Consider the following 71623-nt stretch of genomic DNA (forward strand, 5'->3'; position numbering starts at 1 on the left):
CCCCAGGCCTACTAGAAAAAGGTCTCACCTAGAAATAGCAGTGGTTTTTGTAAAGCGTTTTTCTCATTGCATTGCAAATTTATATTTCATAGAAATATGTAAGCTAAGGTCTTCGATGCAAACATGATTGTTGCAAGCGAAGCAACTTTGTAGTCTAAAGATGACAAGTGACTGTGGATCTTGAACTGATCATTTTATCAAAGAGTCTGTTGTTGGTCGTGAATTGGGAGTTTAAAAAAACTACAGTATATTTTACTTCAGGTTGAGCCACCTGACTGTCATTTTATTTTTAGAAGCTTTTGTGAGATTTATACATAATACAGTAGGCTACAGTGGAAAAGTTAAAATGCATTTATTGTTTCAAAGTAGGCTTACGGAATATCTAACATTTCATTTCAAGAAAAAGCTGATAGAAAAAATACGCAATCAAAATGATAGAAGTTGCAATAATTGTTAAAAAAGGGATATTCCAACTCCAATAGCTTTGAGGAGAGAAACGTTGATGGCGATAATCGTTGCGCTTGAAGAATTTTTACGAAAACCAAAAACTACGATAGGAGAACCAAAGTGAATATTAAGGGGGTAGAAAGCATATTATTTTTGAACTATGGGATAAATTCCAACAATCTATATAGAAGAGCTTTATACTTGGATCGGTGATGTGAGTCAATGTTACTGTAGGATTAATACCAGATTATTTGTATAAATTCTATATTTAGAACAACATACATTTGTAAACAAAACTTCATCAGAAACTGCATATCCTTATTGGATTAGAACTAAGCGAAAGAATTATAAAAGCGATCAATAAAACGCGGAAGTATCAGTGCCACTATATGACGTGTCTGGTGGCAGAGTCAAGGGTGGTTGAATCCACCAATGTAGTTACTGTATGTAAAGACATTATAAGACCTTCCCAGACAACATATCAGTCGTTTTGGTGACATTGCTTCAACGTCAGCAGACATTGAATTAATGCAAAAAACGACATTTGTTGTCTGGCTTCTTGCTTTCGATTGAGAGGTCAGCGCTTCTCTAAGATGAAGCATAAGACTTTAGTTTCATGTCATCACGAAAGATCTCATAACAATGACGACCGTCAGTCGTGGCAAATATCAATGACTGACTGCCACAATTTCAGACCAAAGCTCGATCAAACTGATAAGATTTGTTCAAGAAGTAAGCTTATGTTTTTTTTCTAAATTCAAAAACAAAAAAAGCGATGAAACGTCTACGAACAACTACAAAAAAAATAACCGATTTTATCAAATTATATGTTTTTTTTCTATTTTAACATTATCACTTTCAGTTACACTACAAAAAAACAGTAATTTTATGTCAATCATTCATTTTATATCTTTTCTCTGAAGGTTGTTCAGGTTCAATATGGTTCACTGAATCACTGTTATTCCAGCCTCACCAATCGTTTGATGTTTGCGGACGTCGATGTTTATGTCTATTTTTTACATCATAAAACTGCAGAAAAGTTCAATCTAACTGATATTCTAATACAGTGCTTCTCAACCCCTGGGTCGCGACCCAAAACTGGGTCGCCGTTTCATTTGGCTGGGTCGCTGAAAGATGTGGTGATAAAAGATAATGTCTCTTGAGCAAAGTTAAAACTGCCTACCACTACTTTCGTTTTCGTAAGTTATACTATTCAGACTACGCCACAAGTTTCACCCGACGATTTTGCCGCACGCATTTTGCGGTGAAATGTACACAACAGTAGGCTATACACTAGACTAGGGAATTGTAACAATTAATTGCTTCAAAAACCACCCCAAAACTTGATCTTCGCAAAAGTTATGCGAAGATTTTAATGCAGAATACAGACATTTGTTGTACTTTTCTGATGTGAGATGGTTATCTCGTAGCACAGTACTGGAGAGATATGTAACTCTGCGCAAGGAGGTGAAGGAATTTTTGATAAACAAGAAGCATAGCTTGGCAGAAAAGTTTGCTGATCAAAAGTGGCTTTTGTTTGTGGCGTATCTTTCTGATACAGTATATTGTCGCAGCTGAACATCTTGAATAAATCTTTGCAAGGACCAAACATAATGTTGGTCGATGTATCTGAAAAACTGATTGCTTTTACAGAAAAGCTGAAGTTGTGGAAGAGGAAGGTCGTGTCCCGGAAAACAGCATCATTTACTGTTTTGAATCAGTTACTGGAAGATACGGAGTTCGGCTTTGACGATGTCCAGCTTGTCATAAAAAGACATTTGGGTTCATTGATACGAGAATTTGATTTGATTATCCCTAAAAATGCAAAGGATTTAGCATGGGTGCGCAATCCATTTGCTATTGATGCTGATACCCTGCCTGAAAACTACCAAAGCATTTTTGGGTTTCAAGAGGAGTTTATTGACATTCAGTGCGACAGTGTATTGATGAACTGTTTTAAGAAACAAGCCCTTAGTCAATTTTGGACAAAAGTCATGAATGAAAAGACTGTTGTTGGCACGCACGCAGTAAGGCTCTCCTGCCATTTGTTACTCGGCCTGTATGAAAGTGGATTCTCTGCGCTTACTCACATCAAAACAATGGAGAGGAATTGTCTTCAGCCTGAAGATGACACGAGATTGGCACTGAGGAAGATAGCTCGAAATTTGACAAATTGTTGAAACAATACAAAGTCAAGGCTCACATTAATTAAATTCGACATTTGTTGTTATGTTTAATCGTGTTATACAGTATATGAGTGTGGTTCAATTTTTCATGCTTACAAAACGTTGTGCGAAACGTAGTTTTGGAAATAGGGTCGCCAAATCTTCGCTATTAATTTAACCTTAGTATTTGGGTCGCCACAAATAAAGGTTGAGAAGCACTGTTCTAATAGAATCACCATTTAGTTTGCTAGGTGCCCTTTTTCCTCTCTAGAATTTAAATCATTTCTTTGAGATATTGCCACTGTGCCAAACTTTAAACTTATTATCCACCTTCCATGTCAACCTTTTTTATAACGTCCGTTTTATCGTTTCTACCTTTTTCTGGAACTTTGTTATGTTTAGCTTGTGTTGTTTTTTGTTGTGATGATCAGAGATAAAAACAAACTGAACTGAGCTATCTGTTGTGATGAAATAGTGTTTCCTGGTATTATGTTGCGGGATTAGCTGGCTATAAATCTGGTCTTTCATTGTTTGTGAAAGGTGATTGTAAACAATGGCATTCCACTTATTTTCCTGCTTAGCAAGCAACCATTTAGAAAGCTGGCGTCTTTGCCAAGATGATTGTTATGGCTTCTGGGAAAGAGATAGGCTGTAGCATTTCTGCACGCGTTTGTTTTGATACATAATTGCCTTTGTTGACAATACTTTGATAAAGATGAATAGATAACTTACGGATAATTTGTTCGTTAAATGACATTGTACTAATTTTTAATTTCAAAAATCTCATAAAAGGTAATGAAGCAAATATTTGTTTTAAACTGTTTGTGTTTTAATTCCATTGTTCGTAAATCTTTTCAATCAATGGTTTGAATGTTGGTCTCGTTTGAGTTGACCTTCTTATGATAAGTCAGAATTAATTGATTTTGCTGGCTAGGATTAGCGAAATAGCAAAATTTGCTGTGAATAGTTCACAATCTTTGAAAATGTCAAAATATTGTTGTTTTAACCACGACATTGATCGTCTGCAAACTTTAACGAGGAATTCAAAATATTTTCAATGGTTTTTCGTTTAAATCTGCATGATACTTTTTTCTTTTCGAAATACGAAACAAAAAAATTTTTTTGGTTTGGTCTTTCACATTTTTTCATAGCGTTGATTTGTCTTGGAATTGAACTCAATATACACACTAGACAGTACAAGGTAACTTTGTCAACTTTCTTGGTTGCACCTGTTGCACCACACACTTGTTGACACTAGAAGAGCTTGTTAAATTTATGTATTGCAAGGTTTTTGCAAGCAAAAATATGGCGAGAAGCTCATTCAGGAACTTTGCTTTGGGCATACCGATTGAACACCGCAAATAAACCTCTGTTACGTAATTTGAAATCAAAGCGTCGTAGGATAAAAAGGAAACTGCAGGTATTGTTTTTCTGCTTTGCTTATTCTCGTTTAACTGTCATTTTTAATGAAGTCTTTGATTGTTCTGCAGCCAACACTGCAAGTCAACGTTCAAGCTACTCACACAGGGTTCCCTAACCACCGGGTCGGATGCACCGGGTTGCGAGAACACACGTCCAAAACGGCCGTTAAGAGAGTGAGTTGGATGAAAGTACGTCTTTAGCCATGAAATAAAATGATTACAGTGAAAGCAATTGCAATCATGCACTTAACACGTATGATTCCCACATATAACCTGCTGTATATCTATCAAAGTAGTAGCGAATCCAGGTAGCAAGTCACGTGCACTCGTGCAGGGCCTCCGAGAGGGGGGGGGGTGGAATTCCTAACATAACATTGTAAAGGAAAAACGAGTAGTTTTTTGTTTTTCACTTTTGAGTGGTGCCCATTTTTGATACTAAAATGAAAGTGTACCAATTTAAGAATGAACAAATTTTTGAATAAAATGCATAGTTCCAAGTATTTTTCGATCATTGTTGATGCTACTTCAGATGTTTCTCATCAAAAACAAATCATTCTCGTATTAAGTTAGGCTGATGATGCTGTTAATCCTACCGATTTCTGTATCACTGAAGTGTGTCTATTGTTTTAACTTGATAATTGGTGTTGCTGCCTTTGGTTAAGTGTGTAGCCTACTATTTTTGCTTGATCAACTGAACCTTGACTTAAGAAAAGTGCGTTGGCCAGGCATACTGATCCAACATGTCTGGAAAGGTTAAAGATGTTCAAGCAAAATTAAAGAAAGTACACCCTTACTGCCTTTATTTATTATTACTATTATTCATATAATAGAAACTATGAATTAAAAAAAAGATTTGAATTTTCTGGGGACGGAACGCTCCAACAACTCCGCTTCATCAGCTCATTCATACAAACAAAATTTAATCTACCGTATGTTAATTGTAAAATATTCCCTAGCTGTTGATTGTCGATACATTTGTCAATAGACTAAGTCAAATATATCATCGATAAGTTTAACGGTCTATGGAAATTTCATCGTAGCCATCTGATCTGCAGCGAAAGGCATGTGGGACAAATTTAAACAAGGTTCCAATAACAATGACATTTTGGATGAGCTTGTACTTTTGAAAGAAAGATACACAACAAACTTGAGCTGCAAACCTAAAGACACCACCCCATGATCTCTACTCAAAGAAATTATTGAATGCAACTTTCAAAACACTTTTCCAAATATTTTTGTTGCATTAAAATTTTTTGTGTGAACTGGTACGTCCAACGGTTGCTGGTTGAAAACTTAGTTTTAGAACGCAAAAATTTGTAAAGAATTGTTTACGATTCAACATAACTCAAAATCGATTGGACAGCCTATGCATGCTGTCAGTGACGATCGGTGAGGGAAAGCAAGGAAAGCAGTGCTTACCTTAGCAAAAACTATGCAAAATATAATGACTGAATTCTACGTTTAACTTATTATTTTTATCACGTCTATTTTAACTTGAAAATTACTGTATTCGTGACTAGAATTACTCGTAACGCTTGTGAGTAGTCTAAGTCCTCACCAAATCGCATGTCTTGCCTATAAATGCCAATTGACGCAAACGCTTCTGTCAGAAACAATCACTGAGGCTCAGTGACGTTCGGTGGCTTAAACCATTGGGAAAGCAACTTGGAAATATGTTGCAGCAAGGTAGTAGGCACGAGGGGCGTAACCGTCGGGCGAAGCCCGAAGGCGTGTTGAACACTTCCAGCGGGGGGTCTGGGGGCCTCCCCCAGAAAATTTTGAAAAACACTTCCAATTTGGTGCGCTCTGAGAGCATTTCCAAGACAAAATTTCCGGACTTTTCCAGTCCGAGGATAAAGATTCAATCAATCAATCAAACTGGGACTAGTCTAGAATGTTGGCTGCTTTTTTAGACTGAGCACAAAAACTTATTGTCAATGTCATCTGTAAGCATTTACGACGTGCATTGGACTGGTGCACTAGTAAAGAGCAAATAATTAGCCTATAAATTAAGCTAGTCCATTCTTGAAGAACACAAGTATGTTTGCTCTGAACTTGTGATGTCAGTCTATTGACCCAAAGAATTTAAAAAACACTTGTGCTGTTTCAGTACTATGGTTGGTTAATGTACCCTTTGGAATTGCATGTCTTATTGTAGAATCTATGTTTTTTTTTTGGTAAGAGAACCAGCTTTATTTTCAGCGTACTCAGTAGCCTATAGTTACAAGCCGGAAAATCACTCATGCGTAGAGGCTGTATTCCTTTCGCCTGAAACCAAAAGCAGCCGCTATGAGATACGCATTGACGTCACTGGAAAAGCAACTTTAACCATAACACCAGATAACACATCTGATTGGCTAAGCAGCTGGTGTCGTTTTGCAAAACGATTGAGGATTGGATAAAACGAAGGCGTTTTTCAATGTAGGGTAAGCAATTTTGAAAGTTGATTTCCCTGGAGCTTCAGTGATGGTTTCTGACAAAAGCGTTTGCGTTAATTGGCATTTATAGGCAAGAAATGCGGTTTGGTGAGGACTTAGACTACTCGCAAGCGTTACGAGTAATTCTAGTCACGAACACAGTAATTTTCAAGTTAAAATAGACTTGATAAAAATAATAATAAGTTAAACCTAGAATTCAGTCATTATATTTTGCATAGTTTTCGCTCAGGTAAGCACTGCTTTCCTTGCTTTCCCTCACCGATCGTCACTGCTGAGGCTCCAGGTAAGCAACTATCAAACTTGCTTTCCCAAATTCAAAAATGTCAAAAAACGCCTTCGTTTTAACCAATCCTCACCCGTTTTGCAAAACGTCACCAGCTGCTTAGCCAATCAGATGTGTTATGGTTATGGTAGGTTAGTTGTGCTTTCCCAGTGACGTCAATGCGTACATTCGCTAGAGCGACTAGACTAACTCGTCAGAATTTTATCTCTTCACGGTAAACGCACAGCATCATAATGCCAAAAAGCTTGTTGCTGTTTTTTGATGTCTCCTCGCCATGTACTTTAGCCTACTGTACTAGCTTTCATAGTCATGCCTTTGCCCTTTTTACAGCGTTGATATACCGTTACTTCGCCAATGAACGTTCAGGTGCGGATGCAATATTTAGTTTGTTAAGCTTCTATACGCAGGAGGCAAACTTTTCCTGCTTTTTGTACAAATTGCTTGCGGTTGTAATGTTTAGGCCTAAGTGTTAGTTTTTGTAGTGTAGGCTTAACTGAATATCTGAGAATGAATATTCATGACGAATTAAACATTTAGACAACTATTATTCCATGTCTCACACAGGATTTTGGTCCTGCAACGTTAAAATTAAGATTGTTCATGACTTCTAAACATTAAATGGATGTATGATCACGACATAGGCGAAGCACAATTTGACAGATTTTTATTTTTGATTTGTTTTGGAAATGCTCTCAGAGCGCACCAAATTGGAAGTGTTTTTCAAAAATTTCTGGCTCTTCCAGGATTCCTCAAAACAAATAGGCAACAATCAGCTAACAGGATCATTAGCACACACGCCGGACTACCCAAACACTACATTGGCGGGGTACTCTCAGCAGCTCTAGATGCCCACACTGCGGATCCAACATTCATGACGTCAATCACCTGGTCAAGGATTGCCCAGTCACCAAAATCAGTGGCGGATATGGAGCAGTATACTCATTACTCAATACTCATGTGACGACATTTTTAAACACTATGTATGAGATGACAACGCGTATTCGATGTGCAAACCATACGACCAGTGGCGTATTCTCCATGCATGCAAGGCATGCACTGCGTGCCTTACAATTCTGATGAAATCAGAAATCTTTCAGAAGCAACGAATTTATGCGTAGAAATTGAAAATGTTAATCGCAGAACCACCTCGCTCTCTTAATTTCAATATTCGAAACAACTGTTCGTGTTCAAAATTTGGAAACTTTGCTGACCCTGGCAACTCTGCATGCTGAGACGAGCTCAGCAGTCAGCAAGCATGCGTTGAAAATACAATTTGCCTATTCGCCGCTCTTTTTTGCAACAGCGTGGCGCAAATGGAACCAAGGCATGCAGATTTGAAATTGCATGCAAACCAAAAATCACGATCTCAAGACAGGGTTGCCAGATTATTTTTTTAAAGCTAAATCTCAGAAATTCGGAGTTTTTAAAAAGTGTTTGGCCGGACCATTTTTGTTTAAACGCTTGGTCTTTTTTAGTTTTCCGATTGGCATTTGTTTGGCCTTTTTTCTTTTGGTCCTCATAGTTTAAGTCCTTGCGGTTTTCTACTGTAGATAGTATGATATAAACTTACTTGAGACCTTAGCGCAGTAGTTTAATTAAAAGATCATCAAGAAAACGGGTCGGGTGTATGCTGAATGCTATCCTTGGCTGAAGGCCATACACCGCTGCATAACGCTTCAAGTCCGCTTTCCTGCAATGCAGGATAAAGATATAAAATTAAGACATTGGATTCATGGTGCGTTCCAAACTTCATTTTTTGCAAAACAGCTCAAACAATTATCAGCTAAGTAAGGCTCAGATTGCAAAAAAAGCTATAAAACCTAAGGCAAATTTGCAACATTTTCCTGGGGGGCATACCCCTAGACCCCCCCTTCCATTGCATGCCTACGAAAATCAACCAGGATACGCCACTGCATACGACTCTAGGCCTACTACAATTTTTTCTAAAGAAAATAGTGAATAACCGTAGCAATTTTGCTACAAGTGTAGTCGAGTGATTTTTGTTGATTTTCATATTGAAAGAAGTTTTTTTCATATCGATACGTTGTTAAAATCTAAAGTTTAAAAGGAATTCAATTTCACGCTGAGGAAAGTAGGCCAAGTTCAGTTAAAGACATATTATGCAACGCATGATACAAATTCGTTGCTTTTAATTTTGCTAAAAAAATTTTTTTGAGCCCATTTTTTCGTTTTGCTTCCCGACCAGTCCTGCTTTCTCTCGTAGGCCCTAGTCACGTACCCTCCAAAAATCACGTAAAGTTTACACGCTTTTGCAAAATTTTCTGGCTACGCTCGCCTCCGAGATCTTCTGCTGAACTATTTTCTTTTCCGACCTCGACTTTTACATTGTTTATTTTATTTAGGAATCTTGCTTAAAGTGTGTTTAAACTGCTATAAAAAAATTAGACCTAGGCTATATTTTGTTTTTCCCATTGCTGGTCCGCGAAGTTATTTTCATTTTGAAACCGGTCGGTGGTAGAAAAAAGTTTGGGGACTGCTGCTTTACAGTAATGCAGTATTTAAAATCATGATACTTTTAACTCTCGTATCATGAGAAATAAGGTCAAGAAAAATATAAATTTAAAATCAACATTTATATCTTGTTTTCAAGTGCAAGTACAGTTCTACTTTTGCTCTGATCTTCTTAACGGGCGTGTCACCAGCCCAACAAGGTTTGGTCGCTTATTTTTATTTAATACCAGTAAGAACTGTACTATTTATGTATGTATGTTTGAATCTAAGCTGTTTAATCGCCTGACTGACCGCACAAGTGGAAGGGCGGTGGCGATGGCGCGGTGGGTGAAGCACAGAGCTCGGGATTTTGAACTCAGCATGCAAGTCAAGAGATTGCCGAAAAGTAAATCTTGTTTTGACAAAAACAAGAAATCATCAAAACTGCTGATAAAGTGTTGGCAAAATGTCGGATTTGTCGATCACAGACATACTGAACTATGTAACGGCACAGAGTAGACACGTATTTTGTTGAAGCAGTTGATACAAACTTCTCATGTTTAACTGTTAAATTTCGGTTTAAATTCAGTCGAGAGAAATAACAAGATGATCGATTTTTTACAAATCCTGTCAACAAATCCTGACTCGAGTATAATCAAGAATGAAACTAAACCTTTGCAGTAAAGTTTTTCCTTTGTAAGGCAATAACTACCAAGAAAAAACAAAAGTTCAGAATGAGCTTAGCCTATGACGTTTTTATGATGAATAAGTTAATCAAGACAAATCAACCACAATGACATTTTAAATTTAGAATAACGAAGACAAAATTCTGCAGGATTTCAAAAAAAAACTCTCTAAAAATAGATTTTGTGCAACCATTTTACAATATTAGACCAGAATTTACCAAACGTCTACTAGCGATATTTCGTTCCAATCATCCATTTACAGATAAACAATTTAAAACGTTTCTAGTTTGTTTAATTTAATCCCCAGCTGTTGCCTTGCGCACGATTTGTTTTTCAATAACAAAGAATGTCGCTTTCATTCAGACCACTTACAAACATTGATGAAACAATCATTGCAACGTTCGACAATCCTATTTCTTATTTGGGCATGGATCATGGCGATCTATACTACCGGCCTTCCCAACGTGGCAACAGCCAAATAATATGGGGGCCTATACGAAAATTCAATTTACCAACTGAGATAAGCGTTACAACATATAATCAGCAATTTTCATTGGTCAAGTAATGTTTTTAACCTAAAAATTGTAAATACAGTGCCAAAACGTAATTAAGATGTAATATTATTAAATAAGTGGCAAGAAAGCAGGACAATAGCTACATGTTAAGAATACCATGAGAGTCAAGATATCAACAGAATCAAGGTACACAAAATCAAAAGTGACCCAACTTTCAAAACACTCAGTATGTTAAAAAATTCGTTTTCTACTCCAGAAGCATCTGTTTGTTAGTAATAATTCATGCAAAGACGCCTTTTTACGCCTAATACATGTTAGTTGCCAAAACTTAATAGGCCCCCACATTATTTGGCTGTTGCCACGTTGGGAAGGCCAGTAGTATAGATCGCCATGGCATGGATCCATAAATTGGTTGGATGCGTGGGCTAGTAATCGAAAGTGCTGTGTTTCGAGATGTTTTCAGTTTCACAAAGACGTTCATCTTATTGAAAATACTTAGCAACTTGAAGCGTTTTGTGAATCTACCTCAATGGATGCATTTCATCCTTTCACGAAGAAATACAAATACCATGTGTTACATTCTATCAGGTAAAATTAAACAACTGGCTCATTTCAAATATTTTGGAAGCATGCTCACAAAACATGAGTATTGCAAAAATTACATAAAAACAAGGATTGAGATGGCAAATTTAGCACTTACTGAAATAAGAGACATTTTGAGCAATTTGTTAGGTACCGGTTAGTCATTACATAAGAGTGTGATAAGAACCCTGGCATGGAGTGCTTTGCTTTGTGGATCTGACTGAAGCATACAGTAGGACTCTAGGAAAGACAGATATTGAAAAATTCAAAAGATGCAAAATGAGGTCGTAGAAGTTATTATTATCTGGAAAGATTATTGTATGATTGCTTGAAGCCTTTAGCCGCAATCGTATTTAGCCAGCGAGTGCCAGTCTGTGAAAAAAGCAGCATCAAATCGAACCGCAAAACCTTTGTTCCAAATCAATGTGCAATGGAGGCAGAATGGGTTATGCAAGAGCACCTGTTCATGAATATAAACGTGTACGGCTTTGTTTAGACTTTAGACTACCTTATCAGGTTTTCATTAATTAATGGACAGGCTTGAAAGAGAAAGTTGTTTAATATGTAGTTGTGGCGTTTTGTAAATGATGGAAAGAAAAAGATAATATGTTCTCAAGTCTTTAATAATTTTGTATGGCGAAAGTTAAGTGTAAAGTTTTTACAAGAACATGTTTGAGAAAGTTAATTAACTTTGTTGCGGTCACACTGCTGCCTTTAATAATTTCTTTTATGTGTACCAGTTAGGTTCGATTTTGTTTTATTATAAGCTCGTGATTAGTTCTTGTATTTTCTGTGGTTTATAACTAGGTTATACAAACGCTTGACTTAATTTTACAGCACGGGCTCCTTCAGCGTTAAACTGCTTGTAATTTTGTAAAATTCCCTAAAACTATGTTAAATCTTTAATTGTTTTGATTTGAAAAAAATGTTTTTATAGTTTAACGTTTTGTCTAACCAAGTGATTAAATTGCGCGGAAAGCACCTCTGCTAAACAGCGCATAAAAGAAGATTTTCGATAAAGTTGTTTGTATTATCTCATTGCTAGAATTATTCTTCGGTTTGAGGTAGCCTAAAGGCTGTGAGAGACTGAATGTGAATTCAGATCAGTAAAAATTGATGAAACGGTGAAATTGTATCACAGCTTTAATGGTTGTTGTCAGTTTTTTCTTGTTAAAAAGTGCAAAAATAATTATTTTTACTCGCAGCGTGTCAGCTTTTGAATTTTGCATTGTTGAAAATCCATATATATTTTCTATGATAAATATAATTCGCAAACTTTTGAACTTTTTTTTTGTCAATCATTCTCTTTATAAATGGTCACGACTCACGATAATTCGTCACTTCCGCTTCGTAGATTCCAAGGTAGTTTCTTTAAATTTGTCATTTCAAATGACATAAAAATAAAACTTATTCTGTATTTGAAGTCACGTACAAGGGTTGTCAAAGAAAATGCGTAACGTCACTACGTGAACGTTTTAAGCAAAATATTTTTAGAAGCTTCAAGAAACCCCGTCTGCAGATGTAGATTTTCTAGTGCTGGTCGCACACTTCTATAAAAGAGCTTCCTTTCACTCATGCAAAATAGACCCAGATCTCCGACAGTTTCAACTCGTCTGATAGTTGAGGAACTGCCTTTTTTAAACACCTTTTAGAGTTAGAAGTTTTACAGCGTGTAAGCAGGAAATCTTGTGATCAGAATTTCTGCGTTTTAGTGGGATAGGATAGCCAGCGACCACAAGACACATGTAGCGCGTATTTGAAATACAGTATTAACTCACAACTTGACATGCGTGGTACAGTTTCCCGAACGTTTGAGAATATTGTCGTTGTCAGGATATGGTAGAGAAAGCAGGAAATATGAGGATTACGAAATGGCCTGGCCTTGTAATGTCGCAAGTGACCATAAGCTTATCACTGTTTGTGCGATCACATCGATTCGACAAAACAATCGAGTATTTTCACGTTCGTAAACAAACATCGAATTTCAGCGAAAAGCATATTTACCAGTATTTGCTACATTTTTTTTAGTGTTCATTAGTTGTCCTTATTGGTCCAAAAACATTTATTTTAGCCTGCATTTGAAAGACAAACACAAAAAGGGATTTGTGTATAAATAGCGAACACGCTAAACCTGATCCCAGACAGTAAATCAATCGTTTTTTACATTGCTTTAACGTCTGCAGACGGTAAATGTATAAAACAACTGATTTGCTGTCAGGAGAACGATTGAATGCAAAGAGGTGCTGAATACGATGCAAAAGCAAGACTTTTTCACAACAGCTGCCACTTTTTGGGTCTTCAATTTGCAACGTATGGGACTCTCACGCATTTTTTCAACACTTTACTTTTTCTGAGAAATCTTGAAGTTGAATTCAAACAATTTGCAACAGTTCCAGCTGAGATTTCGTAGATTTTTTGCTTGTCTGGACTGGACCATCCTAGCAGAAAATCACGTTTGTTTTCCTTGTGCCCGTTTGAAAAGCACAAATCACATGTTGTTTCTCAATATCAGTCAGAATTTTGATCAGAAAATTCACCAAGGCATATAGTGGTGCGATACTGATGAGTCCAGCCACATGGGCGAAACACGTGTCTTCTGTCGCTGTCCTTGCTACACTCGAGATCGACTGGCGAGAAACAACATTTTTTTTTAATTTGATGCGTTAACGATAAACAACGATTGTTGATGTTGATGAGTTTAACCTGTTCACGCTCACTTATTGACTGCAAAAAAAAAATTTACAAATCGTGATTCGCAATTTATAGAGACGGGCGCAACCATGAAATTGTCTCTTCTGTTTTGCTTTTCTTAGGTAGTAACTGGTCCATACCTTTACATTGTTGGTGACGTGGCTAGCCGTTGAAACGATGTATACATGGAAACGTTTTTATGGCTGGATATTAGCTTTGAAAATAGTATTTTTTATCGTATCACTAAATTGTTAAACCAAGGTAAAGTTTCCCGTGTCGACCTCACAATTAAAATAGAGTCCGCTTGAGAACTGCATGAAAGACTGTGCGCTTACGTCATAATACGTCACAACTGCATATCATGCTTATCTGAAGTTGCCATAATTGAATCAGAAAAACGCGTCATCGCAAAGAGGCGATGTCGCGAAAATTCAATGGGTAGGTAGGCCACTGTGTTGGTACAATAAAATTCCAAGTTCGTTTATTGTTTTGAATGAAAACTTAATTCTCAACTTTTGCATGTCGAAGGTTGATTTTGTGAAAACTTTTTGAGAAATTTTGAAGAAGACGTTTATGAAAATTCTTTGGCATTCATCCATTATCATCAATTAAAACAAAAATGGATATTAAAGACAAAGTTACGAAAGATGTTCGTTCATAACTAGTAATTTGTTAAGAGGCGGCACAAGAAGGCACCACAGCTGCATTACTTCGAGAGTTTAATTGAAGTTGTGACATTTGATGAGCGCGAAACTACTTGAAACAAAACCGGAAAACAGCGGTAAAATATTTTCTCCAAAGGATGAAGATCAAAACGGCAATTTTGTAAAAGCTTTTGATTGTTACGTGTGCCTACGTAAATCTGTACGTTTGGAGACAAGCGTTGACGATGCTGTCATTTTCATTGTTAATCGTTAAAGATTTATTTCATTGGTAGACTACTAATGATGACGAAAATGACGACCTCGTTGGCAATGAACCCGTCATGCAAACGTTAATCATATTACTACAGCGATGGAGACGATGTCATAAGTTATTAATGATACAAAATTTTCGGCTTCAGAACTGCATTAAAACGTATATTTAGTGATTTATATGCTTTAAACAATGTTTCATTGGAGCATCTTGATGTTCATGGCGGTTTGCTTTGCTGCAAGTCAAGGTGAGAAAACATATTACTTTGAGTAATGTAACGTAAAAATGTGATCCATAAATTGTATTCAGTAAAATTGCTTTTTCAATTTTTATTAGCTTTTCTAGTCAATTCTTATTGCGGTATAATTCATATCTGAATTGTGTATTGTCATTTTTGTTGGAGATTGAACTGTGGCATTATAAAAGAGAAATTAGACACAATACGACTTGGGTATGGAATCAATTTCTAAATGACAATTAGACAAAAAGATGAAACATTCTGTGATCTAACTAGAGTTTGGTTTGGCAGATTGGATCTACGTAAATACTTGACAAACAAAGCACAGTGGATCATTTAATGAAATTTGACTATTTCGTCCTTTTTATGGCGGCAAGTCATTTCTTTCACATCGTCAGAATTTAGCAATTTTGTATATTTTTGAACGATCATTGTTCAATGCGGTTGATTAACTTTATTCGTCATACGGTATGGCTTTGTTTCCGTTGTTGGTAGCATAATTTTGCATCCCACTTTTTAAAAGGTCGACATTGGTGCAATTGTTTTAATAAGTTATTTACCACTTCAGGTTGTCATAACGAGCATGGTGGAGCACATACAGATGATGAATCTGACGACTATGATGACTTGTTTAGCAGAAGAAAGCGAAGTGTCGTAAATGCCGCAACCGATACTGCCTATGTGAGGTCGTACATTACAGCATGCTTGGAGACCCAGGTAAGAGCAACATACTCTTAGTAGAACATTTGATGTATTTCTACTCTTTGAGAAATTTTCCCATACCCGATCAGATTTATTATGGTTCTACCTTTTAAGTATTACTGCTTCCCTACAGCTTTTTTTCGCATTTCTTTTGTTGATGTGTTGTTGCTTTATTATTGCCATGTTATTGTACAGCTTCCAAGTTCACCTTACGATTGGCGCTCGACTGTGGATTTTAGTATTTTGGATTCCTTATGGTATCTCAACACGCACCAAACTTATTGCAGGTAGGAAAATGCTTATGTAAATACAAACTTTTCATGTTCATTGATTCACTCAAAGTATTTTATAAAATACAGCGCTATTAATTATTCCGTAAATGTGGTGCACTGAAGCAGTGAGGCTATTGGGGATAACGCTTCAAACTATGTAGGCCACTTGAACAATTTCATATCAATCAATAATCCCAACTTTCAGTGTTGATATGTGTTTGTCTGCAGCTGATTGTAGCATGAATCCACAGCAATAAACACCAAGGTCTCGTCCATGGCTGGGTTCATCAATATTGCACCACTAATTCACGTCACATAACATCGAAACTCCGCCTTTCCCCGTTACTTAATTTCAAGTTGACATCATGTAATTTGGAGACAGAGAGCAAACTTCCCTCTTTTTTATTCATATAAGAAACCTTTTTTATTATTTATATTTTGCCTTTGTATCACAAATACCTCCAGTAATCGCCTACAGCGGCATTTACCTTGTGATACACACTCGAAGATAGGCTATCTACAGGTGGAATACAATAAAATGATTTCTGCTTCCTTCTGCCCTGTTGTTGTTTTGTCTCAATGCAAAGAAATCTTTTTTCTGTGATATGGCAGCAACTTTTCCCCTCTGCATATGAATGTTTATAGAAGAGAATTTTTCAAAATATTGAATCATCCAGCACGGTAATCATGATTCCATAAGTCACCATTTAGCTTTTTTAGTGGCGCAGGGGGTGGAGAAACACAGGAGTGCTGGCAAGAAGAAGCTTCTAACTTTCTAAAAGGAGATTCAAATGTGTTGAGAACAGTCCAGATTTGCATTGCTCACTATACAGAGGATGTGGGCGCAGAACCACCTCGGAGTAAGAAAACGTTTGTAATTTTAACAAAAAGAAGGGCTTGCGTTCGACCCTTTGTATCTTATCCTTTTTCTTACTTTAACATTTTATAATTGCAATTTATTTACAATATGTTTATCCCTACTTGCCTAACTTACAGTATATCAATTGCTTCGGTTGTTTTGACTAATGGGTTCACCAAAGTCTGTAAATTATTGCTCATTGGGAATTAGACACAAGCCTTAACAACTGCTTGTCAACTTTGGCAATTAAAAATATGATGAACTCCTCCATAGCAACCTAGATCAGACGCTAGGAAGTAAGCTCAACAGATTCCTGTATTCTGATATATCATAACTAATAACATAAATAACCTAAATAATAAATTGAGTTTTTGCGTACAAGGCTACGAAGTAATTCTAGCGACATTTTTATTTTGTCACAGTACAGCCGTTTTTTCCAACTGTTGGCCATCTGCAGAGGAGCAATATGTTTTTAAAACAACATTGTTAAAGTGGTTCATTTAAAAATTTCATTTAACAATGATATTGTTTTGCAGATCGCTACCACAAGAAAAGACAAAAACGCAACTCAGTTCCTGCCAACGAAAACCAAGCAGGAGTTGATTACGTTCCTATCAGTTTTGGTTCCCAAGATTTGCCGAACTACGCTGAGTGCTTGGACACGTCAATAAACTTTAAGCAAAATCGACTTCCGCTAAACTTCAGAAATCTATCTTTGTTTATCGATGGCAACACCGTTGATGGGTAAGTGTTTTCAGATTGAAACAATTACTATCGCTTAATAAGCTAAAGACTGATCGATGGTGATCACCAGGTAGACCAGTGCGGCGTAGCATAATCATTTTTTGGCTGTTCACTTTTTCAGTAAACTTTAAGCATATAGTCTATTAGTATTTAATAAAAAAACAAAAAAACAGCGGAACTGACTCAGTTGAACCGTACTCAGGGCTTTTTTAAATGCAGTAAAAGTAAACTAATGAAAAAAGTGAACACCCAAAAAGTGGTTACTCTCCGCCAACATGGAACATGCATTTTTTAGCGTCAAGTCTTTGACAATTTCTTACGCCAATACGTCAAGTCTTACATCAATCTTTACGCTGACTGCTCTTTAGATGCAACAAGAGGAAAGCGACTTCCCGACGTCAACAGGACCCTATGTGGCCGTACCGATTTGTCACCCTCACCAGACCTGATTCTCTTCTTCGACGCGATTTGGAATTGTGCGCCAAACGAATCTATCCACCTGGTAAAAATTCGAAAAAATATGGTTAATACAAATGCTAGCTGATTAACTTGGTGCTTTCATCGTTTGCATATATAGTTCTGAAGACAAAGGTCAACCATTTATCAACATCCCACGAAAGGGTCAGAGAAAATACGTTTGAAAATAAAAAATACGACCATAAATTAATGGTATAACGCTTTAAAAATTAATTTAAAAAAATTCCCAAAATAGCTTACTGTCTACCTCGTCCCTATGATTTGTCAACTGTCTGTGGCACAGTGTTGCCAGACATCGACGAATGGATTTATCCAAGGCTCAGTGCAAATTCCTCTAGCGAAACCTCTTGTGCCCAACGAGTTCTACCAATATCCCGAATTTAGCAAACTCAGCGTGATTTGTACGCTGAGCTTAATTAAAACGATGTACCATCGTAAAAATGGATTTACGACCGAAACAAGGTTAAAAACCCCCGCCTTTAAATGCTTTTGATAAATACACTCTGAAACTTCAAGTGCATTTATAAATGTCAAGAGAACAGTAGCCTATGCCTAAATCACTTCATATACTTTGATGCTATTTTTCCTTACTCGTGTAGGCTACTATCACTTAGTGAAGGTACGAATACCGCTGTAGTGATTACGATTTTCTATATAAGTTACCTGACTTCTGTATTGAGTGGAAGATCGATTTAAAATTAACTTGCAGAATCCTTGCTCAAGCAAAATTCTATGTTGTAGATTCGTATTGGAGCTCCTGGGGAGGGTGGAGTCTTTGCTCAACCACTTGCGGCAATGGAGTGCGTTTACGAAAAAGAAGATGTAGGTCTGGAGTTGACTCAAGAGACACATCAAGCAGCTGTGTTGGTCAGGCCAGAGAGAACAGATCTTGCAGCCAAGGATTATGCCGCGTCTACTCTTGGGGAAATTGGAGATCATTTTCAAGATGTTCGAAATCTTGTGGAGGAGGGATTCAATTCAAATCAAGACGCTGTCGTCTAAACAAACGTCAGAACGTCAAACTTATTCGATGCAGATCTTTAGGCGGAAGAGGTCGAGAAAGAAGAGTTTGCAACTCTGCAGAATGTATGTTAAGTCTTTATTAAATCCGTTTCTGGTTTGAGTGATATAAATTCACAAGTGTTTTTGAGTTTTTGATGGAAAATATAAAGCTATAAAAAACTTTTAGCATCTTATTCTCTAAGCAAATCGTCTAATTGCTTTCCCAGGTCCGAAAATATATTCGTGGGGTCCGTGGATGCCTTTCTCTACGTGTAAAGTGGAACCTTTGTATGGGTCAGACGGTTGTCGACGTGGAAGACATGCCAGGTCGCGAGTATGCCGGTTGAACAGGGTAAAACAGGTTTGTTCATTTTAATATTGCTTAATTTTATGTTAACTTTACTATTACTACATCATATGGTACAACTATAAAGTGAAAACTGCTATAAAAAACGACTTTACAAAGATAAATTTCATATTTATAAAAAACATTTATGAATATGAAGTTTTTCTAAGTTAAACAGGGTATCTAAGTAAAACTTTATTTAGAAATGTTTTTTATAAATAAATAATAAAGTTAAGTTTTTTGAAGTTTGATATATTTATCTCTGGCTTCTTACATAAACTGGTGATGTTTTATGCTCTATTCTATTGTACAGAAACTATTAGCGTTTTGGCAGATTTTGCGCCGAAATTGTGTAAACAAATTGCTGCTGTAGTTTCGCTATGTATCACTTGCTGAGTATAGCGGAATTTTCACTTTTGCCTGACTTTTCTGAGAAATAATTGATTAATTTATTTAAAAGCCTATTTACGATTTACAAAGTAGCTACAAAGCCAACTGTAAAAAGTAAAAAATGAGCACTTCCAATAAGCATAGCTGTATTATAAACAAAATTCATTATGAATAATACCGGGTATGATTAGTTTGCTTTTGGTGCCCGGTGTGCACTATCCTTGTAAAGGTCTTGAAGCAACCTCAGATTCGTTGTAAAACCAATCAGGTTGAGAATATATAGCCTGTTTGCTACTCTTTCAGTCATTCATACTAAGTGAATTTTTTTTCTGAATTTCACTCATTGCAATCAGTCAAAAACTCTATCAGGCTTGTAATCATTCACCATTATAAAAAGTTTTAAGCCTCACGGGGGTAATTATTTATTTTTGCTGTGACTGCGTTTTTATGAAAGCTATTTTCGTTTCAGGCTCCTTCGACAAAATGTAAAGGAGCAAACGATCAAGAAAGATTATGCTACATCGAATGCATCACAACAAGTACCAACTTCACATCGTCGAACTTAACTTTAGAGCTTTCACTCAATGCAAGATGACGATTGATGATTTGATTTTCATGATGACAATAATTCTTGCAAATCACAGTGTTTACAAGTGATACGCCAATTTGCTCGTTGTCTGTAGAGCGTTTCAAATTAATTGGTCGCTATTGCAAAAAGCGGCATGCAGTTCTAACGTAGGCTACTTTGTTGTTCGTTTTTTTTTTACAAAGTAGATGTACTGACAACAAAATTTCAACTACTAGGTTAAACTATCAGAAAGTAAGCTAATGGCAGCTAAAAGAAAACATAAATAAATCAGTTAAATTTAGTGACTAGCCCTAAGTGAGTAGTTATAAACTTGTACAAGTGTGGCACGAAGCAGCCTCCCCCGCACAAGTACTTGTTTTTGTACTTGTTTATGTGTTCTGCTTTACATATCGTATAGGTAACTGTCTGTCTTAGTTTCATCTTCTGTAATGACCAACTATAAGTTTGTGCACCCAGATGTGCGATAAGTTAGTGCTGCTACCAGTAGCGTATTTAAGGGGGAGGATAAAGGGCGATGGTCCCCCTTAATGATCCGGTAAAAAAATTAAACAAGTCTAATTTTAACCCAAGTAAAAAAAATTTGGACCAATTAACAGCCATTTTTACTAAATTTGAGTTTTCTGTGTAGCACTGTTGAGACGATACATCGTGTGTACTACCCACAGACCCTCATTGGCCTGAAGCCGCCGAGTCAGCCGCTACGCGGCTGACTGACATAATGTCTTGGCTCCTTCTCCTAACAAACTTTCTAAATACGCCACTGGCTGCTACTGTACGATTTTATCTTTGTTGTGTGCGATAAAGTATATTTTTTACTTTATTTAATCTACGTTTTGTAAATTATTTTACAATGACTACCTTATTCTATGTCAGTATTTCAGTTATCGTTTTCATAAATGTTGCAAGTTGTAAGCATTGCGTTGATAGTCAATTTCAAGATTTAACAGTAGATTGGTCGGAAATCGGAATGACAGAAGAAGCCACTTCAGTTTTTTTTAGTGTTAAAGCCTTGGAGCTATACCGTTTGGATTAGAAATGGAGTTCAGGCTGCTTTGTAAAACAATTGGAGGTTTGTCGAATATACTTTAAAGTCTTATAGAAAGCGATTAACAGCGAATTAAAGCGAAGAAAGTTTTCCAAAGGTCCAACAGAGTTTACATAAAAGTATCAAGCTGAGTTTGTGTTTCAATTGACATTAGTTTCACCTGTTTATTCCATCGAAGCTTTATCTGAACTTTTGGTAATGCAAATCTTGGTTGTAGTTGCTCTATCAGGACACCAATATAAATCGCACATTGCGATCATTAGCACAATAGCAGAGCAGTTTAAATGCTTAGACAGTAGCCTTGACAGGGGTGGTCCATAGAGTACTTTTGCACCCAGGCCCGAGATAACTTTAGGGGCATGTAACCTTTTTAAAGAGCTCGGAGCAACTTGTAGTAACCACCGCGTATTTCTTAGATGTGGTGCATTGTTCTTATCAGTCTCTTGATTTGGAGCCCAATCCCATTGGTAGCCTACAGAGCTCAAATTAGCCTCTCAACGGCCCTGCGCTCAGGTGTAGATTGGATGCTTTTGCGTACAGTTCCAACCTATCCTACAGTTCATTCACAAAAATCAAAAACTGACTATGGCCAAGTTTAGTGTATTTTGCTCAGTTGATTTACATCAACTCAGGGATCTCTGAAGTATTCTGAGGTCCCTGCATCAACTAAAGCCTTACGAACCTAATAAATGTGTGTTGCATGGATGGCAAGTGCAACCAATTCAGTCGCATGGGTTACTACAACATCCAATATTTCAACGCTATAAGCTGAATCAACATTGGAAGCTTAATAAACTTTTGATATGATCTGACTGGATAGCGACTCTACCATATACAAGACTCCAATGGTGGAATAAGAGGATGAAAGTTTAATAATTGTAAAACAAAAATCAAAAAATTATAATTTTTGTGAGCAATTATGGCTTCGTACATGCCTATTGCCAAAAGAAATGAGAACATGACATGCCCAGATTCTTATCCACCAATAAAGAAGTTTGCACAAATGATGTAATCTTATGATCTCCAAGCATTTTGTTGCGCAGTATAACTGAAATCATACACAATTAGTTTCTGAGTGAATAAAAATTGCTTTGCAATGAATGAAAATTGGAAAGTAATACAGGGTGACCCAAAAAAAACGAGCCCCAACTTTAATTAGGCCCCGTTTTTCTTAGTGTTTTGTCCGAATTAAATGAAACTTTGGTTATAACCAGTTTATTATGTTCAAAACATCACATCAAAACACTAGGGTCTTTGGCCTTTTTTTCTTCGTTCTACAGCATGTGTTCTAGATGGCCTCCATTTACCTCCGTGCATTTCTTGAGGCGCAGCACGAAGTTGTCCATGACGTTCTTACAGACTGACTTGGGAATGGCTCTCATGTCCTCCCTGATAGCTTTCTTGAGTTCCGTGATGGTTCTGGGTTTCCCTGCGTACACTCTTTCCTTAAGATAGCCCCAAAGAAAAAAATCTGGGGGGCTTAGATCCGGGCTATGGGGTGCCCACTCAAAATCAGTCTTGAGACTGATCACTCGGCCTCCGAAGTTCTCTTTCAGCCAATCTCGGGACAGGTTTGAGGTGTGAGAACTTGCGCCGTCTTGCTGGAACCAGAACTTGCTCATGAGCGACGGGTAGAGAGTCTGGAGCTCACTCTTGAAGGTTTTGAGGTCCTCCACATACCGCTCCTTGGTGACTGTCACTGCTGTGCCAGATTCTTCGATGAAGATTGGTCCGATGATGCCTCTGGCCGAGATTGCAGCCCACACCGTGCACCTAGGAGAGTGCAGGGGCTTGGTGGCTACTTCAGTGGGTCTGGAGGACCCCCAGAAGACATTTGTCTTGAAGTTCGCCTTTCCGTCAAGATGGAAGTGGGCTTTATCTGAGGTCCAAAGGAGGTTAAGGAAACCTGGTGTCTCCTCGATCTTCTCGAGCATCTTGACTGCCATAGCGCTCCTCTGCTTCCTGTCTGAGGCTGTAAGGGTCTGCATCGTCTGTATTCTGTATGGGTAAGCCCTGATGTCGTTCACCAGCACTCTCCTGCAAGTCTCACGGGACATACCGAGAGACTGACTTCGTTTACGCACTGAGCGTTTTGGACTCTGCTGGAGAGACTCCCTCACACTTTCGACCAGCTCGGCTGTCCGCTTCTTGGGAGGTCCCGAGTGGCCTGGACGGTTCTCACAGGCAGCGTTGAGGTTCTCCACGGTCCCATACTTCTCGAAGTGGTCCACCCAGTTCTGAATTCTGCTTTTGGATGGAGCCTTTTCACATTCGAACTGATGCATGAAACTGTGCTGGGTTTTCTTAAACGAGCTTGTCTTGTAGTAAAATTTAACACAGTGTATTCTTTGTCCCAGCTCCCACTGGAGTCTTGGTGTACTCACGGTCGTTGATTCTGCCATGTTCTATAAAATAAGGGCAATCGGTGAATAAATAAAGGAGATATGACATAAAGTGTACGCGGGGCCCGTTTTTTTTGGGTCACCCTTGTATATAAGAATTGCAGACTTAGCCTACATACATTCATTCAACGACAACTAACATTATAACAATAAATATATTTTTACGGTGACGTTAGCCGTTATTTTATGTTCTTCTTGGAACACCGAAAACGACTTTTCTATCAAGATTCTGGAATTTAATTAAGTTGTAACCCTCCTTGAAGAAAATCAATTATATTTTATTTGTCTCACACCGATCGTCAATTTTTATAAATTTTACACTGGAACAAGCATTTTAGTGGTTGCAATGGCTAGGTGCAGTCCGACGCTCAAACCAGTTTGCTCCATGCAAGCGAAAACAATACATGCCTACTATCTCATCTAAATATTTTCTAATGACTTTAGTAAAATTAAAAAAAGATTAGAATGTCATAGTAGATTTATGGTACGGATAGCCAGTTGAAGATACGTAGTATGGAGATTTTATCTTCGATGAAAATTGCAATCAAGTTATTCCTTTTCGAGATCTCCAGTAGGCTGCATAACGTTAAATGAAATAGACCTACCTGAAGAAATGCTGCAACCTATGGGTATTTAATTATGACCCATCACTAAAAATACAGTCATTCAAAGTCTAAAAAATAGCTCAATTGTTTATCAAGCCGTATTTAATGTTATAGGAATAATTTAGAGTTTACCATAATGTAATTTAAAAAGTTAATAACGCTGAAAATATATTTCAAGATTAGAGAAACACTAAAAAAAATTTTAAACAACCAAGAATTCACTGAAATAAAAGTTACCACAAACAAAATCTAAAAAAAGATCTAAAAATACAGACTTTTGGCCGTCCTTGTAGTAGGTCCTGCACTGAACCATGTTTTATGACTAACGCTTTTTCTGTTATCGTTGGAAGCAATTGTGTTTGCTAAAGTTGTAAGTTGGATTAAAGTTGTGTGGTCTTTCATAACGACAAGCAGAACAAGCAAATTCACCGATACAATTACTGCAAAACAATCAGATAATATCATCAAAGAGGTTGCTTTACGTTTGCAGGTCTCTTGAGTTGACGAAGTTCAATCAAATCGAATAGTGAAAAAATGTTGCTCGTAATCTACGTTTTGAGTGCTTTCACCGCCTGTGCTTTGTCACAAACTCCTGGAAGTGCTTCAGCAACTGGTCCGTCGGTATTCCAGTGTAACTGTGGAACTGAAGGTTTTACTCGTCCATCCCTAGTCCAAGTCAGCAGAACTAACACTTTGGGATATGACAAAGTGTTGAAATTTCAAGTTGAAGAAATTGCAGGTAGGCTATAACAAAACAGCTGTTGCACAAAGGTTTTTGAGAGTGGGAAATATAATAATCCATTATATAATGATATATTGCAGTGGTATTAAAGCATTTTATTTAAACTTAATTAGTGTTTAATATTACCATGGTTTAGTGTTGATAGATTTTTTAGCGTCTCCAAGCAAATATCAATCAACAAAATGTTGATTTCACTAAATCTCATTTTCTCAAAAGTAGAAAAGCACAGCAAGTTTAAGACTAACAAAGTATTAAGCTTTCTCTTTTGTGGTCTACTTGATTGAATTTATTGATATTTTATAACATGCGTCGTCATGGCCTAACATTTTTTATTTTAAAAATAAAATGTTGCTTTAGAATTATTTACATTTTTAAGGAAATTTATCCGGTATGGCCTAGCCTTAACTTGCAACGTCACTGATAAAACCTATAGCCTAGGTCAAACCGTGGTCTTGAGTGCAGTTAAACAGAATGTACAATAGCCTACATGTGTGTTAAATTAAAATCACAAATTAGTAATTACATATGTTGGTGTTACCGTACATGGTTTCATTCGTGAGTGGTGCAACAAAGTGAGTTCTCTACAACGTATATGAAGGGCAAAAAACATAAACTAGGATATAAACTATGTATTGGTGTAATAACTATATTGGTCTAACTACAGGATTATAAGATTACCTTAAATTGATATATTATTATAGCGCTATTTTTTAATGCTCCTCGATCATGTGACCACATCAGCAATACAAGCAGCAGCGGATGGTATACCATCTCCCCCGACCCAGGAAGAATGATGCCCTTTCACGCATTTTGTGACTTCACCGACGGTAAATCAGGTAGTCTGACACTTTATTTTATTTTTTTAAACGCGGCTGCAGCTGTATTTCTCTTTATTCCAAGCTTCCGCTTTTCTTTAGTGTTTTTTTTAAGATCTTTTTTTTATCTAAGTAACTTACCTTGTAAAAGCTAGAAACATTTTCATGAAACTTTACACATGGGCCTAAGCGCGCCGAGGTAGAAGCTTGGAGGTAATTGCTTTGTTTCCCGATTTCCACAGAAACTGTGATTTACCACTCTTCGATGAACGAGATAAAGGCGTCTTCATGTCTTGCTCCAAGATGTTCCAAACACAAAATTGTTTACAACACAGCAATGCCTCAAATCGTGGCTCTCATCAATCAGTCAACAGATTGCAAGCAATATATTAAAGTAAAAGCTTTAACCATATCTAAACCAACTTGTTGTCTAACAAGCATGCTTTATTTAATTGAACCACATTGTCTACAATGCACCAGTAGCCTAATCTACATCTTGTATCGCAAGTTGACATCTCACTATATATCCCTGGTTGACATAGGCCTACTTTGCTTCGTCAAATAATTGACCAAAAATGACACTGCACAATGTAAAACAGGTCAGAAAATAAGAAAGTTTTCACCTGGCAGGCTGTATAAGAAGTAGGCTAATTGATTTTCTCTCACAGTAGACTATTAGATCTCTGCGAGTCTCCAAGACATATCAAATTGGGCATCATACATACATCATCATCATCATTAAGTTCCTTCCTCTGAGGCTTGGAGGCAATGAGGCGCCAAGTCTCTCTGTTTTCGAGTGTTGATGTTAATTTTGCGTGTTGTTAATGTCTTTTTCATTTTTACGAAGTTGTTTCTTGCTATTTCTATTCGTCTCAATATTTCCGTATTGCATCTGCCATTTTCAGTTATTGTGTGTCCTAGGTAGGTAAAGTTTTTGACTTGCTCGACCAGCATTCCGTCAATAGTAATATTTAAACTTGGTACATTTTCTTTTCTTGTAATAATCATCTTTTTCGTCTTGTTTGTGTTGATTTTCATGTTATATTCCTTTCCAGTATTATTCACTTTTTCTATTATTGTTTACGTACATTACGTAAAAGCATAATGGCCAGTAGCGTAGATAGAGGTTCCAGAGAATAGTCTACTTTTGAACTCCGGCCCGGGTGATTTTAGGGTCCCGAAACATAACATTTCTTAGAGGCTCAAAAAATTGAAGAAAATGCCGATTATTTTCATTTAATCCACGACAATCGAGAGACAACTTTTGCTTTTTGAAAAACACAGCCTTTTTTCTAGATAATTTTACTACTATTTTTCCTACTTATTTTTCAAGAAAAACTTTTTTTGGCTGCACCTTGTTTTAGATACCAGGAATGTCATTGGTGCTGAGCTCAAATAAATCTCTTAGCCATGAATTCTTTCAGCGATTGTGATTGTTCCTGTACTGTGTTAACATGTAAAATACCGAGAAAACTGCACCTGTGCATGAATTATATTCGCAGGAGTGTCAAAAATTTTTCTCTCAATTATGCACCAATGAGGTGTGGCATTACAGCGATAAGAAGTAAACATTATAGCGCATCATATAGGCATTATAGCACTAAGATCGAACACCATATCATCAACAACTTTTTTCGCACCGTCCGTCAAACGCAGCAGAAAGTTTGTGTGTTTTGAATGAAAGGATCGGGTACTGACAGTTCTCTTAAACACTTTTATTAATTTACTATTGACACCCTGGTCCCTGGGTACATATATATTTACACCTTAAGTGTCAAAGCAGAGACTTGAATGTAAAATGGGCAATGGCCTGCAGTGACTGCAGAAGCAATTGTCATAACATTTTAATCAATAGCCTATATTTCTTCCTAATGTCTTGAGAGACCAATCAGATATTGCAAGACACTAAGAGTAGCCTACCTATATTAATTCAACATCACACAAGCATGCTTAGTGCATGCATTTTCTGTACATCTTTTGCACGTAACCGAGATAGCGCAGCTGTGTTTTTAAAGTGATTCCCATTCAGTTTCCACAAGCAGGTTAATTGCAACGTCTGCAGTGAGATATTTCTGCATTTTGTAGATAATCATATTGGTTCTTTAGATCTGCTTTACTCTTTTATTATAGCCTATATATAGCTCAAGCAGTTTTCACAAATTTCGTAGTTCCGTACGTTAAAAAATAAATAGCTTTTTGCATAGGCAACAGCTTTTGCGCAAACATCCTTTAAGTTTAATTACAGTATACGATTATCGTAGGTAGCCTATACTAAAATTGTTTTTATTTAAATACGCTTTTACAAATTAATGATAACTTTCGATTGCACCCCCTATTCGTTTTTCTCTGTTTCGGCAGTACCGGTGCAACAACACATTTCTGCTTGAAGGACATTGCGGTGCTTGGTTGTCGAGAAATGGTACACCGCAGTTCTACTGGGGAGGAGCATCTTCAAAGAAAGACGGTTTTTGCGCTTGTGGAGAAAAAAGTTTGTAGTCTACCATGCTCAACGCAATAGCTCTATAAAATAGACAAGATAGCCTAATGTAGGCCTACGCATATTCTTGTTAAATATGTTGCATAAAGTACAAAGTATATTTTTTGTAAGATCTTTGGCAGGTTGACCCTTTTCATTGTTTAAAAATCCACTTTTAATTTGATGAACTTGGTCACACAGGCTACAAAATGTGAGTCTTGAAACTAAAATATTAACCTACTACGGTACAAAATACACAGAAATTGACCAAACTAAGATACAAATTTTCAAAAGTTTCTTCTAGACAAGACTCTAAACTAGGTAAACTAAAAAAGATAAATTTAACTTTTTGTTTTGTAAGAATTTTGGATGTTCTCTTTCCAATTTGTTTTCTAGATCCACCAAATTACAGAATAATGTTTGAAGTTTAGTGACGGACTAATGGTGAAATATCTCCATCACTTGTGATTATTTATGTAGGATACATAACTACATATTTTTAACTATTTAAGTTTATTGCTTTCATTTTCCTTCCTGCTAAAAAAAATTATGCTGCTTTAGTTGGCTTGTTATAGGCTATTGCAAGGAAGGCAGTAGACCAAATATTATAAGCTTGTCTGTGCAATAAGAGTATTGAATACATTACATTAATAAAGATGTACTCTACAAGTCGGGACACAGTTCAGTAAACAGAATGGACATTACAATCACAACGAAAGCTGTAATTAACAACCTAAACTTTGGGAATGAGAGGAATTGCTTACATGTTACTGCTTGGCCAACTAGGAAAAACATGTCTAACATCTTGTTTTTTTATGAGAAGCGTTGATTATGTTTTAAGGTGACGAATATATTCAAGTACTCTCTACAGTCTACACTGTGTAAAGAGTTTTTTATAACGTAACACAAGAAATTTTTTTTAAGGCCTTAGGCCTACATTTGTCCTGATCTTTGATATACAGCATATTAAACAGAAACTAGAGGTATCAATTATGTGTTATTTGAAATGAAAGACAGTTTTTTTTATAAGCTGCAGTAATACTATTTTGAAAGTTTGAAGCAGTGTTCTGTGGTTTCCGGAAACGTTGGTAACTCTATATAACGTCTTTTTATTTTTGCTTAAATTGCATGCTGAAATTCTCAATAAAAACAAAAAAACTACTTGATTCTTTCTCTGTATTTTTTTGGCAAACAGAAACCTTCTTGTTACAGTATTTGTTGTTTTTGCAGAGACCTGCACCGTGTATTATAAGAACTGCAATTGTGATCAAAATGATTTTCCAGAAACATCCGATGAAGGATATTTAACAGACAAGGACACGCTGCCAGTGACAGAGCTTCAGTTCGGTGATTTAGATAATAAGATAGAGCATGGATATCACACTGTTGGACCCCTCAGATGCTGGGGCCGCATATAGCTGATGACGTTTGCAATGGGTGACTGTTGTCAATGTCAACTACAATTTGAAAACAGTGACTGCTGAACCATGTGTATTGGTCTCATTATATTTTTGCTACAATTTTCATTTCAAATAGGTTACTAACTTTTACTCGCTTTGAATTATTCAAAATGTATTATGGCCTTCTAACACAAGTTGACAAAGTATGGTTTTGGATTTTTGCTGTGCTAGCATGTTTCGTTTCTGCTGTTGATGATCAGAAATAAAAGCTAACTGAACTGAGAAGAATTCTTTTAATTTGTTTTTCTCCCGCGGCATGCAAATTTATTTGTCATCTATGTTTTTCGTCAAAAGTGATTCTCGAGTTATTTAATATGGCCCTGTTTCGGTTGTCAAAATAATCTTCATAAACCTTTAGTTCTACTTATTTCAGATAGCACTTCCATAAAAATTACTATAAACCGCTCACTGACTGCTCATCAGAAAAGATAATAATTTTTGCAACAAGAATTTAATTCAATTTTTGATCGGAATGTAACAGGGTTGCAAAACGTTAAAATTTTAAGACATATGATATAGACTTGAAATATAGGCCTTGGTACGTGTAGGTTACTGTAGTGTAGAGTGTAGACGAAAGTAAACTTAGCACAGCCACCAAACTCAAAAGCTTGAGTGCAATAATTTAACATAGTAGCCTACCAGTAGCCCAAATAAATCAGACGTGAAATATACAAATTAGAATAACCAGGGGCGCCGGAACGATTTTTGACTGAGAGGGCAGGATTATGAAAAAAGGGCAATTTTATTGCTGAAAGGCCATTTTGTTAAGTTTAAAGATAAGACATAGCGATAATATATCAGCTCATTATTCACTCATGATACAAGTGTCTGGTATACAAAGAACAATGGCACGGAAGGGCATCATACTATGTTAAAATGATGTAACCTACTGTGATACAGAATTCTGTGCCGTGAATATTATTTTAAGGCAAAAATGAAAGAATATAATTAGGCTAAAAGTGAAGAGCAAAAATTGTTATATTGCAAAATGTGTAGTAGCTGACATGACCTTAAACGGGTATAATTACCCCCCTGTCCCTCCATCCACAGAAAAATTGAGGGCAGGGGGCATCCGCCCCCTTGCCCTCGCTTCCGGAACCCCTAAGGAATAACGTTACTGGTCTACTTAAATAAGCTTCTACATTATTTAGTTTACAGTTTGCAATACATTTTTATGGATGTCGCACAAGCAATCTGTATGTTGTGACACTGTTGTAGCTCTTAAAAAAACAAAACAATGTAGACTACAAGTTTTTTATAAAAAGCCACAATCAATTCCAAAACGGCATTAAAGCCTGTAACACAGTAGCAGGGTATGAGATAAAATGAAATGGAAGACGTTTTTTCCATCTTTCATCTTAAGATGTTCTTTCATTCTATCTTCCATTCCATCTCAAAAAATACAATTTGGGTAGAGAGGTAATTTTTTTAAACCATAAACAGACATAACCCAGCAACAACACTACATTTAACATTATAAAAAGAAACAACAATAAGCGAACGTTTTCGGCTAGTCATACAGCCCTTTTCAAGCCTATTAGAAAAATATTTTTTTGAAAGAAATACTAAAGAATCATACAGTATCACAGCAAAAATATGGTGAAATCTAAACATTTAAGAAACTGCTTAACTAGCTCACATAAAATGGTAAGCTAACTGAAAAATTACGCAGCACGACGGGTCAAGTGTTTGAGACTGAGAGGTAAAATTAATTAACTGTTCAGAAAAGGACTCAAGCAGATTACGCAAGATGGACAAAAGCACAACACGAGCTAGTGGCACAAACAAATTTTTCGTAAGTGTTTGTCCGAGTTCGACACCAAGATTAACGAGGCATTGATCATCAAATCTTTCAACCCAGGACTCAACAGGCAATTATTTGCTAGCGGAGCCTCCTTCCTTTTAACAGTTTTTGATTGAATTATCACGTCTTGTTGCTTCTCGTATTTTGCTTCGTGCCACTATCTCGTGTTGTACTTCTGCCCATCTTGCGTATAATCTGCTTGAGTCTTTTGGTGAAATAACTCTGCACTGCCGCCACTACACGGTATGCGTTGTCATTATGCTTTACAGGTGAAAGGATCGGGAAAAATGAAGTAATAATGCTGCCGCAAGAAGGTTTCAGTTTTTCACTTTATCGACAGCGCTGATCTAAAATAGTCAGTTTGACAGTCATTACATCTAGAAAAACACGCCGTTGGCTCGAACGATTGCAGACTGGGTTAATATGGAAAAATTAGTGAATAAACTCATTCATTAAATATGTAAAAAGTCTTATCGAACACACAGAAGACACCTTGTCACGACTCGTCTTACATGGGATAAGTATGGTACCACTCTTATCGAAACATCTTTCAGTTTTTGCGTGTGTTTGTTTCTGTTGTTTACTAACGCTAGTTTCCTGCTTTCCATTTTAAAGCAAACTTTAAAGAAAGATCCAAAGCTATGTTTCCATAATTTAACTTAAGCCTACTTATAATAATTAGTTTTCAAATGTATTAGTTCAAATTTATGCTAAAAAAGATTTTTTTAGGCGCATTTTAATTGTAGCCTACTATTGCAAGTAGTAAAATCAAATGGAAATTAACGTGAATTTCCATGGTTTTCTCAACAAGGTAGGCTACGCAAACAATATTTCCACCAAAACCGCGGCAATTAAATTTGGCAATGCAGCTTGTCGACGTGACCTGAGAATAATCATTCGTTAACCTGAGCTAGGCAATTGAGCTTCGTTATGTAATTTGCATATTTTAGAACACTTCAGTTGACATCTTGTGAAACACTTGACCAGTGGCGTAACTTGATCAATTTTACTGGAGGGGGCAACGAAGGGGCGAGGGTTTTTCCAGGAGAGGCAACATTTTCAGTGACGTCACAAACGAAGGCGATATAAATTGCTTTAAAATTAAGCTTAACTTTGTAGCCTAAGGCTTTTTTGGATAGGTAATGCGCAGGGTAACCTGCACAAAATTTTGGGAAGAGCAAATATGTGGCCCAAATTTTCGAAAAAAAAAGCCTTAAAATTGTACATTCTAAAGGTAGCCTAATTTCAGCTTAAACAACAAAAAACTCTATCAAACAATGCTGAGGGTGAAACGTTTATTTAAGTTATATAAAACCAAAACAATAGTAAGAATAAATAGACTGGACTAGGCCTATAAATGGTTGGCTCAATGGTAGGCTGGAGTATGTCAATAAATACCTTTGTCCGCCCCGTTAGTTCAGTGGTTAGGTCTACGCGCCTGGCTCAAGATCACGCAGCGCAAGTTCGACTCTCGGGGTGTGCGCTTGAGCTACGCATTTCAAGACTGCTCTCCATTCAGCGGCACCCAAGACGGAATAGTCCGTCTTGGCGGTAGCCTATCTAATAGATGGAATAGTACTCCGGCAACAACACTTCAACAATCAGAAAACTTCACTCTGCCAATCTCGGTAACCGGCCCTGCGTCAAGAGCCTTTACAAGTATGCGAAACTACCAGGAATAACCAATCAAGGCTTTGTCAATCCGAGGATAAAGATTTAAAACCAACCAACCTTTCGTACAAAATACAACACAGTAGCCTACTTATCTAATGTTCATTTTGGATCTGAGGTGTGCGTCGTACGTAGAAGCAAACATTCCACATTACATTTGGCTTCTGGTAAGCAAAACTTTAAACAACAAAATTTGATATTTTTGAAGTGGTGTACGCAAGATTTTCTCAAAGGGAGGGGCATTCGAAATTTTTTTCGACTCAAAACGAATTGAAAAATTCCATTTGCTAATAACAGCCAGTAGGCTAAGTCAGGCCCGGATTTAGGGGGAGGCAGAGGGGGCAGTTGCCCCGGGGCCCCCGACTTTTGAAGGGCCCCCCTATGTGGAAAAAATGTGAATTTGTGTTATTTTTTTCCTTTTGGCCTTTAAAGTTTCTGCAAAATGCTGTGCAGTACTGGACTGATGCTACTGTAGACGTAGAGTTGGTTTTTCGCGCCGTAGGCTTGAAAAAATTTTTTGCACGGGGGCCCCCCGATCTAAAAGTGCCCCGGGCCCCCCATCAGCTAAATCCGGCCCTGGGCTAAGTTATATTGTGTGAGATTAGCCTACCATTTTCAGCTTGTAAGATTGACTATAGTTTTTGAGTTTGCAGCAACTGGTTTACTCGTTTGGATAGATTTTGCATTGAAAACAAAAAAATTGATACGGTATAACACTCGACGTCGCACACAATGTTTTAGGTAGAGTCGTAGACGATGTAAGCTTAGTTAGCTAACTCAACCCATTACACATTCATTCCTCAATAGCCTACCATCCCAAATCATTCATTCCTACTTAGGATAGAAATAGACTAATCAAAAATTAAAATTTCAAAAACAAAGCTTGAAAACTAAATTAATCTTATTAAACATCAAAAACTTATCCTGTGAACACTTAAACAGAATGCGTAACGCTTGGAGTAGTAGCCTAGCCCAGGGGTGTGCAACGTGCGGCCCGCGGGCCAAATGTGGCCCGCGAAGAAAAATTGTGCGGCCCGCGAAGATGTACCAATTTTGAATTGTGTGCGGCCCGCGAAACGTGTTTATAATTTAGTTTAGTCTGGTACATGTGAACAATTCATTGTGGAGTGGATTATTGTAATTTCGCACCTTCTGTTAACCATTTTAGAAATTTCCCACCGGCCACCGCTAATCCGTTGTATTTAATTTTTTGGAACGTCAGAAGATCAGAGGTGGAGCCCTGCTATTGCCTCTGGATTTGTCGCCTTTTTATTTGATCTCTTGCTTTAGACCTTTTGTAGAGCCGGCTTGCGTCAAATTTAGCAGTTGCCTAATGTAGGCCTAGCCTATAGGCCTAGAAGCAGTTGGATTAGAACAACTTCAGCCTAGCGGCCCATTCCTTGCCAAATTTGTTGAACCAGTCAAAATAAAAAATTTGTTAAAATTAGAAGTAAAAAAGTAGAGGCATTGGAAGAAAAAAAAATTGAAAAAGTGGCAATTGAAAAGGGCAAGACAAAACAATTGAATGAACTCAATGCAAGACTGCAGCAAAAAAAAAACAGTATGCGAATGAGATGTATGGTCGCATAAAAGGCTTTATGAACAAATTACGACTTTGGAAAGCCACATACAGACAGGAAATCTTTTCCACTTTCCAACTTTGAGAGACCATGGAATGCATCCTGAGAAGAAAACTGAATTTGCAGACCAACTTGAAAAATTGTTGTAGGCCTATGAATTTTTGGCTCGTTTCAAGGACTTTAAATCTCATGAACATTTGTTTGGTATATTCTCTTCGGCATTCAACACAGACATTGACAAAGCACCAGGTGATATCCAACTTGAACTGATTGATCTTCAAGAGAAAACGGATTTGAAAGCAAAGTATTTAGAAATGAATCTTGGCGATTTTTACCGAAAACATCTCAACCAAGATGACTTTCCACATTTGAAAAAGTTCATGGATTCAAAAATGGCTCTTTTTAGCTCAACGTATTTGTGCGAACAATTTTTTCTAAAATGGGCGTCATAAAATCTCCCTGTCGATCGGTTCTGACAGACGAACACTTGGAAAATGGACTTCGAATAATTCGCTTTATTGCTAGCACTTCCATTGAAGTAAATTTGGAAAAATCCGTGGGGAAAACAAGCCAGCTGCAAACTTCTCACTGAACTCGTTTAAAGACTGTGTGACAATAGATTTAAATAGCAGTTTTCTTCAGAAATTTATACGTCTTAACTTATTATTTCTGCAAGGAGATCCCCTAATAATACCATATGAATAACAAAAAACTACTTTTTTGTGCCTGCAACTACTAGAAATCATATGTCAAATAAACATGCGGCCCGCGGTTTCACCCAGTTGTTTATATCTGGCCCTCCTGTAAAAAAGGTTGCACACCCCTGGCCTAGCCTACGATAAAGATTTTTTGTTTGTTTTTGTGTTAGCCTACGCTATTTCGTTTTGACAACTAGTTTTATCAAATTCAACTCAACTTAACATCGCAACACGTTTCTGATAGCGCAGTCAATGACCTTAATATCATTTTTTAACATGTATGACAAGATTTTGAGAAAAAAAACTTGTTCTACTGCAACTAAAGTCCACAATGCTTCGTTTACTCAGTTGGAGCAACAAGCTCTCGCTTATCATAGAAGCTGCTGGCTTGAAATCATCAAAACGTAGTCAATTAGTTTTACAACTTGTCAAAATGCTTGGAAGCGAATGCGTCAAACTCGAATCACTCATTCTTTGCTTTCGACATCATGTCGGTAAATATTCTTTGCGTGTCGTTTTATATCTAACCTGATTGATAAACAACTTCATTTGCTTGAGCAACATATGAACAAGACCCTTTTTTACGCAACTGAATTTGCTTGAATAACATACCACCACCAGTACCAATGCAACCGGCATATAAAGAACCACTTGACAGAATAGGCATTCAGTTGAATGACTCGCTGACGTGTTTGGGGTGTAGGTTAGTAATAATGAAGATACATAACCTATCATAGTAGGAGTCCTTGAGATGTGGTGATTCAGTAGTCTGCCTACTCCAGGTGATGATTTTGTATTTTTGTCTTGACGATTTTATCAAGGGTACATCCAGCAAGCAGCCTACTTCGTCTAGGCGGGCAATTTCAATAATGCTTACAAGTAGGCTACTAGTTTTTATTTTTGTCTCACGTAATACTGCAATGTTTAGGCCGTGGGTCTGCCCTATATTAAGATAAAGAAGGTCACCATGAACATTTGGTCCTCAAAGAGGTCCATGGTATATGAAGGTGTAGGAGGTATAGCCAGAGCTGTGGAGAGAATAACTTAGACTAGTTTTATTAGAAACCTAGCCCTCCAAATCAAGAAACTTTTAAAAGGGCACAAAATTTAATGAACAGGTATTTTTCAAGTTCCCGAATTCCTTGTATAGGTTAAGGGCCCGTAAAATCATTTTGGGCCTGGGTCCAAAAGAACCTCTCTGTCAACGCTACTGGGTAGCCTATAGCCTAGACCGTTTTCAGAAGTCTTGGAATAAAAAGATTAGGTTATCATTGGACGAAATCTACGCTACTATAAAGAGAGGAGGATTGACTTGATTGGCCGGTCCTTCTCTTTCAGCCACCTCACCTTCATCAACCACAAACTACTCAGTTCATTACACTCGAGGTAGAAGTGAATCGGCCTAATGTTTCTTTAACCCTTTGAGGACCAATGGTACACGGGTGTACCATGAACTTCATGGTATTCCACCGCAGCCGGGTGTCTAATTAGGTTTATATGGTTTGAAGCATTTTATTTCTATTTTGTCGCACAATAAACCGAGAGCGACGTATAGCGGAAGACCTTTATTTCCGTCTCAAAAGACACAGGTTTGTTACAAACTATCCATAATGTCTCGTTTGAAACAATGTTTAAATGTTTCTTTTTAAGTGAGGATATGAGTTCAAACCAATCCTTAATTTAAATTTGTAAATTTTAAAGCACTTACAAAATATTAAAGCAACTATCAAAGAATAGCGAATCCCGGTTTAAGTTTCTGCATTGAAAAGAAAACATTTAAAAAGCTGGGACATGCGTCTACAAACAGAAGTGCGTTTTGAACAGTTCTGGGTGTTCTATGTTGCTTGTGTAAATCATCAGTAACATAAATACGTCCTGGATTGCTAAACTGCCTCAACGACGTTTGTTCTTGCATTGCCAACAATGATGAGTCTCGGGTGTGACGACATCAAATATGTGCTTGTAGCCTAATTCTTTTTCGGGGAGCCGGCTTCACCGAGCCTTTGACATCAGCATTGACCTACCCTCTTCTTGTGTAATGCAGTAACACCCATTGCCCAGTTCTCAGCATTTTTTCACTTTGCATTACTTCAAATATTATGTTACATTGGTAAAAGCACGGTATTGAGAAGGATAGTTAAGCGGACAGTTGGTTTAGCAAACGGCATTCAAAATTGCATCTTAACTATAATTACTTTCTAAGTTATGACTGGAACAGGTATGTTACAGAAAAAGGAGAAAGTGTTCTTGAATTTGGACTCAAAATGAAATTGTTGCATAATTGCAGCGACGGAAGACCAGAAGCAACTGAAAAGAGAAAATTTCTGCAATACAAGCTCGCTTTATTTTGTTTGCAAAGTGCCAATCCAGTGGCCTAGTGGTTTCGCTTTTGGCTCTGGTAGATCTGAGATAGATTCCAGGTCGACTCAAACCGAAGTCTTCTAAAACGGTACCGATTGTGTTCTTTCTTGCATAACACAGGGAGAAAAAGTCGGATGATAATGTGATGACATCGTAAACCTAATATAAAAATTAAAAATGAGCCTCGTCGCTAGAAGACCTTGGCTTTTGCAGAGCGAGAATCAAACAATAACATTATTATTGTTTGCAAAGTGGTGACAATCCGGACCTTCCGACCTACTTTCGGCTGGCAACAGTGTTCTTATTTGTTGCAAAAACATTTTGTTTTGGGCTTCTGTAGGTCTACTTATTATATTATGTTGGACTGTATATTTTCTAATTCGCGTCAGTCATTAAAAAATGTTGTCGTGCCTGCAAATATTGATCTGGCTTTAAGCCCTGATTAAGATATTTCATTTATAAATTTGATGAAGATATTTGTGTCTGGTGTTTTACAATTGTAGCTCTTGGCAAGCAAGCTTAGCCAACGATTATGCTCAGATCCAACCATAGCCGTACGAGACCAAACCATTTTGGGGGGGCAGAAAGTAATTTGCCCAAATGTGCACGCTTTTATAGAAATTGCCCAAATATAATGTATGCGGTGCATGATAACAGTGAAAAAGCAACATAACAAGATCACCAGCAGTGGCGTAGCCAGTAATTTTGAAAGGGGGGGTTTGAGGGCGTGTTTTGCTTATTACGATACCCAGCAGCGGGGGGGTCTGGGGGGCCTCCCCCAGAAAATTTTGAAAAATTACTTTGAATTTGGTGCATTCTGAGAGTATTTTCAACAAAAATGTGGTTATGAATATTCCTGTAAAATGGTGCTGTCCGGTGGCATAGCAAAAGGATAAGATCATGTTTTCTTCAGTATTTTTCGGAAATAAAGCTACAATTCTCAATGTTTCCTTGTTGCTAATTCCTGGCTGAGATATTTGAATATTTGGTAATGGCAAAACTCGCTCTTTGCTATACCCAACCCCCCCCCCCCCCCGGCTACGCCACTGATCACCAGCTAGCTAGAATTTCTTACCAAAGTAATCAAGATAGAACAACTGAATTCATCTTTGAAAGAGCATGGTAAGTAGGAGTAACAAATATTGTTTTACACATCACAAATAATAAACAAGGCCACTTAAATATTCAGTTGTGATGTCATAAAAGACTCAGAAAAATAAACATTGCAGGAAACCGGCTCAGGGTGACCATGCGGATTCAGAAAAAAGTAATTAAATGTAATAAAACACAGACATACCGTACTACTTCTGTTCAAATAAACTTTGTTCAATCAATTAAAGTAGTTTTGATGATACGAATTTTAGTACAAAAATAAAAAGGTCTGGCAGCACTACTTCTAAAAATATGGTTAGGCCAGGTAATTTGATGACAAAAATAACTAAGTTTAATATGTTCTAAGTTTGCATACAGACGGCGACGTAGGATTCAAAGAAACCAATTAGCCTAACAGTATGTATTTACATTGATTCAATGTCTGAATATTGAATAATATTCAATCATCGGATTTGCAGAAGGCGTCGTTAGATTTTCAAAAAATCGCCGAATAGGAAACTCGCCGAAAAAGGCTCTCACCAAATAGGGAACTCGCCGAATAGTAGCAGAACCTTTTATGAAAGTAACCAAACAAAGCTAAGCAATACCTTAACATTACAGTACTTTTAACAGGTATAACATGTTTTTGTTAAATGTTGTGGTGTTGCTTAGCTATGTCCATTTATGGTTGAAAAAGTACTGTGACCTTCCCACCCGAATTGTTTTGTAAAAGTAGGCTATTCACCAGATTTATATAAATTCCTATTTTGTAGTTGCCCAAATCAAGATGATGCATTTATATGGTAGGCTCAGTGGCGTACGCAGGATTTTCTCAAGGGGGGGGGGGCCATTGAGAGTGGCGTAGCCAGGAATTTTGAAAGGGGGGGGGGGTTTGACGACAGGCGGGCGAAGCCCGACGGCGTTTTCGCTTAAGACGACACCCAGCGGCGGGGGGTCTGGGGGACCTCCCCCAGAAAATTTTTAAAAATTACTTTGAATTTGGTGCATTCTGAGAGCAATTTCAACAAAAACGTGGGTATGAATATTCCTGTAAAATGGCGCTGTCAGGTGGCATAGCAAAAGGATAAGATCATGTTTTCTTTGGCATTTTTCGGAAATAAAGCTAAGTCTCTATGTTTTCTTGTTGTTAATTCCTGGCTGAGATGTTTGATATTGGCAAAACTCGCTCTTTTAATGCAGTTTTGTTTAAAATTAGGCAAGTTTTTTTTTAGACTGAAAGCATCATTCTCAATATCGTAACGTCACACGCGTGCCAAAATGGAGTTGTAACCCCCCCCCCCCCATTGTATTTCGTATTGGCTTAGGCTATAAAACAACATTGTTACCGTACAGTAATTGCTTTGACAGAGCAATGCAAAACATATTAAATGCCTTAATCTACGTCGTTAACTACAAAAAAAATTGAAGGGGGGGGGCCATGGCCCAATGGCCCCCCCCTGCGTACGCCACTGGATAGGCTATTATGAAAAAAATTAAAGACTTTGTAAATTTTGATGCCGAGGCAACTGCATCATGCCAATTTGGGCAGTTTTATAAATAGGCCTAGACAGTGCCGGATTAAGAGACTGCTGGCCTCTAGGCACATTTCATAAGTGGCCCGAAAATCAGGGTTGCCAACTAAAAAAATTAGAATTATCAGTGTTGCCAAATCATTGTCACAAAGATCGTTGTTGCAACTATAACACAGGGTACCGTGCAAAAACTTGGTCATATGCGTAATTAAATAGCACCTTTGCGCGTTTTTGCGATTGAAAACTTGTTAACTAGTTTTTGGAGGTCAATCTTACGGAGTAGATTGCTTTCAATACACAAAAGTGCCAGTGTACTAAGACGTTGTTGACACATTGTTGATCGTTTAACGTCTTTAATGCGTTTCAGTTGTGAAAACGAGCGTTCCCCCGAGCAATTTGTAGCCATTAGAGACAAATACATTCTAAGTGCTATTTCAGTGTTCGGAAATGCATTATAAACACCAGTAGGGGAGATGTGGGACCAATGACCAGGTTGGGATCAATGAACAATGCCTTTTTCTTTTTTGTGTATGAGGGATACGCTTGGATACTGTCACGTGGTTTTGCGGTACATTCCACGTGTATATATGAGTTACTTTGCAAGTTGGTCGACAATTTGTAGGAGAAAAAAATCCACTTATTCTAGTTTTGTGTTGCAAAAGTAAAATTTGGCGGTGCCAGGAAAAGTTTTCTTACTTTCTGACTGTAAGTTAAAAAACCTTCTTAGTGTGTTGGGTAAATAACATTAGAATGATAGTTTCTCATAGAAATTGAAGAGGAATAAACTTTATCAGGTACAGCTACACATTTCATTTATGTAACATGGCTGACAAGGGGACCAATGAACAGGCTTGGGGGTGGGACCATTGACGATAATGATTTCGAAGTATCTTTCTACAGAAAAGTAAAAAATGGATTCATTTTGCCCGAAACAGAAGACCTGGCATTCGTTTCGAATGAAGACGTTCTTACAGTGTTGCCTAATCCCTCTTAGTGTTCTAACACCAAGAGACTGGCCAACGCTATGAGGTTCCCCGTGGACCTGCTAGAATTCAACATGAAATAAACAGTTCGTTTGTCCAAATAAGAACAGTTGCTTGTACCTTATTATGTTTTAATTTCTTAATTGTAAAATATCAATGTTTGATGCTAACTTGCGTAGGTTTGACGTTAGCTTATATTTGTTCATAGGTTCCCCCCTTTTTGTTCATTGATCCCACCAGGGTGGGGACCAATGAACATTTGTTTGTTTTTTCAAATATATAATTTTAAGGACTAAAAAATGTAAAATAAAAATTGCTTTCTTGATTAAAAATAAATTCATCATATAACGCTTCGTTTGTGAAATAAGCAAAGTGCTCTTGGATTTTTTTTCAGTGTTTAACAAGGATCAGAAAAATGGGTGTTCATTGGTCCCACATCTCCCCTAGTGTGCAGCATTTTAAACATCTTCTGGGCACTTCCTGTTGCTGTTGTTTCGTCGCGTCTTTACTTTTTATACTGTACCAGCACATAAACTGACGAAATTCTGATGGGAAGTCGGAAGACAGGTCCTTTGAATACACACCAACCAGACCTGCAACAGCAACATCGATGTCTTCAACAGATCTGGAGTCGTACTCAGTCAAAACTCCAAACCTCTGCGGCACCATGGAATATGAATCGATACGTTTCTGTGGTGCACTCTTCAGTTGGTCGATGATCACATAAAACGTGTTGATTGTAAATTTTTGCTGGCCCGACATTCCTTCCACATCATCTGTAGCAGCTCCATCACTGACATGCTTCTGCCGCATTGGTGCTCGCCGACTTTCAGATTTATATATGCTGCTGCCACAGCGATCACGTGCCTGCTGCTCATAACAGTCAAAATTCTCTCTGCACTCATCCAAGAATTTATCCAAGCTTCAGCAGACCAATGGCTAGTGTCAGTTCGATAATGGAACTTTGAAGCAACTTGCTACTAGTATTGAAGCGCTGCAAAATATAAATATTGTTCCAAAGTATGCACATTAGGGGAACTTCAAGAGTGTTCATGTGTTTAGCCAATGCACCTGCTTCATTTCGTGTGCTGCCATTCTGAGTAGCATCCCCAGAGATTTCCTGGAGAGCACTTTGAAACTTGTGGTACCCAATGGTTTCTTGTGCATCAAAAGTGCTCTGCGGGCAGCACAAAATATGTCCGCGGGACGCATGCGGCCCGCGTTTGGGTTAGACCACCCTGCTCTAAATCACAACATTAGGCTAGAAAGTTCATATCAATAATCAATTAATAACTTACATTTTTTCTTCTTAGAAGCATAAAACGTCCGATAAGAAACGGTTCACAAGTCACAGCTTCAATTGCACTATAAAACTAGTTTATGGAAAATTTTTGCCATTTTTGCAAAAATACGATTTTTGCAACCTTTAATTCATCTGGAAAAACAGAGCTATTAAGATGAATACTTATTAATTTAGAAAATAATTATTTTGAAAACATGACTAAATTTTTACTGATTTTAAAGTGGCCTGGATTTTTGACTGGCCTTGTAGGCACGTGCCTACTTTGCCTAATGGTTAATCCGGCACTGGGCCTAGACTATGATGAGATAATTTCATATTTTTGTTGCCCAAATCTAAACGATACAGTTATGTAAATGGGAAAAATTAATGAATTTGTTCATTTTGGGGAAACTGCCTCACGCTAATTTGGGCAGTTGCATAAACAGAACATAAACAGACAGTTTCATCAAATAATTTCATGTTTTTAGCTGCCCAAATCAACACGATGCATTTGTGAAAATTAATAAAATTAGCTTTATAGCAAATTTTGTGTTTTGATGTGGGCAGTTTCACAAAAGTATTAGAGACATATTTTGGTGGCTGCCCAAATTGGCATGATGCAGTTGGTTAAATGCATATAAATTCCTCTTTTTATAGGAATTTATATTTGCATATAAATTCCTATTTCGTACTATAGTTTGATCACCATGCAATACAATACATCAATACGGGTGTGCCAAATGAAAATTTTGCGGCACATTTTTTGTGCAAATAAGAGGCTGTACTTAGTTTGATAGGTAAAATATATTAATTTATAGTTTTTCTTAATTCATGCAACTTTGTAGCTTTTTATATAGCAATTTCTGCCCTAATAATTTTAAGATTTTGCCCGGATTCGCGACGTTTTGAAACAACAGGGGGGGCGGCTGCCCCCCCTGCCCCCCTGGCTCGTACGGCTATGGATCCAACTATGACATAAAGCAATTTGTTAGAAACAAAGTCATACGCTGGCAATGAGCGTTCAATCAATAACATGTCGAGCATCTATCATATGACTAAACATTCGATCGCGTGATCGACAAGTCAAATTGTCAACAGCCTCGTTCGATGTTATTTTATCCAGAGTGCATGATGAAAATAACAATGCCACTCACAACCAGGTACATATCTTCCCCTCGGCAGGCCTCCTGAACCCTCTTCAAAACATTGCTATCTTAAGCTTTCCCTTTCGAATCGCAGTACAAACAAAATCCAGCATTATTGCTTGGCCTTTAATTTTAATGCCATTTGAAGTTTATTGCCAGTCGATTTTAGTCAAAAATATAAGTAGCCGATCACAATGTAAACCAATGTAGCAATTCAAACTTCAAACCATGATTTTGCACAAACTGAATAGAAAAAAAAACGAATTTTAAATATATTGTGTTAGCCAACAAGCAAAAAACACATCGATGATTGTTAAAAGAAGAAACATTTGAAGACGTAACAGACATAGAGTAACTTTAAAACCTTGACACAGCCTCCTGTTGAATTATAAACATAAGAGCATAGGTTATGTGCATTTATACGTACCATTTACCGTGTGTGTTTTATTATACTATTAATTAAACTCACACAAAATAGCACAATGTGCGGCTGCGACTAAAAATGCACATGCGCCATTTAACAGCCAGTGAAGATTGTATTGAGCCGATTTCACGATACACGCCCAATTCCTCATCACCCTGTTGATAAATCTCTTCGCGTTATTCGGCAGCTCGATAGCTACGACCAATCAAGTGACGTGAACAATTACTACACACAACATGACTTCATTGCGTTCACACTGCATTATGCGTTCCTTTCCACATCATACGACGTCTCTAGCTAGATGTGGATTGTGGACGCTGTGCCATGATGGCAATCTTGCTCCAACAGATTGTGATAAGTTCTTGCACGGGAAAGAACGCGATTTGTTACTGCAGTTTCAACTCGGGTATGTTTCTTCCAAAGCAATATTTAAGGCTGGAGTCGCGGTACTTATTCTCGTGTTGAACGCTGGCCGATGATGTCCTGCACTTCGACAAGCACAATTCGAACTGATCTTTCACCGAAGACATGACCAACTGCAAAGGACAGGCTCTGGTTCAACAACAAGCAGTTTACAAATTGGCGTGGTGATTAACTTTCGCTAGCCGTATAAGAGTTCCTTGCTTTGAAGGTAAAAAAGCAGCCAGCTTTACGTTCGTATAAATAGGAAACAATTTAGCTGCTATCCAATTTTTGATCAAAGTCTGTAAAAACTTATCATTAATGTAATAAATTTCTGAATTCGGGAGTGTTAGTAAAATACAGCGCATTTAGAAACCTCACGCAAAAGTGGACCAAGAAACTATCTGCTGAAGGTAGGATATGTAAGCAGAAGTATTACCAAAGCTTGTTTGTTTAATTTCTAACTTAAATGCTGTTTCAGTCCACTTACAACTAGCTCAAGTTAAATGAAATTGCCACAATTTAATCAAGCGTGTTTATCAACACATCGACGCAAGAGTTGTTAAATAGGATTTTTTTTAAACCATAAATACATCTTACAAAAGTATATTGTGTCCAGACTTCGTTTTTACAGAAGCTTTTTATAAACAAATAATGTAGAAAGGACATTACGTATTTCTGGTAAAACCAACAGAACTGTTACAAAGCGAAAATCACTAAGCAAACACCCTGCAAGATGTAGCTGAGTGCAATAAAATGAACACGCACCTGCTGGAGGTTATTGTCAGCTTCTAGAATTATCTTCTCAAGCAGCGGCCGTTTGTCAGGCTTCATGCAGCATGACACGCAGTGCTCGTATATAGAGCAACAGTTTGAAACAATGCAAGACGCACATCTATATCTAGAATGGCGAAACCAGGTTAAACTTCTCTTGTAACATTATCCACTATAGTACGTTTAATATAGAAGAAACTAATAAATAAAAGATCACGCGTAGTGGTTCCTCACTGGGGGCTGCGGAATCAAACAGGCCCGTAAATAAATCGATTCTAGAAAAAAGTGAGTAGTGAGTACTCAAATTTTATATGCCAAGATCACGCTTAGACGTCAAGGCTTGATACACCTTTGAACGAAGTCTGCGACTACAAAAAGATTGGAAACTACTGCACGAGAAGAGCTTCCACAGCAGGGTGATGGAGCATTGTTTGACAAATTACATTACTACTTGACAGTCATATTTGATTTTGAAATCAAGAGTCTGTACCTATTTGTAGACAATGCAGTGACGTTACAGCAACCGTTACTCTTCATATCTTCTCGGTGACACACATAACCCTCTTCATCCACAATGATTTCTTTTCCCTGAATGTTTAAATAAAATTAAAAGTAGTGTGCAGATGGATTATTGCTGAGCGACAGCGTCAGGTCAACTACAAATCAACAATGTTTTGTAATCAAGCCAAAGATAAATTTCTGAGAAGTTTAAAACCAAAAACTTGGTTTCAGTTAGAATACCACCCAAATAAAGTTTTAAAAATTCTCATTGTTAATCTTGGCAAACTAATGGTTCTCACAACATTTTCCAAAGTCAAAAGGTATCGTAAAAAGTAAAAATAAACTTTATTGCGAGAAAATTTTCACAGATTTTACGTCTTTGAACCTGCATGGTGTAACTGTAACTGGTACTTGTTTGTGACCATGACAGCAAAAATGTTATGCATCACAATTTATAACATACCGTAGCACAGTTCTAAAAAAAGATCTCAGAAAAAAAATACAGTTTGCTCGAGATTGAAATAAGATGCTGAGTAAAAAAAGTTTCAGGATGGGTACAACACCAAGCCTTTAAGCTCCTTTTTTTCCGGCGACCAAGCATGGCCTTGGCCTACCAGAGCTTCTTCCCGGCGGCCAAATTGTCGCGCCGGGCAGCCAAAATAAAAAGTCCGTTAAAAAATTGTGTTTTCAACAATCCATTAATTAATATCGTGTTTTTGCGTTTATTCAGGTAAGAACAACGCAAACAAGACGTTGAAACATATTTCCAGTTGTATTGAAATGCATTGCTTCCCAAATAGGTTTAGAGCTAGTCTATGAATTTTTATTGGTTGACGCTCAGACTTTTTGCAAAACTTTTATCATCAATATTTCTCGTAGGCGTGCGAAAGACTTAGCTTTGTTTGTGAAAAGGGCGCGAATAAAAAAAGTTTCAAGCACAAACGCGAATGGACATAAAAGTTTGAAGTACAAACGGATCAGAGAAATGTTGGCTCGTGCAAGCCGGCAACCAAACATGGCCTACCGACGCGGTAGTTTCGGAGACCATTTAAAGACTTCTCGGGACCATGGCCGCCGGGAGCTTAAAGGCCTGCAACACATTAAAAAATTGCATAAAATGAAAAATTTATTGGAAAAATAGGTAACAAAATTGTAGTGATAGGGACCTGGCAACACTGGCTGCCCGAGATACGTTGCCAGGTATTGATGTGAAAAACCGAGTGAATGGGTTATTGGCAGATCGTCATATAAATAATCAAAATAAGATCAAGTAATGGCAGATGCGCTGGGTTTTTTTTTTTCGGTCATTGACCGATTTTTTAGCAAAATCTCCGAAAAAAACATAGGCCTAGTCACTTCGGTCAAAATGTCTGAAAAAATATATAGTCAATTCGGTCAAAATGTCTGAAAAAAACTACGTTTCTCAGCAAAACTTAATGTTATAGCTAGTCAGGAAGTGCAAATTTTGGTTTGTATCAGCTACTTGAACGGAAATATTTTCATCAGAAAAAATGACCGAATTTTTTCAAGTCATTTCGGACAAATGACCGAAAAGTCTCAGCGAAAATGTGCGTGTCAGGTGTGCGTGCGATTGCTGAAGGCTGTTGCACTCATCAGAAAAATTCATTAGCCTTGTGATGACACAATCACACCATTCAATGTCTTCCAAAACAAAAAGTCCTGTGCTGTTAAATTAACTTTTGGCCAAGCTGTTACTAATGGGCTGTGCTTTTGTTAAATCAAAATGCAAAGATACAATTGAAACACAATGCAACAAGACATGATCAGAAAAAGTACAATAAAATGTTTTGAAAATATCTCGAACTAAAGGATTTAACGTGTAACAACTAAGCATCTAGCACACACGCAATTGATGCAGTGAAAAATTGATTCATAATTTTCAACTCATATATACCTGGCGAGAATTCCTGCATACTTTTACTCCATACAAATTGGAATCATCTGTGTTATTTTCAAGAACTTGACTGCTTTTGTGCCATTTCAATTGACGCAAGATACTTTCAGCTTTTCGCTGACTTTGTACTCTCTGTTTCAAAGATAGATTATATAACACCACAGAAAATTATCTGCAGTATCACAAAGATAGTTTTTTGGTCAGTAAGTCGATGAATTTAATGCAACAATAAAGGAGATTGAAAAAAAACAAAACAGTGGAGATAAAAAGACATCTATATAAACGATGGAATTGGTTAATTGCATTCTGCTTACTTAAACTTAAGCAATAGGCTACCAGGCCCCTAAGTTCCCTCATTTTCCCGGCGACCAAGCATGGCCTATCAGAGCTTCTTTCCTGAGACCAAATTCTCACACCCGGCAGCCAAAATACAAAGTCCGTTTAAAATTTGTGTTTTAAAAAATTCATTAGTTAACATGATGTTTTTGCGTTCACTCAGGTAAGAACAATGTAAACAAGGCTGTGAACAATATTTGCAGTTGCATTTAAATGTACTGCTTTCTAAGAATATGTAGAGCTAGTCTAAGCTTTTATAGGTCGACGCTTAAAGTTTTTGCGAAACTTTTATAGGCAATATTTCTCATCAGCGTTCGAGTACTGAGAAAGTTTCTTCGCCTTGTTCGTGAAAAAAGTTGTGAATGTGAGTGAAGAGAAAAAAGTTTCACGTACGAACGCAAGTGAAGAAAAAGGTTTGAAATACAAATGGAGTCACAGATAAATGTTGGCTTGTGCAAGCCGGCGACCAAACATGGCCTACCGGCGCGGTAGTTTTGGAAGCTATTGGCCAAGTTGCACTACAAACAAGTCCTAGATATCACTACACTGGACTGTTGGCTAGATGACATGTGGGCTGCATAGCCGAGTGGTGAAAGCCTTGGAACAACAATCGAAAGGCCTCCGGTTCGATACCACTCAAGAGTATGCGGCTGTGTCTTTGGCAGGACATTTACAGACAGACATGCCTGAAGGTGGACAACTGGACATGAAGATTGGCTTCCTTGCCTTCCCGTTCACTTAATCTAAATGTGTGTCATTTTATTTGTCTGCTTCAGTTCTAAGTGAAAAAATTGAAACACCTGAAGAGACTGATCTTTCATTGCAATTTTTGTTTTATGTGTTAAGTTTTGTTATAAAAATGTTTTACTTTATTACACCGCTACGGTGATCAATTTTTGACTGTTTACTTTGTGAAACATGAGTAGGCTTGATATTACTTAATTTTAAATGCCCAGATCATACGCCAAAAAATACAACACTTTGAAACAATTTTTTTAGAAAAAATTGCATATTATATAATGTGTTTAAAAAAACGTTTTGAAAAAAGTTACTAAGTGAATGACAAAAATTAAAAAAATTTTAATTCCGAGCATTAATGGGTTAACAAAGTAACACAGCACCAATTAACCCTCTCTAATTCACCAGGTTTATAAACAGCTGTATCACATGAATCATGAATGTAATGCTCATTCCATCCGAGTTAGTACACACACATTTCTAATGATAACACCATTCACGATAAACCATTTTTCTTGAAAAAATTGGTTAAACGCATCAATTAAATCATCGTATCAAAATGCTTGGCAAAATGAGTCATATGATTAACTAATTTCATCTGTATACAGGAAATTAACGCCTACACTAGAAGACAAATACGATAAGTAATAGTAAGCTATAAATATTATATTCTGATTCAAATTATAACTAACAAACTATCAATGTAACTAGTTCAGGAATGTTAACTAGTGTTCCTCATCCTCAACTAGGGATGGGAAAAATAGAATACCGAATATAGAATAACCGGTTGTGAAGCCTTACCGGTTTCAAAATGCATAAGAAATCGGATAACTGAAACCGCTTTAACGATCGACTTCGTACCGCTCCGTCTGGTGACAACGAATTCGCTACAGCGAAAGTAGAATTTTCGCATTAAAGAGATCTTTCTTGTCAAGCGCAATATTTTTGTGTAACTGCCACATCTGCTTCTTCAGAGAGATGTTTTTCAAGTGCAGGTTTAACTGCCACTAGTGTTGGGCGATATTGAAAAAAACAAAACGATACGATATTTGAAAAAATACTCAATATTTCGATATTTTTGTTCTAATTAAGAATAGAGTTTCTCAGTCTTTGAAATTAGCGTTGACAATAAAAATGCCGAGGCCACACGAGCGCTTGTAAGGTTAGGGTTAGACATTCCTGCCAGTCGTTATGCCACAGCCATAGATTTGTTCCTTATGTCAATTATACTCTGATGGAGCTCTGCGAAAGAGACGTGTGGATGGACATCAAAGCACGAAAGCCGCAAAACGTAGACGCTTCATTGCGAAGACAGTGTAGATTTACAGCCAAGCGATGAGCCTCTTGATGTGTCTGATTCCAGTGATGACGCAACAACCTCATCCTCAGATACAGCATCTGATGATTCCGATTCTGGCTAGTTCTTTATCAAATAGACTTTGTGTTGCTAACGTTATTTTATGATAATTCAACGTCGCTAAATGTCGAATTAATGTAAAAAAAACGTAAATTTCTTATTAGGCATTGTTGTTACGCAGTATAACCCGCCGGGAAAATTAAATGGATTTGTGCCGACTCGAACGTTGAATCAACCCAAAATTAACTTACTTTTCCTCCCCGTGAGTTATTTAACGTGAATTACTGTAACAGCGTGTGTATCGCGCTGCTCGCTTTATCGCTATTTTTGGCATTATTACATCACAACAAATCAAACAGTGCAGTCGTGATGGACTATTCTAGTATATTTTTCGCTTTACATGTTTTGGTACAATTTCTTTCGTAATAAACGTTCAAAGCAATTGCCGAGGCAATTTCAACTTTTGCCGTTTGGCCTCGGCAACGTTTTTGTAAAGGTTTGCAGTTACGAGTTAGGGCTGTGATAGTTAAAACATCGAACAAAATTGAAATAAATATCGATATTGAAAAGATATCGTATCGAAAATTTTAATTCGATATATCGCCCAACTGCCACCAAGATGAGATCCCGTTTGACTGGTGAACATTTAAAAAGCCTAAATTTGTTACACTAGAATAAGCAATTTTGTGATGTTCATTGTTTTTGTAAAATCATTAAAATGTGTTAAAATGTGGTAAAAACGGTCAATTATTCTAGAATAGATATCTGTATTCTATATTCGGTTTCAGTATTCTAGAATATTCTAGAATAGCTAATTATTCTATCTTGCCCATCCCTATCCTCAACATTGTTAGGTGAAGCGCAGTCGAAAAAGCTTGGTGCACTGATTGATCAATGGTGGGAATCTTAATTTTCAAATTGAGAAAGTCTCTTTGCAAGCTTAATCCTGGCAGTTTTAAGTACAGCACTTGTAAAGTCTTTGAGCAACTAATGCTAGCCCGATCATGGAGTTGGAGTACCGTAATGAAGTTTCTGATTGTTGCTAAAGTGTTGGATTTAAATTATTCCATCCACTAGGTGCTGCTGAATGAAAAGCAGTTCTTAATATAACTAGTACTTATATTAAGCAGTTCATGAATAAGCAGTTCTTAAAGCAGTTTTAATATATGCTCTCAAACACACATCCGGAGAGTTAAACCAGCGACGCTTGATCTTAAAAGTTTCTTCATTTATTTCTACAGTCTGAGTTATGGTGCATCAAATGTGACACCTTAAATAAAATTAAAGGCACACCATAGCATTGTGAACAGTTTGAGAATCATTGTCTTAGCCAAAAAATAAAACACTGGCGTCTACAGAGAAAAAGGTTTGTATAACTATAAGTATAATAAACATAATTTAACTTACCTGAATTGTTCCTCGATTATTTACTTGGTTTCTTAAAGGTAAATAAGACGTGGAATAGAAAAAATAAGTGAGAGAAGTGCAAAAAATAGCAACCAACACCCACCGCTTTCTTAAGTTTCCAAACATTGTGCACCACTGCTATTCAATCAATAAGAACAAACCGACCTAGCTTCCATTATGATTGGTACTACCACATTGCAACGCTATATATTCTTTTGTGCTAATCAGTTACCACCTCTGAATGTTGAAGCACAAGTTATACTTCAAAACATAAATTGTTATCAAATAGATTTGATGGACTTCTAAAGGCCAGTGATAACTAGGGAAGTTTTTGTTGACCTAAAAATCAAAAATAAAATTGACTATTAAATGAACCACTGTTTCTTACATTTTAATTTAAAATAAGGCTGCTTGAAGGAAAAAATGTATATAGCTCCAGGCCTCGAAATTTGTACTTTTTTCCGGCGGTCAAGCATGTCCTACCGGACTGGCCCTTTCAGCGGACATTTTATATCTCAACCGGACATATTTTTTGCATGTAGATTTTGCACAAAATCACACTACAGTATTGTGTAGTCGTGTTTGTAGAAGAAGATTTTCTACAACAGAATAACTCTGCAATGGTTGATGGCTGAATTAACTGACCCTGAAGTATACTGGAGCAGATTGCTTGCAAAGAAATCAGTGTGTTAATGACAGTCGTGTAATCACGCAATAAACACAATTGAAAACAACAATCCAAATTTCCTTATTACAAAAGCAACTATGATCACTTATTCCGTGGTTTTCGCGTTATAGAATCGTTGCGCCAAGCGATTACTGCCGGCGCGGGGTTGTTAATCTCCATGTCAGGACCGTCCAGACAAATGCGCATTAGTGACTCAATAGTGTTAGTGTTAACTAACTAACACAATAGTGTTAGTCTAACACCCTCCCTTCTGTGCAGAAATTCTATTTCTATCAGTATCAGCGTGATTAAGGTCGGTACATTCGCCTAATCACGTGCGGAACCCAGCTGAGACTTGCTTTCTGTGACGTTTCTTTTTAACAAACGATCAATGTAACGCAATAATCCTCATTGTTAAAATTAGAATACATATCCTGACGAAAGTTCAAACAACTTTATTTCAAGGCAACATTGCAAGGCGTTGAAATGATGTAAAAATGGCTACTTTTGCCATCAGCTCGTTAACCACGCCACTCTAATGTGATCTTTAAAGCAATTGCCTGTACTATTATCGTTTCAGCTCCGTATTTGTTCGCGTTAAACAATAATTGTAACAATTCAAATTTAAAATATATTTTTGCTGCATTAGCTTTATTTTTGTCAATAATTTTGCGCGGTCATTTATGACCGACCAATGAGTCGGCTTCGGCAGACATTCAAGGTCATTCCGGAGGTCATGTCCGCCATGACCGCCGGAATTTCGAGGCCTGTAGCTCAATGAAAAAACATTGTAATCCTCAGAATACATTGGGCACGACTGAAGGCTATATGAGCAGACAAGTAACTCCACCATGAACAATACGTGCATTCACTAAGAATAAGAGTTAAAATGTGACATGTAATATTCAGTTGGATGTGACCTATTTCATAGCCTGAACACTTCGTCCCATGAAAAGATTGAATAAAAAATAGAACAAACGCAAAGTCGCTCATAATCGGAGTATCTGCAAACATTTTAAAATTTTCCCTTAAATTTTTGGGGGCCACCAGAAAATAAGTGACTTTTTCTTTGTAATTTTGTCTAGAAATGTTAGTTGAAAGTGAATAGATCATTCCAGTGTGGCAGCCCGTGATCATTTGTAATGGATTGGAGGGGCTACAATCCTAATTCAATAACCCTAACCTGAAGATGAAGTTTGGTTTATCAAAATAAACTTAACCCGAAAGTGAGGTGGGGCTACAATCCTAATTCAATAACCCTAACCTGAAAATGAAGTTCGGTTTATCAAAATAAACTTAACCCGAAAGTGGGGTTTGATTTATCAAAATAACCCTAACCCAAAAGTGAGGTTTGGGTGATCAAAACAGTCCTAACCAGAAAGTGAGGTTCGTTTATCAACTATTATTTCAAGATACTTAGTGGGGTCAACTGTTTCGGCAACTCCGATCAGCAACTTCGGCTCTGTTGTATTTTTTTTCTTGATCTTTTCAGGGGACAAAATTGGAGAACGAAGTGTTCAGGTGACAAAATAGGTGGCACCCTATTCAGTTCAGGTCGATAGCTCAAAGAAAGGCTGTAATAACTTCTCGCTAGAGCAGTATTACTGTTTATATTCATAAAAAAAATCAAGGGCTAAGTCAAAAGGGTGCCATTCCTGGATGCAACCTAGTTCGTACCCTCAGTTCGTTCCCTGAAAAGATCGAGAGAAAAAATTAAAAATAGCGGAAGCCGCTGATCGCAGTTTCCGCAAACATTATAAAATTTTGCAGCCGCAGATCGCAAATCGCAGTTTCCACTAACCCTAACCGTAACCCTCGCTCATCACAGTTTTCGCAAACATTTTTCCGCAGTTTCTGCTAACCCTTACCTTAACCATAGAGTAATCTATGCTCTAACCTTAACCCTCGCTGATCTCAGTTTTCGCAAATATTTTTCCGCAGTTTCCGCCAACCACAGTTTCCGCTCACCTTTACCCTAACTCTAACCATAAGGTAATCTATGCTCTAACCCTAACCCTCGTTGATCGCAGTTTCCGCAAACATTCTTTCGCAGTTTTGCAGTTTCCGCTAACCACAGTTATTGCTTACCCTAACTCTAACCATCGAGTAATCTATGCTTTCTAAGTTCTAACCCTAACCCTCGCTGATCTCAGTTTCCCCAAATATTTTTCCGTAGTTTCCACTAACCCTAACCCTTGAGTTTGTTTGCGGAAACTCCAATCAGCGACTTCGGCTTTTTCTATTTTTTCTCTCGATCTTTTCAGGGTACGAACTGTTCAGGGTACGAACTAGGTTGCACCCGCTACTCCTCAATCGATGGCACGCTTTTCAGTGTCTTGAAAAACAAATGAGAAATTGACCAAAACATGTGGATTGAAAGCAAAGGTAAAGTAGTTTCACCCTATATGTTTGGTTGAGTCCTGTCTTTGTCATGAGTTACCAGGGGGGGGGGACTTGTATACCAGCTCCCAGTTTTTCTCAGCATTTAATTTGGACTGGATATATCAATTAAATAAAATTTACTTTTTATTGACCTACCAAATTAAGATTTTGAAACATATTCCTTGTCCAGAACTCTTACATAAAACTACACCACAATAAGTTACTAAAAAACTTGACTTTACATACGTACCCTACCCCTGTTCCCTACTCGTGACGAACGTTGTTTGATTTGTTATTTGTTTCTGAACTTTGTCATTTGTAAAAATGTTTTATTGCAGGATTGCCAGATGTTTCTTGTAGTTTTATTTGGTTGCTTGGTTTTGAATCTTTATCCTCGGACTGACAAAGCGTGGATACGTTATTCCTGGTAGTTTCGCATACTTGTAAAGGCTTTTGTGGCTAGGCCGGTTACGGAGATTGGCAGAGTGAAGTATTCCGATTGTGAAAGTGTTGTTGCCGGGGAATTATTCTATTCACTAGGTGCCGCTGAATGGAGAACAGTCCTGAATGCGTTGCTCAAGCGCAAACCCCGAGAGTCGAACCAGCGCCGCTTGATCTTGAGCCAGGCGCGTAACCACTGAGCTAAAGGGGCGGACGATTTTTATCGGAATGGTTGCCACACAGTAATCCACATTGAATTAACTTATCATTTTATTTTTTGCAAATAAAACAGTAAACAATACAACAACATTGTATAATAAAAACAAAAAGATGAAAACTTCAGTGATTTGAGACGATACAGAGAAGTGTATATTATGGAGATTAAAAAGTTATTGTTGCATAAAAACCATTGCTTCTAAGAAGGTTAGGCTACATTGTTACATTGTAACAAGGTAACATACAAAAAACTAAACTTACATAACACACGAAACCGATAACAGCAAAAATATTGCCGGACAATTTTGCCTGTTTGAAGCAATTGGCTAATGCCAATGGTAATCCATCGAAACTATTTCTTGAATTTTTCCAAAATTGAATTGGGAAAAAATTCATAAGTTGTTTGTGTTCCCAAAATAAGAGAATATTAAAAAGCATTTGCTGGTCTAAATAAGCGATTGAAGCCTGCATGCAGCCAGGCGTGTAAGCGTGTAAAATTATCAGGATTAGAGTGTTTTATTCCATGAAGCTTTGATAACATTTGTCTAATGTCTACAAAAACAGAAAATTTGCAAAAAACGTAATCATGGTATTGATTGAGGCCCAGATGCCAAAAATTTATATCTACTGATTCAATCTTTACACATCATTTTAATTTTTGTCATTAACGTGTCCGGGAGATTGGTTTCATGGCAGTACGCCAAATTACATGCAATTTAAAAATGTAAGATCTAAAAATCATTATCTGGCAACATTGTACTATTGTCATGTGATTTATTCGCAATCACTCTGACTTGATTATGTCAGAGTTACCAGATATAACAAAACTAAGCAAACTTTCAAAAACAAAAATTCTGAAGCAAGTGAACTACGCTGGATGCTGTAACTCTAAATTTACCCACCAGAAGGGTAATTGCAAAAAAATACAATGCTATCAAATTAAGCATGCAATTACTGTATAACAATTTTGTTTGCAACTATACATTCCCTTTAAATATTTTCTACATTCCGCCACAATATAGGCTATTGCTTTTGTTATTGTAGTGGTCATAAATAAACTCAACTGTTTGCTCAAGTACTCAACATGATAACTATCTTCTAAGATTGTTTTTATGAAGTAGCGCTCAAATGTATCAAACCTTCAAGTGACGAAATAGCCAAATAACAGGTGTTTCTGGGACTGACAATACCAACTTGCAAGCTTTGAATTTATCTGGAGGCTGATCTGTCACCTTTGATAGCAATCTGTAGAAACCTATGATGAACAAACTTTGCAAATCCACATAAAATAAAATACCGTACTAGAAATTGGCACTTGTGCTGGAAATCTAAAAAGCATCTGGCAACACTGGTAAAAGGGAACATCATTTTTTTATAAACATGAAACTAGCGTACGAGTTTTGCCGTCATTTGAAATTCAATTATCACGTTATGGCAGTTTGGATTGCCAAAACTATCATTTTAAAAGATATAGTATATTTAGCTCGTTCAAAATCAAAATGACATCCGCCTTCAGTCATTATTTAAGTTCGTAAATTGGCAAGGCCTGCATAGTGCATATGAACTTAGCTATGCACACTTGCACAGAGATTTGAAGAGATATCAAGTAGCTGAGTCTACTCAAATTAACAGACTTTCACTGACTCTGGCCCGCAGACAGACATTTTCTAGCGAGATTGCCAAAGTTTTAAAAATGATGTCCTGTTCAATATAATGACATCGTTTTCTCTCAAAACTCATTTTTTTAGGGTAAGAGGGGGTGAGTTGGCAATTTTTTTTTGCAGCATGCTACCTTATGTACGCTATGTCATTCCAAATGATTTCATGCAGAGTTTTTCAGTAGTAGGCTATGCACAAGAGGCCTCATCTTAAAAACGTTGGTTTATGATCTCGCACATTTTTTAATGAAAAATTTCCGTTATAAAGTTTGATAGTCGTTGTTTTAAAGCAGATTCTAATGGGGGTGAATTGGGCATCTTCCTATTTATAACAACGATTGACTCCAAAACAGCTTTCACATGACCAGGAACTGCAATCCGTACCAGTAGCGCACCCAGAAAAAAATTTAGGGGGGGGCTAATTCAGAAATGTTGGCATACTGATTTGCGACAATAGTGACAGTGACAATAGGCCTATGCCCATCCCTTTGATTAATAAGTTTAAAGGCACTCACGGCCCATAATCCATTGGTTGCCGATACCTGTGCCAGGGATCCAGCGGAGCGTTCAAGTTCTTTTGGAAAAATATTGATTTAAATATTTTACTGCGAGGCAGAGCGAACCATCACTTATGATCGCACAGTCAAAACAGGGCCATCACTCATCAATAATAATTAACGTTAAAACTTCAAACAACTGTATCATCAATATTTAGCGTTGCAATGTTACTAAATTGAATATTTGTTAATTTTATATTTTTAGGCCTAAATTTTATAGGCCATGAATGAAAATTTGAATAAAAGAATGGCTATTGTAGAGCTCTTCAAATCGGGCAAGTTAAGGAGTGATATTTGCAAGTACTTCAAAATTAACAGAATGTTGGTCTGAAGAACTCTCAACAAGCACAAAGAAAACTGGAAATGTCAAAAATCGAGGAGAACGTGGCTTATGGAACCATGTTCACAGTTCTCAAGAAGGATTTGAAGATGAGCCCATTTAAACACATGAAGAAACAGTTGCTAACTGCCGATACCATTGTGAAACGTCTTTCCAGAGCCAGAATTCTGCTCTCACGCATTGAAGGAGGGGGCACGCTGCCAAACCTTGTGTTTTGCGATGAGCAGAAATTTGATGTCCAGCATCATTTTAACAGTCAGAATGATCGTCTATGGTCAAGAAATGGTGACTTGGAACCCCGGCACGTCACTCGGAGACAAGTGGCGGCATCAGTGATGGTGTGAGCCACAGTCATCGAATCAGGAAAAAGTCTATTGATTTTGTGAATCAAGGAGTGAAATTGAACCAAGAAGACTACCGAAATGATATTCTTGAGGGTTCATTGCTGCCTTGGGCAAAAACACTTCAAAATGTAATTGATCATTCCAACAAGATTCTGCCCCTTCACATGAAGCTAAGAGAGCGCAAAACTGGCTTTCAGCCAATGTGCCGTTCTTCATTTCCAAGGAAGAATGGCCTCCTTCATCCCCATACCTGAAACCCCTAGACTTTGGCATCTGTTCTTACCTGGAGAGCAACGTTTCGACTAAACACCACCAAAGTTTGGAAGCGGTGAAGGCTAATCTGAAAAAAGAATGGACCAAAATACTTCAAAGAGTTATTCGTGACTCTTGCAAGTCTTTTTCGAAGCGTCTCCGACTTGTTATTGACGCAAATGGCGGACACACTGAGTAAAACTTGTTTATTTTTTTTTCAACAATAAGGAAGCCTTAGCTATCCAAAATGCTCTCAACCAAGCGCACCCAGCCATCAACTTTGAAATAGAATTACCAACAGCAGACAACACCATCTCACTTCTGGACTTCACCATAAAAATCGACAAAGACGGCACAGTCCACCACGAGTTCTACCAGAAAAAAGCAAAGGCAAAATTACTCCCACACTTCGACTCGGCCCTACCCACAAGCACTAAGAAGACCATACTCTTAAACGAAATACAGAGAAGAAGGGATAGATGTTCTTCACCCAATAAAGCAGCACCACACCTGACTGAATTCGAAAAGACAATCAGGGAAAACAGATACCCCAAAGACTTCCTTAAACAACCACCCAGACGACGACGACACCGACAAAGCAAACAACCCTCCCCTCAGACATCATACAACCCAATACATTTCGAATTTCCTTATATGAGCGACGACGCGGACCGTAAAACAAAGAAAATCTTCAAAGACCTGGACTTACCAGTCCGCCTCTTTCGGCGCTCCCGAACCCTCCGAAACGCACTTAAAAAACCACAAAAACCCGAACCCTGCCGGATGCAAAACTGCCAACTACGGAACGACAACATGTGCAACACCAAGAACTGTGTCTATAAGATTATATGTAAAAAATGCAAGAAAAGCTACATAGGCAGCACGATTCGCCCACTCCATTCCCGCCTCAAAGAACATCTCAGCTCGGATAAAAGTTCGGTATTTGATCACCAACAACAATGCCAAGCAGACTTTGAATTTAAAATTATTGGAAGAGAAAATGACGCGGTACAATTACGTTTCAAAGAGGCCATATTCATTAGCTAAAACAAAATCCTAAAATCAACAACCGCGCCGAAAGGGAACCGTCACCTATACCAAAACTTGTTTATCCTAAATATTTATTTATTTGACAATGATTATACGTTTATTACTCAAAAATTGTCTAGCCTTTGTTAAATACAGTTGTAACGTTAATTTATTGATGACCCTGTATCTACGATGTCACAATTTTACTTATTCCTCCGGTACTTATTCATATCTAACCTGTAGGCAAAAGGTATAAATGGGAAACATATAAAAACTTCATTTTTGGTGGCGGGTTTGGGGGGCTTGAGCCCCCTTAGCCCCATGCTGGGTGCGCTATAGATCCGTACACTGTGTGGTGTTAAAAACAGTGAATTGCAGCTGATGCTAGACTGATCAACTGGTCTGACTATCTTGTGCCGAAATTTGAGCAGTTTCAAAATTTTACAAGTTGTTGGCCAATTCACCCCCTATAGTCGTTCTGTCTCCTTATTCAGTTATTTAAAACAAACACGCTCAAATTAACGATTAGCACTACTTCTTACCTGTTTGTCGAGTAATGATCAAAGGAAAATCCCGAGGAAAATCTTCTATGTTTCTGGAGATGGTGTATATATCGAAATTTATTAAAGACTTGGCAAATATTAAACTTTTTCAATTTTGTTTTTGCATTAGCACACTAAAAAGCAACTCACACTATTTTATTTAACAAACCCAATCTGTTACAAGAAAATCACATATAAAACCTTACCCCTTTAGAACAAAAAATAAAATGATTACTTATATCACACATGTTCAAAGGTGGGCGAAGTTACTTTCAAAAGTAGGCTAACTGAGTTACAGTTACTTGGCCAAAATAGTAACTGAGTTACCGTTACAGTTACCGATTTTAAAAAGTAACTAGTTGCCGTTACTAGTTACTTTCAGTTACTCACAAATCTGAACATGAAGTTCTGCACCTGAACAGCTCTGCATGCAAGTCCAGTTTAACCGCAATGTTTGATATATAGTGTTAGAGCCATCCATGCTAACCTAACAGCACAAGTATGAAACCAACAATGTTTTATTTAAAAAAAATTACTCACTGGTTTATATGTTTATTTCCTTTGAGAAATACGAGCATTTCAAAGTGCTCATCACTTAGGCCTGCCCTTTTGGGCTTTAAAATGTCCTTGCCCAATCGTCGTCGTCGTGTGAGCCACTGGGGCCGTGGGTCTATCATTTTACCGCCCCAGATTCACGATGTTCCCGGACTACACTGGAAGGCTACTAAAGAGCAGCCGGTCTTTGGTTTCATCATCCATGACACGCAGATTTTCCACTCCGTTAGGTGGCTTGAAGATAGTACAGTCATTGATGATGTCCGCCGCGATAGTTCAACTGGTTGGCGCGTCACTTCTGGAACGAAGAAGCTTCAAGATCAACAGTACTGGTTCGACTCCCAGGGCGTGCGCTTGAGCAACGCACGTAGGAATAATTCTCCGGCAACAAGACTTCAACAATCGGAAACTTCACTCTATCAGTCTCCGTGACCGGCCTGCGTCAGTGATTTAAAGTCTTTAGACTACAAGTACGCGAAACTGCCAAGATTAAGCTCTGCAAGAAGATTTCCCAGTCCGAGAATAAAGATTCAATCAGTCAATGATGTTGTCTGCGGTCTGTTCCTCGGCACCATATTCACAGGAGGAGGAAGAGGCCATTTCCCATTGGTGCATGGTTGAGCGGAAAAGCCCAACGCCCGTACGGAGACGGTTGAGGCGCACCCATGCCTGTCTTGGTAGTGTCAGGCCGATGGGGCGTGTGTCGGCGTCGGGGATGGACGAATAAAGTCTGGTGATGAACAAGTGCTGCAATGAAAACAATATTTCCACTGCAGCACTTGACGGAATGTGAGTGTTATGTTTTTAAAACAGTTTTTTCATCGGTCCGCTTAACTTGGACTCAGGGTCCGCTTCCAAATACTCCTGTAACAGATTCAACGCGCATTGCTTTCTTTTCTTGGTTTTTGCGTAAAGTGGTGCAAAAAAGTCCTCCGTGGCTCTACCACCATCCACTTCAGTGTCGCTGCTACTCCCCTCTTCAGCAGAGCAGTTTGCTTCTTCAATTGCTTGAAGCATGTTCTGTTTTATTTTGGTCTTTAATTCAGCAGTGTGGATTAATTGTCAGGCATTAAACACAGACAAGTCTAAATTGTGGGTGGAAAGCAGTCGCAAGCTGAAAGTCACTGTCCTCAAACCAATGACCAAATCTGGTTTGTATTGCTTCCACAAGAACGTCCATCAACGGCAAGCAAACATCAATGCTGTTGCTGGTTTTGATGTCAGACAATCTTTTTAGAGGCATTGCAAGCGTTACACTAAATGCAATAAATTTCAACTTCTTGAAGGTAACTAACTATAAGCATCAAGAAATTGCTTTTAATTTTATTGTTGCGTGATGCTTATAGTCATTTAGTCAGTTACCTTCAAGTAAGTTGAAATTTATTGTATTTTATAAATATTTGCAGATTCCTGATGAGGGCTTAAGTTAAACCGAAAACGTTTGACTGTTAAACTATTTGTAAATATGTAAAATATATTGTTGTAATGCTCAACCCTGTTGTATTGTTGTGTCTTGCCTGTCTTTGATAGGCTACATATTGATTAATCGCCAAAAACAATTAATTTAGCTAAATCAGTTATCAAAAATCGCCAAAAAAGAGCCAAATCATAAATGTGAAGCCAAACGTCTTAAAAAATCGCCAGATTTCTGGAATTTGGCGATAAATTTGCCAATATGGCAACCTTGCTCCACAAGACCACAAAACAAATGTAGAACTGCGCATGCGCAGCGCCGACACAGCTGCTAGAAAAATGCATTATTGCGCAAAACGCAGCAAACACGCACAAAGCAATATACTGTACAAACACGCGCAGAGAAATAAACGGCAATTAGAAACTGAAATTTCAATGCAAAAGTAACTTGTAACTGTTGAAAAAGTGGTAAAATAGGAACTAGGAACCGCGTTTCGTTACTTTTGGAAAATAGTAACGAAGTTACCGTTAGTTACTCAAAAAGTAACTAGTTAGGCTACTGCCCACCTTTGCAAATGTTTATTATAATGGTAAAGCAACAGGTGAAACGAATTTGACCAAATCACCCCCTCTTACCCTATCGTTGTCTCTAAAAAAATTATCTGCACGAACAGTCCAAAAAAGAGCTTTATTGACCCAAAACGAGCACTGTGCTTCTTGATTACGAGCATGAGTGCCACGAGAATTTTGCTGAGGCTGACAGAAATGTGACAAATTAACGCACCTACTCAAATTATTTTTTTATAAGTTAACATGCTCGTTTTGCCCACTTCAATCAATCAATCATTTTATTTTTTGTCATTAACGCGTCCGGAACGAAAAAGATACTAACTACAAAAATCGATATAAACCTACCAGCACGTTAACGAACGGGAAAAGGTGGCAAAACCTTGAAAGGTTTAAAACGTGCCTGAATGAAAAATTATGTAGTAGGCTATATATCAGTAGTTAGCACGGCCACAAAACCCAAAAAAACAAATAGTAAAAAATAAAACAAAAACAGAGAGAAGCACACATGTTGTAATGAATGACAGCCTATTGAAAAGTGTTGTGGATTGAATTTGCCAATTCCAATATTGATGTGGATGAGCAGTCATAATAATAATAATAGGATGGAGAAAGAAAACCGGACATAAAAGAAACCCATCCTCAGGCAAAAGCCCGTTTCAGTGTGGCCCAGGAGAGCAGGTGTTGAGCTCTTTCTATGGTTAGACTGCACATCACACAGTAGCCTAAGACGATTGAGGTTTGATATCCAGTTTAAGTTATTGTTTCTTGTCCTGGTGGGTGATGGAATGGATGAGTTGGTAGATGATGATGATGTTCCCATGTTGATGAAGCTCTCATCCCCTTTTGCGACGTGTCGTGTTGATTATGGAGTTATGGACTTTTTCACACATCACTAAGCTAAATTACGCCGGCAACACTAATCTGCAACATCATGCGACAGGACCAAACCACTCATAAAAAGCAATTTCAACACGAGTAGATTTCTATGCGTTTATTAGCGACTAAGCAAGAAAAATGAATAAAATCAAGTCCTCGACAACTTGTCCCGTAGTTTATGATTAATACTTCTCAGGGTAATAAACTGAACATAAAAGAACGAGAGTAATATAAAGGCTAAGGCAGTGATCGCTGCCAGTATCCAGCGACACAAAATCAATCGGCGGGTTCAACTTCAAACCGTTCGCGCAAACAAGGGTAAAATGTGAACAGGATGTATGTCGGCTTAACAGCCTTATCGTCGTAACCACGCGAAGGCCTTTCACAATAGACTGGTTATAATGAAAACGCGATCGAGTAGCGAACTAAAGTCAGTTCAATAAAATCATGAAAATTTGTATCGGTGACTCGGGGCGTGACGAAAATTGGTCGGTGACAACACTCAGTGGAGGTCGGCGTAAAAGTCAAATCCCGCAAATTGTCGCTGCTCGTCACGGGTCAATGGTTTGGTGTTGTCGTGTGGTGGCGTCAGCACTGGTTTCTCATTCGTAAACTCTTTGTCAAAATTGCTGACATCCGTCGCCGAGCGCTGTAAACAATAACCATGGATAAGGTTTTGCCAGTCAAGCATGATACAAGCCACAATGCAAACATCAAACTTACGATTGTGGGCACAAAGAGAGGTTGAATCTTCTTCGCCAGAAGATTTTCCCAATTCAGCCTCTGTTGAAACAAAATAGCATGAAGTGCGCTGCCTCCCGAACAAAATTTGGCAAAGTGACAATTAAGATTCGAAACAAAGCGGATGATGCTACAAAAGTTCAGTTTTGACCAGCGACACCGGTTCTGCGTTTGCAAACCTAACTAAAAAAAAAGCAATCCTTTCCCACATGCTAATAGCGTTGCTGGTCCATTTGAAGGCGCGTTAATACGCAGTAGTCTGACAATACAATTGCTGTAAAGCAAAATGTCACGAAAACAAAATTTCAATGACAAGATACGTTCTTCTGTTGCAAACTCGCCATGATTACTAGTCAAGGCGGTGCAAATCGCACATACACACAAGCATGAGATGTTGCACTAGATGCCTTTCGAAAAAATAAACAATTAGTTTTCTTATTAGCCTATCCCCAAACCCCAAATATGGCATAGGTAAACCGAAAAGCTTTTGAAAAACTACTAAAATTTGGTTGGTTTTTGTGAAGTCCCCTTCAGTCAAGTTTGCCACCGACCTTGAAAAAGGGCTGACGTTTGACGTCTTCCGCATCACGTTCACTGGCGCCAAGTCGACGTTCCGGGTTCCGTCGTAGCAGCCTCCTCATGATGGAGATGGCGTCAGTGGAGAGGAAGCGGGGATATCGAACCTCATCATTGACAATAGAATCGAAAACCTCCTCCTCATCATCACCGGGGAACGGAGACTGCAAGATCATTGATGTATTAGGATCACCATCAAAATGTGACAGTATGTGAAAAAAAAGAGACTTACTTCTCCCACGAGCATCTCGAATATGAGGACACCAAGACCCCACCAGTCAACAGCTCGCGTGTACGAAGTGTCTGTGAGCACTTCAGGAGCGAGAAATTCTGGTGTTCCACAAAACGTCCCCGTCCTATCTCCGTACCCCATGCCTGGAATGCAAACATATATGTTGAAGTGATAATCCAAACAACCTTGAGAAATAGCAATTTTAACTTTCTAAAACTTGCAGAATCGTTCTGAGCTTTTGAGAGACAGCGAGAAACATGACTTTGATTAGGTTACTTGCCTTCCTTGCAGAGTCCAAAATCGGCAATCTTCAAATATCCTTCATTGTCCAACAGCAGATTGTCCAGCTTCAAATCCCGGTAGACTATCTTGTTGTCATGCAAGTATTGCAATCCAAGCACGACACAGCCGGCGTAAAACCTTCACAAGAAAGACAATAGTGAGCAATGTTTACATAGTTACCAATAGATCATTTTAGTTACCAATAGATCCCTGTAGTTACCGATAGATCCCTGTATTTAACGATAGATCGCTGTAATTACCGATAGATCCCTGTAGTTACCGATAGATCCCTGTAGTTACCACTTACACAGTGCGTGGCTCGCTGAACACATCAGTGTGGATGTGAAGCATGAGATCTCCACCGCTCGCATACTCAGTGACAAAACAAACATGTTCGTTTGTCTGAAAGCAAGCATAAAGGTTGACCAGGAACGGATGATTGACTTTGGTTGCACACTCGAATATTCTCCGCTCCACCATCAAGCTGAAACAGAAACGTCATAAATTAATCCTTGCCCATACTATCGACCGTTTCATACAAGCATTGCCTTGTTTACATATTTGAGAGGTGGCTGATTTTGGTCTTTGAATTTGGTGACCTTTTGGTCTTTCGCTGCCATCCTTGTTATGCGAGACATTTCTGTTTATTGTGTTTTTCATAATTTTTTTTCGCCAACAAAACAAATAAACTGAACTACCTGTCGGTTTCATCGCGAGCGACGATGTCTCCTTTCTTCAAAGCCTTGATCGCGTACATTGTGTTAGAGCGCTTGTGTTGCGCCAACAGTACCTTGCCAAAATGACCTCGTCCTAGTACAGCAATTGGTCTGAAGTTATCCATCGTTATCGTGGACCTGGAGAAGCAAAGTAGCTTACCAGTTAACCTCAATGTCATATGCGTATACTAATGATATAAGCACAGTATAAAGACGTCAAACAGTATTGATCATGCGCTATATATGACACATTGCAATTGATGACTTCACAATTCCGTATACTTGTAACCTATACCAAAATGTTCCTCTAAAATCAATATCAACTAAATAGCATTTAAATTTATTTCAACCTTGTCATACAAAGCAATCAATTGCATTGCACTTCTCTTCATTGTATCTCAAATTTGCAGTCTTCTTAACGAATTAAAATGCGCACCATACTAAAGACTCTGACTGAAGTGCTATCGAAATCATAAAATGCTGTATATAAAATTAGGAATGGTCAGGCTATGCGATGAAAGTTGATTTTACAAAGAATTCAAAACGAAATTCTTAATGATTTGACTTGTTGCTTTTCTTTTGAAAAAGAATTACTTAAAAATGTTGGAAAAATGTTACACAATGCAGTCAATGATGTTAATTTTGTGAACGGGAGAGTTTAGAAAACTGAGAGAATGTCGCTGAAAATAAAACAAAGATAACATGCGACATCTATAAGAAGTAGATAATTTGCAGCCATGAGAGTTAAAGGGCGGGGAAACCCAAATTAACTTTGCGAGTTTTTTGTTTCAGCGTGATGTCATTGTGTACAACATGCGTTTTAGCAAAAAAAAAATCCAAATTTTGTTGCCCTCGTCTCGCTAAGGCCGCTTTTGTTTGATACCCGTTTGCAAGGTCTCGTTGCGCATCAAGCTGTGATGCTGTTCGCTGTGACGTCACAAGGTACATATAGTTGTGGCCAAAAGTTTAAGACCAGACTTGATTTATGACGATTTTTGCATTACTTCTGAATCATCATCAGTCGTTATCTCCGCCTGCGGCAGATTGCGCATCAACATGGCTTATTTGCTTCCAAGAGTGGCGATTTTGAGCCAACTCGCCCAGTGTCGTCAAGTGGAGTCCGGTCCATAATTGAATGTTATCTTGCCATCGTTTTGGTTGTCTGCCACGTTTTCTTTTTCCTTCTACTTTGCCTTCTGTGCAAACTTTGCTGATTCCGAATTGTGATCTTTTAGTGTGGCCGAACAGTTTTAAAACTTTTGATTTTATTATTGCTGCAATTGGATGTAGTTTTGTCATAGTTAGAAGATCTTCTATTTTTGTGTGATCAAGTAACCTTCTGTTGGTCATGCTTCTCATGATGTGATTTTGGAAGGTAGTGAGTTTTTTCATTGTTGATGATGTCCAATTTACGCATTCTAGACCGTACAGCACGACTGGTAAAACGTAGGTGTTGAAAATTTTGCTTTCAGTTTGACTGGGAGTCTATTAGATGTTAGAATCTTTTTGTTCTTTTCAAATGCTGCCAAAATCAGATATAAGATGATGCAACTGAAACAATATCTGATGCATGATTTTGAAGTAATGCAAAAATGGTCATAAATCAAGTCTGGTCTTAAACTTTTGGCCACAACTATATGTACCTTGTGACGTCACAGCGAACAGCGTCACAGCTTGATGCGCGCGAGACTTCGCAAACGGGTATCAAACAAAAGCGGCCTTAGCGAGACGAGGGCAACAAAATTTGGATTTTTTTTTGCTAAAACGCATGTTGTACACAATGACATCACGCTGAAACAAAAAACTCGCAAAAAGTTAATTTGGGTTTCCCCGCCCTTTAAGGTCTGACTGTGCAACAAATGTTGAAACTCAAAAAAGCATGAAAGGATGCTGTCGCTAAGGAGAGTGAGCGGTATGTCACAAAAAAGTAAATCGTGAAAAGGAGGGAGATAAGTGATGTTGAAACCGTTATGACTATGTAGAGAGTGTGGTTGCATGCGTTGCAAAAGGATGCTAAGAAACTCGCAGCTTTTTGAAGTGATTGATGACAGAGGAAGATCTCGATGTTAAGTTGAAAGCAGTGCTGAAGAGAGAGATGTGTGTGGCGTTGGGTTAGAGAAGGGGCATGTAAAAAATGTGTGATTGGTGGGGAGTAAGCGGTTTTAGCAACACTAGCCAACCCACGAGAAAACAACCGTAAAATAAGAATGTGTCCAACCATTGTCATGTTCCAAGAAAAGCAAAGATTCTCCTATAAATAAATTAAAAATACTCCTTTGATTTGAAACCATGAAACAGCAACCACCCGCACAAGACAATACTTGCAGCAAAAAAATATGTATCCAATTTCAGAAAATGCTACCACTTGTGCTGAGCACCTTTCACTCTGCTGTGGTGTTGTGGTTCGACGTGAAGGCTTAGGCGGTGATGAAGGTACATTCCACTGTGCAAAGGAGCTCTTTTGACGTGGTGCAGGAACTGGCTGTGTAGCCACCCGTGTCTGCTCGAAGCTTTCGTTCATTTCCTAATACGTCAACAAATGATGAGTGTCATAACTACTAAACATTCATATGAAGCTTGAAATTCATCTAATTTCTAAACCTACCTTCATTTCCTGTGAATTGACTGCTTGCTTGTACGAACTTCTTCCACTAGCTATTGGGGTGCTGAAACACAGCGTCGACTTCAACAACGAGTTGTTTAGGAACATAACTCTACTCTCTATTTAACCTACAGCCAACAGTTTAACAATCTTGAGGGACCAAAAGGTTGCAAAGTGGTAAAGATAAAAATGTACCAGTAAGCGCTACAAGTGTTATATAAAAACTTTGACAAATCTTAAATGGACCAATATAGCAGGGTTGCGTTGCAAACGTTATAAACACTGCTGGCAAGCATCCAGCAAAATCCGTCCTTTTTACACGAAAACATGTGAAAACAACGAATTTCTCTAGATGGTGGGATCAATTTAAGACAGTAAGCGGTTCAATTGAAAATCAACGTATGTACTGGACTTCACAGATGCTTGTGTGAGTGTCTGAAAGATAATCAAGTTCGCAAATCAGCCCTTCGTTTACAGAGATTACATTAATAAAAAGTGGGCTGGCTGGAAACATCAGTTGTAACAGCACAAAGCGACAACCCAAAATTTAATCAGGATTCTTGCTAAATCAGAATCTCACGTGGTTTGAACATCATCTGTGGGCTTGTTTTTGTTTGAGCCTGGAAGCACCCAGGTTGGTTCCCGGTTCAGTTTGTTTCCGGTTTCGCTGCGGCTTCCCCGCCTGTCCTTGCCCTCCTGGCTGGTCGGTGTAAAGTCAAGCTTCTGGCCAGAGATTTCACTGAGTGGCCTGGAAACGTTTCTGTATTAAGATGCCACAATGTTAAAGATCATGGTGAAGCACAATGGGCAGGTTATACCTACTTACCGTATAGATATTTGATATCGGAATCATTTTAAGAGACAATTAACAAACAGGTGTATAAAATTCATTTATTCCAACAACAATGTATATTGTATAGTGTATATACACAGCATAAAGCTCGGTCACATACCTATTACCTCTATACTTTAATATCACTTGCAAATTAGAAAAGCTACGTCCAAGTTTCAGTATATCACATACAAACTATACATCCAAGCTATGTCAAAACTAAGGCCAAAAGAGACGTGTATTTTAGGGTTATAGGCAAATTGTTCGTAAGCAATTGTTCGTAAAACAATTGTTCGTAAACTGTTTTTCGTAAAAAGAAATCCGTAAAACAATCCTTCGTAAAGCATTTCTTCGTATACATCAAATTTTAACTGCATGCACGAAAAAATGCTTTAGGAAGAATTGTTTTACAAAGAATTAATTTTACGAACAATTGTTTTACGAACAATTGCTTACGAACAATTGCTTTACAAACAACTGCTTACGAACAATTTGTCGGACACCGTATTTTAGATATGGAGCACTAGTGCGATAGCCCACTGAAAATTTTTGCACGGCAACCCCCAAGTCACGTGTTAGGCAAAATAGAAGCTTCACCTTTTTGTTTGGTTCTCTTGTGAGACATGATCGAAATCCTGTGAGGCCGGTCGTCGCTTGCTGGTGGGAGGAGATCCACGTGTGCCTGACTCCGGGCTAAACGTGCTAGAATTGTTGCATCCAGGAGGAATAGCTCGTTTCATCAGCCTCCCCCATGTTGCGATGTTGATGTTCATTTGCTTCGCTCGAAGGAAGCTTTTCCCTGCCAACACAGTCAAGATATGTGACATTGTACGCATTTCGAATACTTTTTTTTGGGAGGAAAGCAAAAATATATGGGCGACAACTTTTGGTTGTGAGAATCTTCATCCTCCGACTGAGAAAGCCTCTTTGGAAGTTTAATCCTCGTAGTTTCGCATCCTTGTGGACTAAAGGTTTTGAACCACTGACTCAAGCCCGGTCACCGAGATTAACAGAGTGAAGTTTCCGCTTGCAGTGACATGTTGACATTGACATGACATAACGTAAGGGTTATGTCATGCTCAACCCACATAAAGGTAAGGGACTAAGAGTGGTCCGGTGGTCCCAGTTACTAAGCTTCGAGAAACGAGAAGATAAGGTTTCTAACACACTAGGCCTTCGGCACGAACGAGAGTAAGGTGGTAAGTTCCTTTTAGCTCGCCTGCTTTTTCTTCGCCGTGAGTAACTACGTCGACCCAATTTATTACAACCTGAATAGAGGCGAACGGTGTTTACCAACAACCAGTTTGAGTCAGGTTTCCATTATTGCAAATTGAACGCCTTATCCGCTGCGCAATGTTACCGCCATATCATCAACATATTTAAGCACAAGTGCGTTGGTAACGTATTTCAAAGATTGAACAATTATATAGTAGCAGAAATATCTTACTCAGAAGTAGAAACTTTTGATGCATTCTGCTAAACTGTTTTATTTTTATCGTAATTCAACACTGAACTTCGTAAATTGGAGACGGAAGCTAGTGCTTCCGCGAAGCAGCCCTGCAAGTACCAATTGAAAAGCAAAAGCATCGACAACTGTGGCTATCAAGGACTGCAGTGCATTAGCAATCGTGTAAAATAATTTCACTTTTAACCCAAATAGGGCGCACTTGTTAAGGCAAACAGCTTGTAGGTAATAATTGTTTTTATACCTTATCACGAACAACTTTGTAAACCGAAATTTAACTTTTTGGTCACCCGGATGCACAATTGCACATCATTTACACATACCAGAACAGTTAAGTTATGCACAACTGTGTATCATTACCTTTATTTCTGAAGATTTTCTTTTGCCGTTGCAGCTTCGGTCGTCGCTCGATCTTTGGGTTGCTGAAAGTTATCTGCAGAGCAGTCATTATTCTATTCAATTGGGAACGATCACAAGACAGTGTACATTTTACAATGCTCTATTATGAGGAATTTCAAAGGAGAACGTGAGGGTTTTTCAAAAGAATTGGCACTCAAGGCCTCTGGAGGGGTGGC

General features: G+C 37.9%; 5 protein-coding genes across 6 annotated transcripts in view; 3 read left to right on the forward strand and 2 right to left on the reverse strand.

Annotated features, from left to right (window-relative positions):
• The first annotated feature begins 2060 nt into the window (after window positions 1–2060).
• On the forward strand, window positions 2061–2627 carry LOC145764308 (protein FAM200A-like). Its single transcript, XM_082575927.1, has one exon. The coding sequence runs from the start codon at window positions 2061–2063 to the stop codon at window positions 2625–2627; it is 567 nt and encodes a 188-aa protein (XP_082432053.1).
• A 12115-nt stretch (window positions 2628–14742) lies between these two features.
• Window positions 14743–20281, forward strand: LOC145764310 (uncharacterized). The gene is made up of 9 exons (XM_082575928.1): window positions 14743–14841; window positions 15401–15549; window positions 15730–15821; window positions 16527–16666; window positions 17202–17409; window positions 17778–17911; window positions 18628–18972; window positions 19116–19249; window positions 20094–20281. Exons 1-9 carry the CDS (start codon window positions 14787–14789, stop codon window positions 20217–20219), a joined length of 1383 nt encoding a protein of 460 aa, XP_082432054.1. The 5' UTR covers window positions 14743–14786; the 3' UTR covers window positions 20220–20281.
• Window positions 20282–24759: 4478 nt separating this feature from the next.
• LOC145765443 (contactin-associated protein-like 2) lies at window positions 24760–29980 on the forward strand. Of its 2 annotated transcripts, none has more exons than XM_082577263.1 (5): window positions 24760–25004; window positions 25709–25843; window positions 26065–26216; window positions 28181–28310; window positions 29529–29980. In XM_082577263.1, exons 1-5 carry the CDS (start codon window positions 24800–24802, stop codon window positions 29714–29716), a joined length of 810 nt encoding a protein of 269 aa, XP_082433389.1. In that variant the 5' UTR covers window positions 24760–24799; the 3' UTR covers window positions 29717–29980. The 2 variants fall into 2 exon arrangements, with proteins under 2 accessions (XP_082433389.1, XP_082433390.1); XM_082577264.1 differs by having other exon boundaries at window positions 25709–25834.
• A 14044-nt stretch (window positions 29981–44024) lies between these two features.
• LOC145764740 (SREBP regulating gene protein-like) lies at window positions 44025–52094 on the reverse strand. The gene is made up of 5 exons (XM_082576397.1): window positions 51761–52094; window positions 47923–48054; window positions 45997–46094; window positions 45501–45633; window positions 44025–44866 (listed from the first exon to the last, which is right to left on the reverse strand). The coding sequence occupies exons 1-5, from the start codon at window positions 51884–51886 to the stop codon at window positions 44717–44719; spliced, it is 639 nt and encodes a 212-aa protein (XP_082432523.1). The 5' UTR covers window positions 51887–52094; the 3' UTR covers window positions 44025–44716.
• Window positions 52095–63702: 11608 nt separating this feature from the next.
• The window catches only part of LOC145785736 (serine/threonine-protein kinase N2-like), a 25245-nt gene continuing 17324 nt past the window's right edge, over window positions 63703–71623 (reverse strand). The window contains exons 10-21 of the mRNA XM_082597439.1: window positions 71409–71481; window positions 70181–70382; window positions 69332–69511; window positions 68755–68815; window positions 68528–68673; window positions 66132–66287; window positions 65741–65917; window positions 65432–65571; window positions 65152–65294; window positions 64895–65083; window positions 64326–64385; window positions 63703–64251 (exon numbers count right to left, since the gene is read on the reverse strand). Of these exons, the coding sequence (XP_082453565.1) occupies window positions 64105–64251; window positions 64326–64385; window positions 64895–65083; window positions 65152–65294; window positions 65432–65571; window positions 65741–65917; window positions 66132–66287; window positions 68528–68673; window positions 68755–68815; window positions 69332–69511; window positions 70181–70382; window positions 71409–71481 (1674 nt within the window). The 3' untranslated portion in view covers window positions 63703–64104. The remainder of the gene's footprint in view (window positions 64252–64325; window positions 64386–64894; window positions 65084–65151; window positions 65295–65431; window positions 65572–65740; window positions 65918–66131; window positions 66288–68527; window positions 68674–68754; window positions 68816–69331; window positions 69512–70180; window positions 70383–71408; window positions 71482–71623) is intronic.

This window comes from Aplidium turbinatum, chromosome 2 (genome assembly GCF_918807975.1).
Source record: "Aplidium turbinatum chromosome 2, kaAplTurb1.1, whole genome shotgun sequence".
In the NCBI taxonomy this organism is placed as follows: domain Eukaryota; kingdom Metazoa; phylum Chordata; class Ascidiacea; order Aplousobranchia; family Polyclinidae; genus Aplidium; species Aplidium turbinatum.

Excerpts from the sequence above, each read along its gene's own strand:
- LOC145764308 (XM_082575927.1), top strand. The coding sequence starts at position 2,061 with ATGTTGGTCGATGTATCTGAAAAACTGATTGCTTTTACAGAAAAGCTG.
- LOC145764310 (XM_082575928.1), top strand. The coding sequence starts at position 14,787 with ATGTTTCATTGGAGCATCTTGATGTTCATGGCGGTTTGCTTTGCTGCA. Across the intron at positions 15,550-15,729 it reads CAGCATGCTTGGAGACCCAG|CTTCCAAGTTCACCTTACGA; the intron begins GTAAGAGCAACA and ends GTTATTGTACAG. Across the intron at positions 16,667-17,201 it reads GGGCGCAGAACCACCTCGGA|ATCGCTACCACAAGAAAAGA; the intron begins GTAAGAAAACGT and ends ATTGTTTTGCAG.
- LOC145765443 (XM_082577263.1), top strand. The coding sequence starts at position 24,800 with ATGTTGCTCGTAATCTACGTTTTGAGTGCTTTCACCGCCTGTGCTTTG. Across the intron at positions 25,844-26,064 it reads CTTCACCGACGGTAAATCAG|AAACTGTGATTTACCACTCT; the intron begins GTAGTCTGACAC and ends CGATTTCCACAG. Across the intron at positions 28,311-29,528 it reads TTGCGCTTGTGGAGAAAAAA|AGACCTGCACCGTGTATTAT; the intron begins GTTTGTAGTCTA and ends TTGTTTTTGCAG.
- LOC145764740 (XM_082576397.1), bottom strand. The coding sequence starts at position 51,886 with ATGTTTGGAAACTTAAGAAAGCGGTGGGTGTTGGTTGCTATTTTTTGC. Across the intron at positions 48,055-51,760 it reads ATAATCGAGGAACAATTCAG|AGAGTACAAAGTCAGCGAAA; the intron begins GTAAGTTAAATT and ends TCTTTGAAACAG. Across the intron at positions 44,867-45,500 it reads CTGACAATAACCTCCAGCAG|TTGGTCATGTCTTCGGTGAA; the intron begins GTGCGTGTTCAT and ends TGTCCTTTGCAG.